This window comes from Camelus dromedarius, chromosome 25 (assembly GCF_036321535.1).
Source record: "Camelus dromedarius isolate mCamDro1 chromosome 25, mCamDro1.pat, whole genome shotgun sequence".
NCBI lineage: Eukaryota > Metazoa > Chordata > Mammalia > Artiodactyla > Camelidae > Camelus > Camelus dromedarius.
Window position 1 is genome coordinate 28,086,276 of NC_087460.1, and position 72,089 is coordinate 28,158,364.

A 72,089-nucleotide genomic window follows, 5' to 3' on the forward strand; every position below is an offset into this window, starting at 1 on the left:
GAAAGAAAAAAATAAGAGAGAGAGAAATAATTTTAAAAGAAGGGAGAAAGAGGGTTTGAAAACAGTGTATAATGAATAATAGAAGAGCGAGTTGAAGCAGAGTATTAATCAGGTTGAGACGACCTTTTAAATCCTTTAAAAAAAAAGGGGGGGTAGATGAATAGATGTATTTGAAACCTGTGTCTAATCAATAACAGGACATCAAAACCCAAGAGAAATAGAAATGAATTAAGAAGTAAAAATTAAGAGGGTAATAGAAAATAGAACAGGTAAAAACAGATTTAAAAAAAGGGGGGGGGTTGTCGGTGTTCTCCTGGAGTCTGTGTGCTTTTAACGTGAAGTCTTTCTGTCTTTGTCCTATTTTGGAAGTTCATCTTGCTGTTTTCAGAGGCCCTCTATTGGCGCCCTCTTCTGTGCTGCTCCCAGTACCTGTTGGCAAGCTGATTGCACCTCCTCCTAATACTGGGTCAGGTGCATCTTTCCTCTGCTGTGGGTGGGCGGGTCACAGCCCCTCCCGATGCCGCAGTCAGATGTTGCAGACTGGCCAGGTAGGAGGGCGGGTCGTGCCCCCTCCCAGCACCTCGTTCAGGGACTGTGTTCCTGCCCGAAAAGCGGAGGCCACTCTCCCTCTACCTGCACCTGTAGCTCCACTGCTTTGTGTGGCTGCACGCTCCGCCCTGGTCAGTGCTCCACAGGTGGGCTCTGGGAAGACAGAGGGATAGCCTTGTCCCTGCTCTGGGCCAAAGCTCAGCTCCTTGTTTGTCTTTGTGGAGCAAGTTCTCTGAGGGACCATGATGGAAGGATCCTATCTGCCTCGGGCTGTAGGCCAGTCTCAGTCTGTCCTTTAAGGCTGCTAAGCTCTTTGGTGCGGATGCAGGTTTCGCCCCTGCTACTGCCTGGATACTAAGCGCTGGAGGATATGGCAGCTGTGCCTGAGCCCCACCTCTCTTCCCCTGAAAACTTTCTGTGGGTTTTCAGAAATGGGGTATGCACCCTTCCCCTGAGAGCACATCAACCTTGCTGTTTTATGGAGGGCCCAGATTGTTCTGCCCTGTACACCCACAGCCATGGTGCGCAGCCCCTTGTGTTCCCCCAGGGCTGCCTCCATGCAGCTGCCCCCGTCCTCCGCCTGGCTTGTGCAGCCTGGCCCTGCCCACTGCTGCCTGCCCGCATCTCAGGCTGGGTGTTGGGGGGACCCTCTGTGCCCGTTTTACTTAGTTCTGTCAGTCAAGGGCTGCTTCATATAGATCGGAGCCTCGGAGGCTCCCTCTCCATCCCACTGGCCTCTCAGTTGGAGAGGGGAGACCCAGTGAGCAAGCGCCAGTCCTCCTTTGCCACTCCCTCCCCATGGGACCCGTCCCACTCTGCTTTGCCTTTTGTTCTTTCTTTTTTCCTTTTCTCCTACCAGATTTTTGGCGTCTTTATCTTTTGAAGAGCGCGATGATCTGTCAGAGTTCCACAGGTGCTCTGGTTGGCTGAATGGGTCTTTGGATGTGGGTCTTGGTGTATTTGTGGCAGAGGGTGAGCTGCGAGTGCCCTTCTACTCTGGTATCTTCTCCGAGTCCCCTAGAGTAAACCTTTCATTATTTCCTTTAGCATAGGTTTAGTATTGCTAAATTCTTTTAGTTTGTGATTTTCTGTGAAATTCTTTCTCTTTCTATTCTAAAGTACAGCCTTACTGCATAAATTATCCTAGGTTGCATCTTTCTCTCATTCAGAACTTTTAATATATATTACCACTCCCTTCTGGCCAGCAGTGTTGGTGAAGAGAAACAAACAGATAGCCTTATGTGGTTTTCCTTATAACTAATAATTCATTTTTCTCTTGCTACCTTTAGTATCATTTCTTTATCTTTAACTTTCACCATCTTAATTTTAATATGTCTTGGTGTAGGTTATTTGGGTTCTTCTTGAGTACTCTCTGTGCTTCCTGTACTTGGATATTTGATTGCTTCTTTAGGTTTGGGATATTTTCTGTCATGATTTATTCAAATACCTTTTTAATCCCTTTTGCTTTTTCTTCTCCTTCTGTGACCCCTATTATGCATAGTTTGGAATGTTATATATTATCCCATAGATCCTTTATATTGTTTTCATTGTTCTTTTTTTTTTTTCTCTCTCTCTTGCTTTTCTATCTGCTGTTCTGATTGGGTGACTTTTCTTTTCATGTTTTCTAAGTCACTTATTCATTCTTCTGTATTGTCTAGTCTGCTTTTGACTGCCTATATCTTGGCTCTTTTCATAGCCATTGAGTATTATGTTTTTAATTATCTCCTCTTTATACTTTCAATTTCCTTTTCATAATGTTCTCTCTCTATTTATAGTCTCTTTTATTTCTTCCAGTGCTTTCATCACTCCAGTTTTGAAGTCATGATCTAGTAGACTATTGAGATATATTTCATTGACTGTTCTTTCTGGGGATTTCTATTGTTCTTTTAATTGAGAATCATTCCCCTCCTTCTTCATTTTACTTATATCTCTCTGGCACTATGGATTATGAAGTATCAGTTATCTTCTCTGGACTTCAAGGGTTGTTTTTTTTTTTTGAAGAGGATGTGTTCCTGTGTAGACTGCGCACCCCTAATAATTTTGTTGCTAGGTTTGTTTTTAGTATGGATGGTAGCCATGTCTTCCTTCCATGTGTGTTATCAGTTATCCTTTTGATTAGGGATGTGGCTGGTGTTGTGGTGACCAGAGCCTTCTCTGGATTTTTAGAGTGGTCTCCTTTTTGTTCTGTGGTTGTCACAGCTCTGTCAGGGACTGGATCTGTTTCCTTTTTGTTGAGAGTGAGGCTTCCAGACCTGGTTCTGAGCTCTGGTGCATAGTAGGTGAGGTTGGAGCACTTTAAGTACTTTTTCTTGACTCTGCCCTTGTCCTAGCTTTAGTCACAGGAATGTCAGTATGCTGCTGTGGTGTCCCCCAGGTTCTCTGCCCTCAAAAATACCAGTGCAATTCCACTGAATTCTGGGTCACACACTTGGTTGGTGATGCACTATCAGGTCAGTGACATCTGCAGCAGCAAACACTGCACCTGCACTTGCCCTGATACACAAACTCTGCTCACTTGTCTTAGATGCTTACACCAGTAGGGCTTCCAGCACTCAGTGACTGCATTCATGCTACCAGATCAGCACCATGCCAAGTGCCAAATGCTGCCCCTTCAATCACCCCACTTTGCAAATTCTGCTCACTCTTCCCAGAGGCCCACAGGTCATGCAACTTGGTCAGAACTACTCTTAGTGCTGCATTCACTCAGGGTAGGTGGGCTCACAGAAAATGGCCACACCAGCACTCACCCTTACTCTGTGCCAGAACTCTAGTCCTTGCCCATTTGTCTTAGAAGGGTGGGTCCACAAAGGCACCTGCATAGCAAAATGGTCCCCTTTGCTTGGTGTTGTAAACAAATTTCAGTCCTGCCTGTGAAGTTGTGGAGCCACTGGGTATGAATATGTGCTTCAAATCCACCTCTGGTGGATTTGAAGCGATATGGTGGTTGTGGTGGAGCCCTGTCTCTCTTATCCTAAGAACACACCAGCAATGGTGTCACAGGACTGTGTAGACAAAGGCTATGGCCCAGCCGCATTGTGCTCCTCCCTGCAATGCACACCAGCCGTATTGCTTCCTTTTTTTAAATTTTATGGGGAACTCAGGCTGTTCTGTTCTCTATACCCTCCCAGACATAGTTCATAGCATACTTCAGCCCCTTGAGATTGCCTCTGTGCAGTTGGCCCCAGTCCACCACTTTCCTCTGGCAGCCATTCCCAGCCCACCCCCTGCTGGTTTGTGTCTAAGGCTGAGGTCACAGGGAAAATTAGTGCTCATTTTACTTATTGTTTTGTGGGCCAAGGGCTACTTTGCACAGATACAAGAATTGGAGTCCCCCTCCCCCCCAGTTTAAGAGTGCGAATCCTCCTTTGTCACTCCCACACTGTGGGATTTGTCCCACGCTATTTTCCTTTTACTTTTTTCCTACCAGATTTGTGGTGAATTCTGTCTTTTGAAGAAGGTGATGTTCTGTCAATGTTCAGTAGGTGTTCTGAGTGAATGGGTGGGTCCCGGGGTGTCTCTCTTGGTGTATTTGTGGGAAGGGTGAGCTACTAGTGTCTTTCTACTCCACCATCTTGGCTGCTTCTGACTCCTCTTTCTTAAATTTGATACTGAATTTACTAATAATTGGCCAGAATTCTCAATGTTTCCATGATCTATTCAGACAGATATTGTATACCTGTCTGAAAATTAACATGACACTTCTTATTTTTAAAAAAATTGACAGCACATTCTGTAGGGAAGAAGTAAATATAAGTGTAATCCTATGAATTTTCAATAAAAGGATGAACCGATGGAAAGTCTGATAGCCATGTACAGTGAACGTCAGTTATCTTTGTTCTACCTTCCTTGATAATGCCTTTTCTGTGGTACTAATTTCTTCTCTTCCCTCTACTGATCAAAACTTTTCCACTTGAAGACATATAGTGGTGAGCATAGCTGCCTTCCAAAACTTCTCCACTCTCCAATGTGAACAAAAATTAAAACTAAAATGTCTTAGCCAGACATCCAATGTCCAACATAGTTTTATCTTAATTCTACTCCCCCACAATCCATATAATTCTAGGAAATAAAGGTGAACATTTCAGTCTAATACTGGAAGACACTGCACTTTTTTGAATGTTTATTGGTGAATGTCTTATATCAGTTTTAGATTTTTTTTCCTCTTGGGCTAAATCTAATTCCCCAAAAGTAAATATTTAAGTATTTTCTCTGCTGGGTTTAAGCCTTACAAATTATTTATTAATTATAGACTAGAATCATCCTTATATTATGAGATAAGAAATACAAAACACATTTCAAATTGCTGCTCCACTTACTCTCCTCTTTCTTTTAGAAAATAAAAGTTTATTGTTGAATTTTAATGCATAATTAAAATATATCTATATATATTTATTTATATTTATTTATTGAATTATAGTCAATTTCCAATGTTATGTCAATTTCTGGTGTACAGCATAATGCTTCAGTCATACAATAACATACATATATTCTTTTTTATATTCTTTTTCACCATAAGTTACTACAAGATATTGAATATAGTTCTCTGTGCTATACAGTATGGAATTATTGTTTATATATAATATATATATTAGTATCTGCAAATCTCATGCTCTCAATTTAGCCCTTCCCACTCTCTTCTCCCTCTGGAAACCATGTTTGTTTTCTATGTCTGTGAGTCTTTTTTTTTTTAATAATTTCATCTATTTTTTAGATGCTACATGTAAGTGATATCACATGGCATTTTTCTTTCTCTTTGTGACTTCACTTAGAATATTTCCCAGGTCCATACATGTTGCTTTAAATGGCATCATTTTATTATTTTTTTATGGATGTGCATTATTCCATTGTATAAATATACAACTTCTTTATCCAGTCATCTGTCTTCTTGTTAATCTTACTGGAGAAGCCAAATCTTACTGGAGAGACCAATGCTCACTGCCTAGGTCACAAGTGGAATAGTCAATTTGTTTTGGCTTGCTTTGAACTGAAAAATTGTTGTGTTAGAAGATTTCATTTCCTATGATGATGCTTTTTTCCACACAGTAATGTTCCCACTGTTTATTCATACCTTTCCTGAATCTCCCTACATGGACAGAAATGTCAAGCTTCACCATGAGAGACACAAGTTCGTAGACTTTATACTTCCAGAATGATTCAAGAGTTGGATGTAAGACTCAGGTTAGAATCAGTGCATTAAGTTGTTCAACAAATAAATTACACAGACTTAGTATATGCCAACCTCAGACACTGGATGGAAGTGGAGTCCGGGTATTCACAAACCAGAAAGCATCACTGAGTTTGATGTCCAGAGTTTTTACTTGGGCTTTATAATTTATTAAATCATTGGACACATGATTAATCTGCATCTCCAGCATCATCTCCTCCCATCTTCCCAGAGTCCAGCATGGCCCTAATTTTCAACCCTCTAATTATGTGTTTGGTCTTTCTGGGGTTAGCCCTCATGCTGAAGTTAACTTGGGGTCCACTACCGTGAGTCACCTCATTAGCATAATAGACACTCTTCTCACTCAAGAAATTCCAAGAGTTTTGAAGTTCTGTGTCTGGTACCAGAAATAAAGGACAGATATTTTATTTATTATATCACTGATAATAACTCTAAAAATTTGGTATGCATGAGAACTACAAAGGAGATTGTTTAAAATTTTACCCTTTGTAGAACTGAATTGAGGCTCAGAACTTCCTAACTTTCAGGAGCACATAAAGAATGCTACATTGCTGACAAGCATGTAAATTGGTACAATCACCTGAGAAGCAAATATCTGTCAGTATCCACTTCAACCTGAACATACAGATAAACCTATTCCAGCAAATCTGCTTCTAGGTAGATACCTAATAAAAGTAGCCACTGTCAGGAAAAACTGAAACATTTTGAAACACACACTCAACCACACGAAAGATTACTTGGTGTCTGTCTAGCTCACCCTTTGAATATTTCAAATTCAATGTTACTGAGCTATTTTCTAACTCTGTAGGTAGTAGGAAACATACAGTGCTGTAAATTATTATTTTTCTGTAGAAATGTGAATGTACTTAATCTTGTGGAATGCAATTGTTGGGTACCATTGCCTCAATGTGCTGTGGTTGTCTAGATTTCCTCTTTAAAGGAACCCTTCATCTCCTCTCTAAGTCACCATTTCTAAGAGGGTCAACACTTAAATTGGTGTGAAATACAAGACTTATAAAATATGATAGCACATCTTAATTTGACCTTCAAGGACTTTTACATTCTGGCCTCAAGCATTATTTCCAAATTCACCTTTTTATTTCCCTTTCTCAACTCATATCCAAAGACTGTTACTGACACTTCAACAATCTTGCATGATGTCTTCATCCATTACCCAGTTCCTCTCCCAGCATGCATGCTCACACACACAAACACGCACAAACAGGACCACTTCCACCTGCCTTCCTTTCCTCTTTGAACTTTTTCAGCATTAATGTGAGCCACTCACTTGAATTTCAATTATTCATCATTTTACATATTTACCTTAGTGCATACCAATCTATCCTTTTGCTTGGCAAGTTCTGAAGGCTTATCCTTCCTGTTATTAACTGATTTGTTATCTGGTCCTGGGGTGAAGTCTTTTATGCATACGAATTGAAAGAGAAGCAGTCAAGGGAATGGTTGATGAAGAAGAATAAAAATTGCTATGTAGGAAAATCTAGGACAGCAAAAAGAAAGAAACAAACAAAAATAATTGGTCATGCAGAGGAACTGTGAAACCAATGATCTTTATGCTTTAAATCCAGGATTACCTCCCTGCCTAGTTCATTGGAATTCAAACCTAAGAATTTACACATGTGTTACCACACCAGCTCCACTTTCTGCTTCTACTCATTCTTGTGGGATTTTCTGTATGACATCTGCCTTCAGCCTGTCTTTGTCTTCTGGTTTCTGATCATGTCCCTTCATCCCAGTTCTTAGTGACTTGTCAGATGTCACTGAGATCACAGCCATGAAGTTCCTTATACCATGTCTGGTGCAGGGTAGGTCCTCAGTGAGGATTTTCCTTCTTCTTAAAGTAGCTCAGATTTGTTACTATGCTTCCCGTGAAAGTGATCCAAAGGCTTTTATTAAATTAGGAAATAAAAGCAATCTGTGTTGTTTCTTGGTCAAAGATGTCAGCCTAAGGCAGAATTCCAAGTTGGATTCTTGGAGAGTCAGTGGGAGCACCACAGGACCCTCTCCCTCCTTGTCTCTCTAAAAGGACTCATTTGCTCATTGTCTTTTAGGGGCTTAAGGAGCAAGTCTGAACTCACAGCTCTTTGTTCACACCAGAGGCTGCCATACTACCACTGTTGCCCTGACTCCACCCTCTCCTCCAGCAGCACCAGCTCAACTCCAGAGTAGAAGCTGAGAGCAGTGTCTGTAGATCAGAGTCCAGACAGCTAGCTCTTCATGCATAAAGTGGGGTGCCCCTGCACTGAGCTGTGTTGAGTGGCAGCAAGCATCCACTTTTTATCAGGTAGGGCTTCCTCCTTCCCCACTCCCTCACCCTTTAAGTCTCTTCCCCCTCTCCCCTTCCTCCCCTCCATCCTTCTCTAACACACCCTTGAATAGATGATGCTGGCTTGCAGCTGTTAACTTAGTTCTTTTTTATAAACCCAGTAGTTTATTTCAAAGAAGAAATTTTAGGCTTACTGGACAAAATCCCACTACAATTGACACTTATACAGACACTAGACTACTGTACATTTAAAAAAAGAAAAAATCAAGAAGGGCCAAGTTGGTGGAGTAGAACGACACTCTTAGCTCACCCTCTCCCACAAATGCAACAAGACTGACATCCACTGACCCACCTATCCAATCAGAAAGTCTGCTGAACTTTAACAGAACCTCACTTTCATCAAAAGACAAAACACGCCATTAATCTGGTAGGAGAAAAGGAAAATAAAAGGAAGAAAAAGGGAAATAGTGCAGTCCAGTCCCATGGGGAGGGAGCAGCAAAGGTGGTATAGTGCTCATTTGCTGGGTCCCTCCCACTCCAATGAAGAGGTCAGCTGGATGGAGGGGGAACCTCTGAGGCTTGAAATTGTATAGAATATCCCTTGACTGACAGAACAAAGTTAAATGGGCAAAAAGGGTCCTCATGACCCCCAGGCTTAGACACCAACCAGCAGGTGTGGGATGAAACAGACTGCCTGAGCCTGATGGAGGACTCAGGCCAACTGTACAGAGGCAATCTCAGGAGATTTCAATATGCTGTGTGCCATCACTGGAAAGGTATACAAAGCAGAACAACATGAGTCCCCCATAAAATATGAAAAAAAAAGGCAAAGAAACACTGCTGGTGTGCCCTGGGGGGAGGGGTGCCATAGCTTTTGTCTTTGAAGACTTGTGGCATCATTTCTGGTGTCTTTTCTGAAGAGAGGTGGGGTTTAAACACACCCACCATATACTCTAATGTGCACCCAGGTGGAGGCATGGTTGAAATCTCAATCCCTACCTAGGGGCTCTGCAACCTCATAGGTGGGACTCAGATTTGTTTACAGCCCCAGGCAAATAGGAAAGTTCTGCTGCAGTACCTCTGTGAACTCATGGTTCTAAGACAAATGAACAAGGAGAAGAGTTCTGGCATAGAGCACGGGTGATGGCTGGTATGACCACTTTATCCAAGTCCACCTAAAGAGCATGGAACTGAAGTGAAGTTGGGAGGGGCACTGAAAGGCAGAGAGACCCAACCACCTAACATGCACAAGTGCACCACCACAATACAGCATTTGGAGGAGACATGACACATGGCACTAGGAGAAGCACAGATCAGGGGAACAACTGGAGGGCCTCTGGAACCAGTGAGTAGAGTTCATGCAGCAGGGTGAGAACAGGAGCAGTGACAATCACAAAATAAAAAGGAGATCTCATTTAATAGCCAGGGAAGACTCTTGCTACCAGATCACAGGCCAAATCCCCAACAAAAAGGATAACAGGCAAAAGACAGGAAGACATAGTAACCACCCATACTTCAGACAGAGCTATCAACAAAATTATTAAGAGCACATAGTGCCCACAAGAACACATCCACATTTTTTCATTTTTCTTTTACTTTTTAAATTTTTACATTTAAAAGATTTTTATGTTTCTATGTTTAATCCCTTTTAAAATTGGCCTTTAAAATATTTTAAATTGTTTTTAGTTTGTCTCAATTTCATTTTTATTTCTTTTTGCTTTATTCTTCTATTATCGATTAGACTAAGTTCTCAAATTTTTTCTTCTTTTAAGCTTTTTAAATTTCTCACAATTTGCTTTTTATCTCTTTGTTTTGTTCTCTTATTTATTATAATAAGTTTTCATATATTATTTTCTAATTTTAAGACTTTAAAACTTCTCAATTTTTATTTCTCTTTGACTAGTTCTTCTGTTATTGTTCATAATCTGTTTTCAAATCTTATTCTCTTCTTTTAAATTTATTTTTTAACTTTATTTCTGTATCTGTTTTAGGTAAATAATTAAAAAGAAAACCTTTAGAAGCAGAAAAGATAACCATGCTCCATAATCAATAGTGCAGGAGAGATATAAGCAAAATAAAGTAGTAGAGGAACAACCCCATTTAAAAAACAGGTAAAATCCCCTGAAAGAATGATCATGAAATAGACCTTGATAATCTATTAAATCATGATTTCAAAAAAGGAGAGATAAAAGTACTAAAGACGCAAAAAGAGATTGTATATAGAGGCAAAGAATATGTCAAATAGGAAATTGAAACTTTATAAAGAGGAGTGATTTAAAATAGGAAAACACATTTGCTGAGATAAGAGCTGAGTTAAAAGTTGTAAAAAAAAAAGTAGGCTACTTAATGCAGAGGAATTAATAAGTGGTTTAGAATACAGGACAACAGAAATCAACTAATCAGAAGAGAGGAAAACAAACAAAAACCAATGAAAGAACAAAATTCAATGAAAACAATTATCCTATGGGATAATATAAAGCTTGCCAAAACCTACACATAACAGGGGTCTCAGAAGGAGAAGAAATAGCAAACAGGATTGAAAAGGTATTTGAAGAAATCATAATTAAGAACTTCTGAAACATAAAGAAGCAATCAGATATACGAGTACAGGAAGTATGAAGGGACCTAAACAAGAAGAAACCAAACAGACACACACTAAGATATATTATAATCAGCATGGTCAGGGTTAAACATAAAGTAATTTTCTAAAGGCATAAGGAGAAAAACAGAGTTAGTTACAAAAGAATACTCATAAGACTTTCAGCTGATTTCTCTACACAAACACTACAAGCCAGAAGGGAGTGGCAAGATATATTCAAAGTCCTGAATGAAAAACAAACAAACAAAAAAGATTCAGCCTAGGATAATTTATCCAGCAAGTCTATTCTTCAGAATAGCAGAAGAAATAAATATCTTCACAGACAAGCAAAAATAAAAGAATTTAGCAACACTAAATCTATACTAAAAGAAATATTGAACGGTATACTCTAAATCGAAAAGAAGCAGTTTGCTTTTGAAAGGAGAAAACCATAATTGGAAAGGTGATAATTACCATGAATTACAACAGAATAAACATGGAATTGTAAAAGAAGACTTCTAAATCATTAAGAGTGGGAGAGGGGAGCAAGAAAACATAAGAGTTTTCTTCATTCTTTAATTTTTTCATTCTTGGTAGGATGGGTTTGAGCTTGTATTACTATATGTTTTAAATAAACAGATACAGTAATGGGTTAATATATGTACAAAATTGGGTAACCATAAGACAAAAACTTACAAGAAAGTCACAAAAACTAAAAATTAACCAAGATAATAGAAAGGAAAACTTTAAAAAAAACACACACAACAAGAAAAAGAAAGAAACAAGGGAAAAATGCCAAATCAATTGCAAAATTAAGTTCAAAATGGCAATAAACCAAGGTTTATCAGAAATTACTTTAAATTTCAATAGGTTAAATGCTCTAATGAAAAGGCATAGAGTGACAGACTGGATAATAAAACAAGAACCTACAATATGCCACATACAAGAGACCCACTTTGGGAAAAGGACACAAATAGACTGTGAGTGAGCAAATTGAACAAGATATTACACACAAAAAGAAATGAAAAGAAAGCAGGAGTAGCAATACTGAGTTCACACAACATGAACTTTAAAACAAAGACCATAAAGAAAGACGAAGAACATTTTACGATTTAAGGAGCAATACAAGATGAAGATATTACATCCATTAACATAACTATACCCAATGTAGGAGCAACTAAATACATAAAGCAAATACTAACAGATATAAAAGGAGAAATTGCTGGGAATAAAATAATGGTAGGAAATTAAAATATCCCATTATCCTCACTGGAAGATCTTCCAGATGCAAATTTAATAATGCAACAGAAATTAAATGATACAATATACAAATTAGACATGGTTGATATTTCAGAACATACATCCTAAAAAAAATACAATATGCATTCTTCATAAGTGCATATGGAACATTTTCTAGGATGGATCATGTACTTGGGCGCAAAAAAAGACTCAACAATTTTAAGATAATAGTAATTATTTTAAGCATTTTTTTCTGAACACATTGCATGAAACTAGAAATCAACTACAGAAAAACAAAGGAGAAAGAAATGACAGCATGATAATTAAACATGATACTAAGAAACCAATGGGTCAATGAAAAAATCAAAAAAGAAATTTAAAAATACTTTGAGACAAATGACAAAAATCACAACCACGCAAAATCTATGGGATGCAGTGAAAGCATTTCTAAGAAGAAAGTTCATTGCAGTAAAGGTCTTCCTCAAAAAAGATTAACAATCTGAAATAAACAACTAACCAACTAAAATAATTAGAAAAAGAAGAGCAAACAAAACCTAAAGTCAGCAGAAGGAAGAAAACAATAAATATCAGGGAGGAAATAAATAGAGATTTAAAAAACAATTGAAAAATTCAATCAAACAAACAGCTGGTTTTTTTTTTGAAAGAGTAAATAAAATTGACAAACCTCAAGCCTAGCTTGCAAAGAATAGAAAAGACAGAGCACAATCAAAATAAGAAAGGAAAATGGAGAAATTACAACCAATACCACAGAAATTCAAAATATAATATGAGAATACTGTGAACATCTTTATGGAAAATAAATGAATAACCTTGAAGAAAATGACAGGTTTCTGGAAAAATACAGTCCACATGACTGAATCAAGAAGAAATTTAACATTAGAACAAACCGATCACTAGAAATGAAATTGAATAAGCATTAAAAAAAAAAAAACCTCCCAATGAACAAATGTCCAGAACTGCATGGCTTCACTGGGGAAATCTATCATACATACAAAGAAGAACTCATACCAGTCTTTCTCAAAATCTTCCAGAAGATTGAAAAGGAGGGGTACTCACAAACTCATTCTATGAAGTCACCATCACCCTGATACAAAACCAGACAAAGACACTACCAAAAAAGAAACTCACAGATCAATATCACTGAGGAAACATAGATAAAAATATTCTCAACATAATATTTGCAAATAGAATCCAACAGCACATAGAAAAGATCACACACCATGATCAAGTCTGGTTCATCCCAGGAACACAAGGATGGTTCAACATATGCAAATAAATCAATGTAATACACCCCAACAACAAGAGAAAGGACAAAAACCACATGATCATCTTAATAGATGCAGAAAAAGCATTTGATAAGATTCACTGCCCATTATGATAAAAATCCTCACCAAAGTAGGTATAGAGGGGACATATCTTAACATAAGAAAAGCTGTTTATGACATACATACAGCCAGCATAGAACTCAATGTTGAAAAGCTGAAAACCTTCCTACTAAAATCTGGCAAAAGGCAAGGTTCTCCACTCTCACCATTTCTATTCAACATAATCTTGGAAGTCCTAGCCACTGCAATCAGGCAAGAAAAAGAAATAAAAGAGATAAAAATTGGAAAAGAAGCTAAAATATCGTCACTATATGCAGAGGACATGATACTATATATAGAAAACCTTAAAAGGTCCACACAAAAACTACACGAACTAATGAAAGAATTTGGCAAGGTACAAGGATACAAGATCACGAGATTAATGTACAAAAGGATACAAGATTAATGTACAAAAATCAGTTGCATTTCTTTACACTAATGATGAATCAACAGGAAAAGGAAGTAAAAAAACAATCTCTTTTAAAATTACACCTAAAGTAATAAAATACCTAGGAGTAAATCTAACCAAGGAAGTGGAAGACTTATACATGGAGAACTACAAGGAAATTAAAGGAGACTTTAAAAAATGGAAAGATATCCATGCTCCTGGATTGGACAAATCAGTATTGTTAAAATGGCCACATTTCCCAAGGCAATCTACAGATTTAATGCAACCCCTATCAAATTACTAAGGACATATTTCACGGAACTGGAACAAATCATTATAAAATTTATATGGAATCACAAAAGGCCCAGAATTGCCAAAACATAACTGAAGGAAAAAAATGAAGCTGGAGGAACAACCCTCCCAGACTTCAGACCATACTACAGAGTTACATTAATCAAAAAGGCATGGTATTGATACAAAAACAGACATACGGATCAATGGAACAAAATAGGCCAGCAATGAACCCACAGTCTTTTGGTCAATTAATCTTCAACAAAGGAGGCAAGAACATACAATGGAATAAAGACAGTCTCTTCAGCAAATGGTTTTGGGAAAACTGGACAGCAGCATGTAAATAAATGAAGTTAAAATACTCCCTCTCACCATAAACAAAAATAAACTCAAAATGGATTAAAGACTTAAACATAAGACAAGTCACAATAAATCTCTTAGAAGAAAACAAGCAGAACATTATCTCACATACATCTCAGCAATGTTCCCCAGGGCAGTCTATCAAAGAAATAGATATAAAAGTAGAAATAAACTAGTGGGACCTAATTAAACTTACAAGCTTTTGCACAGCAAAGGAAACCATAGGCAAAACAAAATGGCAACCTATGGAATAGGAGAAAATATGTGCAAAAGATGAAACTGACAATGCTTGATCTCCAGAATATATAAACATCTCATACGACTTAATAAGAAAAGACGAACAACCCGAATCAAAAATGGGCAAAACACCTAAACAAGCAATTCTCCCATGAAGATATACAAATGGCCAAAGGCACATTAGAAAATGCTCAATACCACAAATTATCAGAAAAATGCAAATTAAAACTACAATGAGGTTTCACCTCAAACCAGTCAGAATGACCATCATTCAAAAGTCTATAAATGACAAATGCTGGAAAGGGTGTTGTTCAAAAGGGACCCTCCTACACTTTTGGTGGGAATGTAGTTTGGTGTAGCCATTGTGGAAAACAGTATGGAGACTCCTCCAAAGACCAAAAGTAGACTTACCATATGATGCAGTGTTCCCACTCCTGGGCATATATACAGAAGAATCCTTAATTCAGAAAAACACCTGCACCCTAATGTTCATAGCAGCACTATTTACTATAGCCAAGACACGGAAGCAACCTAAATGTTCACTGACAGATGACTGGATAAAGAAGTTATGGTATATTTATACAATGGAATACTACTTAGCCATGAAAATTGAGAACATATTGCCATTTGTAGCCACATGGATGTCCCTGGAGAATGTCATTCTAAGTGAATTAAGCCAGAAAGAGAAAGAAATATACCACATATCACTTATATGTGGACTCTAAAAAGTAAGACAAATGAACTTATATGTAAAACAAACAGACTCACAGACATATAATACAAACTTGTGGTTGCCAGGGGAGAGGGGATTTGGAAAGGATAAACTGGGAATTTGAGATTTGCAGATTCTGAGGGACATATATAAAATAGATAAATAAGTTTTACTGTATAGCACAGGGAATTATATTCAATATCTTGTGGTAGCCAATTTTTAAAAAAGAATATGAAAATTAATATATATATATATTTATGTATCACTGAAGACTTGTGCTGTGCACCAGAAATTGAGGCATTGTAAACTAACTATAACTCAATTTTAAAAAGTAAAAATAAAAAAAAATTGTCATTAAACTAGCAAAAATGCTCAGAGAGCACATACAGATGAACCCACTGCCACTGTCAAAATGAAATCACAGTGGGTTAGGAGGAAACTTGCACTGATTTCGAGAAAAACAGGCAATGAGCCCAAACCAAATTTAATATCTTCCACTCTTCGCTTATCCCTTTGGGCTTCATTCTCATGGAAATCCGACATGGAAGGGAAGTGTTAGGGACTTCAGGCTAGCTGATGCTCACTCCACGTTCTCTGATAGCCATCTTAGCTGCCACAGGGGAATGAGTGTCTCACTCCAAGTGGAAGAACACAGCACCAAGGCAGTGGGGGACCTCAAATACTTCCACAGCACAAAGAAACAGTTTCTAAAAAAATTTTGAGATATATGTCTACCAATCAGTGTCATCAAAATATTCACTTATATGTACTGCTTATGAAGCCATCATTATGGTCTCTGAGGTTACTAGAATTATAAGAGTTTACAAGATTTAACAAGTAACATAATGAGCTTTTCTTCTGTCTTTAAAATATAAAAAAATTGAAAACATTATTTTGGTGAGCTAGCTGCCTCTATTGAGAAAAATTTAAAGAAGCACATCTACAAATATAAATATCAAACCAAGCTCAGCCTCTGTACTGATCACTGGTCCCTGGCAGACACAAGATGGAAATGTGTAGCTCAAGTTCTTGGCATGAATTACTTGCTATTAATTTGTCATTAACAGTAGATTCTATCAAACTTAAATTTAATCATATTGATTAGTTTTCTAAAATAAAGACCTCTCACTTAAAAAATAAAAATCTTCAAAACCTAATAAAAATGGACAACTTGCTACAGCCTGGCTTATATTAGACATTAGGAAGGTCTTCCATTGTCTTCTTATTTACACTTTCACATGCAATAAAGAAAAATCAGGATTCAGTTTAATCTAGTTCTTTTAAAATATCTCTGAAACCACCATAGAACGATAGATAGGTTGATTCACACACTAGCTTCTCCAAATTTCAGATGATTTTTACAAGTGTCATTTATTCCAAATTTGGAAACACCCTGGAGGAAGGTAGGGATGAATGGTTGTAGGAGACATACTGTAACTATAGGAAGGACCTTACCTCTTCCCTGAACGTGTAGAAGAGCAGAGTGAGTCATGCTTGTGGGGAGTGGAGAGAAACCGAGTGCAGGTTCCACTGTGGACCTGATGAGGGTAGGGTTGGTGGGGTGCTGTTGATGAGCATGTGCTCCAAGGAAAGGTGGGGCCAGGGAGTCCAGAATCACTGGAAATGGTTTCCTGGGACATGTGTCTGGAGCCGGATGGCCTGGAATGGAACTAGCATGAACAGAATTCCACAGTCCCGCAAAGGTAGATTCCCAGGTCCATGAACAACCAGGACCACATGTGTGGGGGAGATGAAGGCCATTGTCTGAGAATGTGGGAACAGGCCATGAACAGCAGTGAGGGTGTATGTGTCGGGGCTGGGAGGTGGGGTAATTCTTAAATCTTAGTTCACATGTAAACTACAAGAGACTGGGTGTGGAGAAGCCAAAGTCAGGGTGAGGAAAAGTAGTGGGGTATTTTTGTAGAAGGACACACTGAGGCTTGGTGATGTGTTAAAAATGGGGGAGTACCCCTGGTTTTCTGTTTGGGGAGACTAAAACCGACAGCAATGGAATGAGAGGTGGATTTGAGGAAAGAAAAGACATGGTGATGTAGTGAAGACACTCTTCTGGGGAGGTGAAGAGACTGGAACAGAAGTAAAATGTCTCTTTTCTCCAAAGGGATCCTCAAAGGCACAGAGAGTTCAGAAGTCCCCCATTCTGCTCCCATTACCAGTTGCTTTCAGGGACTCCATGAGGGATAGAGAAACCACCTGCTTGTTTATCACAGTAGAGAGCATCCTTGGTGAAGTGGAAAAACTTAAAAACTATAATTGAAATTATATTTTCTGAAGGCATGCACTTAAGTGGTTGCCATTGGGATTCTTTTTTGAGAAGACTTGGACTTACAAATAAGTGCAGTGTATCCATTGAGATCTGCCCTGTCCAAAGTGGCAGCTGCTAGGGGGGAGGGTATAGCTATGTGATAGAACATGTGCCCAGCATGCACGAGGTCCTGGGTTCCCTCCCCAGTACCTCTATTAAATATAAATCAATAAAAACCTAATTACCCTCCCAAACAAACAAAACAAAAACCAAAAAAAGCACAGAAAACAAAGTGGCAGCCGCTAGCCACATGTAACTATTGCTTGCTTGATACATAGCCAGCTGAAGTTGAGATGCACGGTACGTGTAAAATAGATTCAGATTTTGAAGGTCTAGTATGAATAAAAGCATGTGAAATATCTCATATTTTTTTCTGTTGATTATATGCAGCAATGATAATATTTTGACTCTATTGGATTAAGTATAAATATATTGCTAAAGTCAATTCTATCTTTTTTTTGTTTTTACTTCTTTAAAAAAGTTGGGGAGACTTCTGGAAAATTTAAAATTATATGAGCTTTTTGCATTATATTTGGACATCCCCTGAGTTGATTTACCAGAAACATACTTTTGCCAGTCCTGTTCATTTTATGAAGTTTTGTTTAATTATTAGAATTACTTTTTCATGCTGTAACCTTTACCAGCCTTCTGTTTGAAATCAAGCTCAGTAAGGAGCTGGCATTTTTGGTTTTCCTTTGTGAATCTGATGAATGACTACATTACTGTTTTGTGTTTTCTTTTCCAAAATTTAATTGTGTGCTGGTTAATTCCAGGATGGTGATGTCTGAGTTTTTTGTTTTTTGTTTTTTGTTTTTCTCTTTCCCTTTTTAAAGGTAAAATTGCACCATCCTGGAAATAGTTATCTCAGGGTATTAGGAATTATTTTTTAAAACATTCACCTCTCAAAATTCCTTCACTGGGCCTGGCAGCTCACACCATGACTCTATTGCTTTTTAGAGCTGCATTTTCAGAACATTTTATTGATGTATATTTGATTTACAATGTTGTGTTAGTTTCAGCTGTACAGCAGGGTGATTCAGTATATATATATTTTTTTTTTCTTTTCAGATTCTTTTCCACTGTAGATTACAAGAAATAGAATATAGTTCCTTGTGATATACAGTAGGTCCTTGTGCTTATCTATTTTTATATAATTGTGTGTATCTGTTAATACAGCCTCTTTTTGGATGCAAACAACATAGGTTGGGGCTCAGAGTCTTGGAAAACGAACACTACTAAGGCCATCCGCCCAGGCTTTGGGGGCTTTCTGAGTTTGTCTGCCCCTCCAGGGGAAGGGAATGGCCCTGTCATGGGATGTGATGGTGCTTGGGCATCAGGCCTCTTTCCTGTATCCACGGCTGGGTGTCCTCAGTGAGCAGGGCAGAGAAATTGATGCCTATGCTGAAGTGGACAGGGGGTTCTGTGGACAGTGTGTTCTCACAATATTACCTTTTTCTGAGTGACAGGGGATAATTATTTGACAACTTCTGTGTGACTGACAAGAAATGTGTGTGGTAGAGTAGCCTTTCACATCTTACCTCTTTAAGCAGTCACTTTCCCTCCCTTTTTGTTACAAAAGAATTTATGTTGTTGGGAAAACTACTCATTAGGTGTACTTACCATAGTCACAGCCTTATGCCACTTAACCATATTTTCTTCTTGTGCTTTCCAGAATATTATAAAGCTGATAGAAAGAAAACAAGCAGGAGGGAATACTCCCAAACTCATTCTATGAAGCCACCATCAGTCTGATACCAAAAACAGGCAAGGACACCACCAAAAAAGAGAATTAAAGACCAATATCACAGAAGAACATAGATTCAAAAAATCCTCAAGAAAATACTAGCAAATAGAATGCAACTGCACATAAAAAAGATCATATATCATGGTCAAGTGGGGTTCATCCCAAGGACACAAGTGTGGCTCAACACATGCAAATCAATGTAATAATTCACAACAACAAGAGAAAGGACTAAAACCACATGATAATCTCAATAGATGCAGAAAACGCACTTAATAAAATTCAACGGAGAACTATAAAACATTGATGAAGGAAATTAAAGAAGTTTCTAAAAAATGGAAAGATACCCCATGCTCCTGGATTGGAAGAATCAATATTGTTAAAATGGTCATACTGCCCAAAGCAATCTACAGATTTAATGTGATCTCTATCAGATTACACAGGACATTTTTTATAGAATTTGAACAAATAATCTTAAATTTACATGGAATCACAAAAGACCCAGAATTGCCAAAGCAATATTGAAGAAAAAGAATGAAGCTGAAGGAATAACCCTCCCAGGCTTCAGACAACACTACAGAACTACAGTCATCAGAACAGAATGGTATTGACATAAACACAGGCATATGGATCAATGGAACAGACTAGAAAGCCCAGAAATAAACCCACCGACCTACAGTCAATTAGTCTTTGACAAAGATGGGCAAGAAAATACAGTGAGTAAAGACAGTCTCTTCAGCAAATGGTGTTGGAAACACTGGACAGCAGCATGTAAATCAATGAAGTTAGAACAACTCCCACACACCATAAACAAAAATAAACTCAAAATGGCTTAAAGAATTAAATATAAGGCAAGACACTGTAAAACTCCTAGAAGAAAACCTAGGCAAAACATTCTCTGACATAAATCATAGCAATGTCCTCCTAGGGCAGTCCACCCAGGCAATAGAACTCCTAGACACCTCTTCATACCACGATTCCACAGTGTTCAAAACAGTAATTCACTTGTGCAGCTGGGTAATAAGCCACAGCTGCCAGACCACTAGGCTTTTTCTAGATTTCTTGTAATGTCAAAGAAATCCAGAACAGTCATTAGCTATTTGAAGAAATCTTTGGTATCTCATTTTACAGTTAAAAATTTTTATTCCATTTTTCTAAAATTCAAAACTTCTGATTATATTAAAGCATAATCATATAGACACCCTTTTCATGTGTACACACTACACTTTTTCCTTATCATTATAAACAAAGTTAAATTAATCAAGAAGTTACAATGAATTACAAATTATGTGCTAGGAAATGAAGCAGATACATAACATGTGAAAAAGAACAATCTTTATGATAGTTTGGAATCTAGCTGGAGACATAAGTACTATGTTGTGCCATCAAACAATTACTTGGTTTTGTGTTATATTCCAGATATATAAAAGAAGTTCCAAGAGAAGAAATCTTGTGTGACTAGAAACATGACATAGCTTTGCATCTGAAGGACACTCAGTAAGTACTAAAGGAGGGAACAAATGAATGAACAAGGAGAACCAGCATAGCTGTGCAGATACATAGGATTGAGCAGGGTTTTCAAAAACCAGCAACACAAAATCTGCTCCTTGCCAAAGAAGAGCCCTCAAGTCTAAACACCTGAAATATTTCATTGAGTCTAAAGGCACATATTTTCATGTCTCAGCTTCTCAGAAATTGATGAGATGCCATAATTTAAAGAGTGGCATTTTTTCTTTCTAATAGTTAAAATAAATGTGTATCTCAAGCTTCTTAAATTTGATCAAACATATCGATTGACTCTAAACAAATGTTATTGTATGTAATATTATTTCAAAATTAATCACTTAATATATGTAAATTTAGAACCCTAGTTATAACTTTTAATATTCATAACAGCTCAAAAACTTAATGAAAACTTGTGATGCCAAATTCTGTGAGTTCTAATTCTTAAACTTTCAAAACATAAAACAACAAAATTACAACCACTACAAACTCATACAGCACATCTTAAAATCTAGAGCATGCAAAATCTAAATATTACTGCAAACGGTGCTGTGAGGTAAATGACTGCCGATACTGTAAACAAACCTCAGTTATAGAAACACTGAAGATATTCTTTCCTTTTTACACTAAAATGTGGAAACCTGGGGAAAAGAAAATAGTTTTTGTTGCTGTAATTTATCTATAAATAAAAGAATAAAATACTGACCATCTTAACATATAGAAATTTTACAGAAAAACAAAAGAAAGGTGTTAACTTCATATTAATGAATTTCATATTCATTTATAAATTACTCTAAGGAAAACTCATACAATCAACATAATGCAGTAACATAATACAAGCAACCTGTTATATTTTATTTTGACCGGGGGGAGATGCCATTTTTTAAAAAAAGGAAGCAATGAATTTGCCAATGTCTGACTATTATCAGGCAGCTAGGGAAACATTTTATACTTGACTGGAAAAGTGCAAACAGGCATGAATTAAACTGCTGGCACAACCTTAGTAGAGCATCCTAGTCTAATTATTATAGGAAGTTACATCAAGGAAAGAGCTTCCCTACCAATTTTTTTTTATCATTATCAGCTTCGACATCCGAATAGAAAAGGATATGAACTAGTGAAACATTAATCAATCAAGGGAAGAATAAACCTTAAATCAGTAGGAGAATCTGCATATATCTATACACCTACAGGTATGTATGTGTGTATAGGAATTTCTCATAAGAATTACATAGTGAATCTGTCTTATGCTATGTACAGGGGTAACTAGTCACTTAATCTTTTTAGTCTTAAGATTCATCACTAGAAATGAAATAACACTTGTTGAGTATCTGCAATATGCCCATCACTCTGTTAGATGTTTTATGTAAATTATCTCAATCTCCAAAAGAATCCTACCAGATAATTAGTATTTACTTCACATAACCAAAACTCAGTCACCTAAATTTGAATCCATTGGCCAAGTCAGCCAAATTCCAAAGCTCTTTTCCTTTACTACATGGTACTATGTATATATAAACATGAATGTGCACAAATATTGTCCACTACATGAATCATGACATAGCAATGGGACAGCTAGAGAGTACTGTCTAATTTTTTTCTACATAACACACTTCTGTAGTGAGAATTAGTTCAATCATTCATCATTAAGTGATGAGGTCAGTATAATGTGAAAGTCACATTGGTCCAGAAAGAATTGTTTCCAGCATAGTAATGTTTTAAACCCATGAAGGATGAGCTTTCTCACAGAGTCTTAGCAATATATGATGACCTTAAGGAAAACACATGACAATCCTGTGGAAGACGGTGAACAGAGGACAGTTAATGGCTTCAAGAACTGCTAGGATTTCTACAATGTTAGACTATCTGGCTGAGCTGTGAATACAAATAAGCCATGAAAATATTTCCCCATGTTTACTTAAAAAAAAAAAAATAAGACGGGAGTATCTAAAGAAGAAAGTCTATATCCTGGATCAGAATTTTTAATTTTGACAATTTATCTTTAACAGAATTGAATGCCCTCATGGAACTACATTTCAAAGGAGACTAACTGATATTGGGTGCAAATGTTCAGCTACACTAGAATTTTATGAGAACTCTTACCAGTTTTGCTAGTACATAGATTACAAGGCTGCATAGTTCTGAGTTGCTTGTCCTTATTTTTAGGGTATAATTTTGCAGAAATTTAGGGTTTTTTTCCAGAGACACATATATTGCTTTACAAGAGAACTGCCTGTATTATGGTATTGTAGAAAACCTAGTTTCACCACCAGCTTTATTCAGACCTACTCTAAGTTCTTCAGTATTTGCTGTTACAAAGTAAAACCAATCTACACTGAGAGGTTAAATAAACTTTATTGCTGCTAAACAATTAAGAATTACTTTGTCAAACCAAATCATTGCCCATTTTTATATTTACTTTAATAAATAAAAAGAGTTGGAGTGATATATTTGAAATAAAAAATAGAAAATAACATTTTAAAATACAGATTATATTAACAGAAGTAGAATATATGATCTCAAAATTCTCAAAATTATGCTAAATTAAATGTAAATTCTAGTATATACTATGTACTAAAAATATTTTGTCAGTCAAAAAAGATGTTTAATTCCACAAGGAAGATGACATTCATTACAATAATAATATAGGTTTTTCCCTTAGAAGTAGTCTACAGACAGCATACTTGAGATTATTTTCCTTATGAAAATGTCAAATTATTAAGGAGAAAACAATATTTACCAATACTGGTCACAGAAAATACACTTTACTAAATTGGCTTCTTCATTTAAATCTCAATCTGTAACGTGTCTAAGATATCACTAATACTTTAAGAATGTCAAATCCTAATTAAATTTTAACTCTAGTAAAGTAAGTTACTAAAAGTTATCAATATTGAAATTTATTAAATTTCCACTATGATAAAACAAAATAGGAATCAAAATTAAACAGTCCTACATAAAATAAAATGTTTATTTAACAACTAGAGCTTATACTGCTCAGTTAGTGTTTTACTATCCTCATTGAGATGACTGAAGATTTCAGAACTAGGCTTCTGTCAATTTTCTACCTCTCAATCTCAAAAGGCTTTTGTTTCTTGATTCCTCCTTCCCTCCTGTCTGTGAAGAAAAAAGTGATCCCTATCATTCCCAAGACTGATATCAGTCCTTTTGATTTTGTCTACCCCATATCTCCTCCAGAAACTTGCTCTTTTAATCATCTCCCTCCTGCTTAAAATTTCAATTGCTTTAATCTCATTTGTCTCTCTTTCCATGAATATTATTCTTCCTAAATTTAAGAGATAATGTTGTTCCATGAAGCTTGCCTGTGTTTTGTGTATTCAGATACCCTGCTGTAAAATGTATCTCTTACTATGACTCACAGTAAAAAAAAAAATCTTGAAAGTTACTAAACTAATCTTGTGCCTTCATTTCATAGATGTGAACATTGAACCCACAGATCTGATCTATCAAAATTCACTCATTCAGTAATAGAATCCTTGGCCTTTCAATTCCCTCTATGGACAGACCTTTTCTTTACTTTTCAAAATATGTCATGACATGGTGTCATTCAGTGAAGACCACTTATCATTATCTTAAGGTTATCTGTCAATAGATGCTTTATGCTAATATTAACTGAAAATTCAAGTTACTGGTTCCAAGCAATGTCAGAATTCTGGGCCAAAGCTATTAACATCTCCATTTTGTTAGTGAGCATCTCTTTTTTTGTAGGTCCATGAAGTGCTATTTTTTTTTTCTGTCACCTTCTCCCTTTCTAGGTCATACCTCAGATAATGCTGTCTGCCTTGGAGATCAGACTCCATCTTATCTTGTGTGTCTGACTGTAGAGGAGAAGGCAAATGAGTGTATTTTCCCAGTTTTCTAGGATGCTCTTTATCCTGTGGGGTGATATACTAGAGATACTTTACAAAATCGTATGCTGTTGGGAAAGTAACAGGACTTTCCTTACCCTGTGTGCAGGCTGGAAAAGATGGTCAGTGGTGGGCGTGGCAGTGGCAGCCGCATAGGCTTCCTGAGCCATCAGCCAGCAGGGGGCAGCACTTCCTTTACTGCTAGTGGAAGGGAGGGAGAGAGTGTGTGTGTGTGTCTGTGTGGCCTTCCAGTACCTTTGCAATAACTGTAGTATGTGCTTTAGTATGTTAAAGATCTCTTCCCTTCACTCTTGAAATAATTTGATTTCTTTGAAGTTGATTTTTGAATAAAGATCTACATAATTAAATTAGTTGTATTCAAAGAAGTTTAAAAACCCTCCCATCTTTAGCAACAACTTTACCATGATTTATCATCATGTTTGTTTAAGGACCATTTAACATTGTTTTTGTAATAGAAGAAAAAACATTTTAACTTTCAAAAATAAATTTATTATTTTCTAATTATGCATTTATTACATTTATTTTGAAGTAAAACCTGTAATCTTTAATCACTTAGAATAATCACTGTTAACATTTTTCTATGTGCAATTTTTAATGTATAAATAAATTTTTAAATATTCAGCTAGACTGAAGCAATATGCTGTATGCCAGAAATTGACACAACATTGTAAACTAACTGTACTTCAATTAAAAAAAAATCTCCTAGAAGAAAACATAGACAAAACATTCTCTGAAATAAATCTTAGCAATGTTCTCCTAGGGCAGTAAACCCAGACAATAGAAATAAAAGCAAAAATAAACTAATGAGACTTAATTGAACTTATAATCTTTGCACAGCAAAGAAAACAATACACAAAACAAAATGACAACCTATAGAATGGGAGTAAATATTTGCAAATGATGAAACTGACAAGGGCTTAATTCCCAGAATGTTAAAAAAAAAAAAAAAAACAGCTGATACAACTTATTAACAAAAAAAAACAAACAGTCCTATCCAAAAATGGCAGAAGACCTAAACAAGTAATTCTCCCATGAAGACAAACAAATGGCCAATAGGCTCATGAAGAAATGCTCAGTATTGCTAATTATCAGAGAAATGCAAATTAAAACTACAATGAGGTATCACCTCACACCAATCAGAATGGTCATCATTCAAAAGTCCACAAATGATAAATGCTTGAGAGAGAGTTTAAAAAAGGGAACCCTCCTACAGTGCTGGTGAGAATGTAGTTTGTTGCAGCTATTATGAAAAGCAGTATGGAGATTCCTTAAAAAACTAAAAACAGACCTAACCTATGACCCAGCAATCCCACTCCTGGGCATACATCTGGAGAGAACTCTAATTCAAAAAGGCACATGCACCCCAATAGCAGCACTATTTACTATAACCAACCTAAAATGTCCATCAAAAGATAACTGGATAAACAAGCTGTGGTATATTTATATAATGAAATACTACTCAGCCATATAAAGGAATAAAATAATGTCATTTGCAGCAACATGGATGGACTTGGAAATCATCAGTCTAAGTAAGTCAGAATGAGAAAGAAAAATACCATATAATATCACTCACATGTGGAATCTAAAAAAAGAATAAAAGACACTGATGGACTCATCTACAAGACAGAAAGACACTTGCAGACATGGTAAACAATCTTATGGTTACTGGGGGAAAGGGGATGGGGAGGGACAAATTGAGAGTTTGAGATATGCAAACATTAACTACTATATATAAAATAGATTTAAAAAACAAATTTCTTCTGTATAGTACAGGGAAATATACACAATATCTTGTAGTAATCTATAATGAAAAAAGTGTGAAATGAATATATTTGTGTATACGTATGACTGAAACGTTATGCTGATCACTAGAAATTGACAAATTGTAACAGTATAATTTTAGAAAACCTTAATTGACCAAAAAAAAAGTCAAGAAGAAAAAAAATATATATGTGGATGTATATTCAGCTAGATTCCTAGTCTTATCACTTAATGTGTAAGGGGAATGATTTTTTTCCCTCTGCCACCTTCTTACAGGTTAATGCTTTGGGAGTCTCCCTGGGCCTTTCCATCACCTCTCAGTGTGGAGACTGTCCGCACTTCCTGCTAGAACTTTGGCGTTCTTGTGGCTTTAGTTACTGTCTCTATGTTGGGATCCAAATCTGCATCTCTAGTCCCTAAGGCTTTTTTATATTCTTCTAACTGCCTGTCAGAAATTTTCAACTGGATGTTTTATAGGCACCTCTTCATGTAAATCTTTACTCTCCCCTGGGGCTCTTAGCATGACCTACAAACTTTTTGCAATCACTTTGGTGTATTTCTCTCCTGTTGCCTTACTGTTCTACTTAGTTCTCTCCCACCCCTTCTGGGCTGGTTTCCTAGCTTCTGAGCATATCCTTCCTTCACCTTGGCCTGGCTACTCAGATGTCAGCTTTCAGAGCCTGATCTCTGGGAAATGTTTTTGAACTCCTCTTTGACCTCCTTAAGACTGGGTCAAGTGTTTCAGTGTACCCTGTGATACCTTTTTCCACCATAGCATTTGTCACTTCATATAGTATTATTTTTGCCTGTTTACTAGACACAAACTTCTTATTCACAACTTCCTAACACGTAGTCTGGGGCCTGGCACTTAGTAGGGACTTAATAAAAATTGGTTGGATAAGTGAGCAGTATTATGAAATGTCCCCAGTCTAATTAGCTGTAATTAGTCTTCTACAACATTATTTTTAATGTCTTTGATGGTATTGGCATTTAATAGCATAAAGGTTCGCCCAGTGTTTGGGCATTTTCCTTTCTTTTTTTCTTTTGAGTACAGCACGAATGGGTTTTCATAGCTCAGTGTTCAGAAGAAGCCTCCCCTTTACTTTCTCATGAGAGACTCAGCTGAGCTTAACATGCCTGGGTGGTGCACCTGATTAGGATAACAGAACCGGAGCTGTTTCCCAGCTCTCCTGTGTCCTGCTTTATTGCCCTATTCAGCTGCTTATATAGCTCTTATGAGAACTTCATACAAGCTTCTGATTATTTTTTAATTTACCTACCCTCAGACTCAATGGAGGTTAATTTAACAGTCTCATCCTCTCCCAACAGGGTGCTGTTAGCTAATAATATGTTTGAAAAGAATTCTCTAACCTAACAACCTCCCCATATCTGTTTAAATTTTGTTGTTGAGACATTTGTGGAGCTGGCTCTTATTTATGATTTCCTCTTAGTATTTTGCTAATACCAGGGTAAGGAATTGGCCCTTGTGTACAGAATGAGGTACTTTTCTTTGGGTGGTTTCTGACCGGCTAGCAGTATCTGGCCCATAAAAAGCGGCCTTTACCCCCACTCCACACTTCTCTAGCCATTCCTTTCCTGGTTCTCTTGTTTCCTGAATATGTATTTCCCAGGTGCTCTTTTGGGCCTTGTTTTTTCTTCATCTTCATCTTAAAACAATTGCAAAGATTATTGACAAATTTTACTTCTTGGTTATCATCTCAGATTGCAGTTGCTTCTTGCATATCCCATAAACCTGAGAGTGAGGCTTAGATAACTCAAGTATCTTACATGATTAACTGATTAAGCGGGGCTCTTTTCCCTTCCTTCACTGAAGTTCTGAGTTTCTCCTGTATTTGTAGTTTTTGAAGACTGTGACTATCACTGCTGTCATCTGGGCTTTGAACCTGGCCAGATCATGCCAGTTTTATTTTCCATAACATTTCCTGAATATCTCTATGAGGCACAACCTACCACCGTCAGTTCAGGAATGAATTGTCTCTGACCTGCTCACCACTCTTCCATCTGACCCCTTCCTCCAATGCCTTGTGAAGGTGCACATTCACAGGGAGCCTCGGGGGCTTGTCTTTCCTAGCTCTGCAATGTTAACCACCTGTTGCAAATTGCATAGCCCTTAACATTCCTACCAGTTCTGCCCCTCTTTATCAGGACCTGGCAGTGCCTTTTCATGTGAATTCTCTGATTCTACAACTTAAGCACCAGATGAAGATCTTTTGTAACTTTCTTTCAAAATTGTTCCAAGTTTAAATAGACCCTTGGCTTTCAGCTATTATCGGCTGTTTAAAAACAGTGCAGTGTTTTTTGACTGGAGACCGTGGGCTCTTAAATACTGGTGCACCTCTAGAAAGATCCAAGTATCATTTGGAATTGTCGTGACCTTGTCGACAGTCTTAAGTGAGTAGGCCATGGGACCAAGGTCAAAGTTCACAATAACTTGCATGTGTGTGAGGTGGGAAGTAAATGTATGCATGTGCCAATAGCATGAGAAAGTATTATGAACAATACGCATGCGCGGGCATAATAAAAAGACAAGCGCATACGCCCGAGGACGCGCTTCACCCGCTTGTACTGCGATAAACTGCTGTTTTGCTCCATGTCAGCTCCTCACGCATCATGTCAGCTCCTTGTGCATTTTTCCACTTGGGCAGCTCACCTCCTCGCATCCCTCTCCAGCCTCCCGCGGCTGACAGACCTAAACCAGTATTTCTCAGATTATTTCTAAGGCTGCAGTTTTGCTCATGCTACTTCCCTGTACCCCAAAACTATTTGTATTCCCGCTGCTTTCAGAATGTTTACGTAAATTCCAGATAGCCTGGCATTCTGGGTGCATTACATTTTGGCTTAGAACTGTTTCCAACCTCATAACCTGCCATTTTACACCATATTCCTGGTATACCTCCTGTCACAGCCAGATAGGTGTATCTGAGGCCCGCTGGTCTGGGGTGCCCTGTTCATTCTCTCTCCCACACCCTTCATCCTCTACATCATAAACTCTTCAGTTCCAGCTCCATCATAAGCCTTCTCTGGCATGCCCAGATGAAAATACCACACTTATCACCTCTAACACCTAAAACTATGTACACTGGATGATAGTTTTTTCTATGCACTGCTCCTACTCACTGGATGTTCTCACAGCAGGACTTTATATCCCTACAGCACCCAGCAAATAATAAGCACTTGCTATTTTTTTGATGAAGAAATTGTCACTTAATCAGTTGCCACCTGTGATCCACCTGTTTGTAAGTTGAGAGTACTGTGGATTCATTGGTTTAGCTCCACAATATGAAAGTCTTCTTTGTGGAAAAACTTGTTCATAAAGGTGAAATTTCCCTTAGCTCACCATGATTCTGTTCCGCTAAACTTCTAACTCATTTTGAAGTTTACAGTTAGGGCATGAGAGTCAAAGTGAGCCTGTGGGCATATATATTTTTACTTGATAAGTTGTAGAAATTTACCGGTATATTGAGAAGATGATCAGACTAGGACTCAGAATACAGACCTAAATTTGAGTTCTACATTTCCATCTAAGCTAAGTCATTTAAAATCTCTTGGTCTTAGTTTCCTCTATAAGGGAAAAGTTGCATAAGATAGTTTCAGGTGTCAGTTTGCAATGAAAAAGCCTATATAAATGCTTTTGAACAGGAGGCTGCAAACTTTTTCTTTAAAGGGCCAGATTGTATTTTAGGCTTTGCTAGCCATAGACTGTTGCAGCTCCTCGACACTGCTATTAGTAGCTTGAAAGTGGCCATAAACAATATGTAAACTAGCATTTCACTATTTTATTTATGAGAACATTACTATAGTTTCATTTTTATGAAATTATAAAATAAGCAATACTTATCTGTGCTTGAAAAAAGTTCAAAATTATGTCTGCCTGTAGGATGGTGGGTGTGGGGATTGACAGCGTAGGGACATGAGAGAGATTTATAGGGTGATGTTAATGTTCTCCATCTTGATAGTGGCTTGGATCATATAGGTTGAACTCAAGTAATGGTACACTGGAGGTTTGTGTATTTCACTGAATATAATTTGCTTTCTCAATTTTAGTTAATATGCATGGAGTGTTTAGGAGTAAAGTGTATGGACATCTGCAACATGAAATGCATTAAAAACAGATGGTGAATAGATATAAAATAAATATAGTAGACTACTGTAGAATCTAGGTGGGTTTATGGATGTTCACTTACATTTCTTCTAACCTTTCTATGTATTTGCAAATATTTCTAATTAAATGTTGCAGAAAAAATAATAAATGAATATATTGATATTTTCCTTGACTTCCTTCTACCTGTCACAGATTCTTTCCTGCAGGTAATGATTGCTTGTCAGTTTTCCTACCAGTGCTTTTCCAACACATTTATGTACGTCTGTCTGTATCTCTGTATGTGTGTGTGTATAGATGGGTCTATGTGGAATATGTAGGAATCATTTTCTTTTCCACTTTTACATGAATAATAGGAAGAATGTATGTTCTTGAACTTATTTTTCCCCACTTAATGTCTTGATTGTGTTTCCTTGTATTTCCCTATATATATTATACATGTATATTCCTTTGAATCATTGCAAAATATTCCACAGTGGAGGGATATATATCCAAGACTATATATATATTTCTTGGTGATATATATTTAGATTTTTCCATTTTTCTCTTACAAATTGCTGCAGAGCAATTAGTAAAAGAAAAAAACTATTTCTCTAGGGTAGACACTGAGAAATGGAATCACCAGGTTGTAGTATATGTTTATTTTTATACTAATAGATTGTCCTCCTGTAAAGCTGTACCAGTAGTCCCTCCAGCAGAGATTAAATTACCTGTTTCTTTTCAACTTTCTGAGCATTGATTATCAATTTAATTTTTTTTTTTGCTAATTTGATAGGATGCTGGTATCTGGTTGGGTTAATTTGCAGTGTCTCTGGTGACTGCAACTGAGCATATTTTTATGCTTACAACATTTCCATTTCTTTACAGTCCTGTGCTCATCTTCTTGCTCTCTTTTGTCTTGTAATTCCTTTATTTTAGAAATCGTACTTGTTTTAAATTAATATTTTCATTTTTATGGGCTATTCCTAATCATTTATCCCAAAATATATTGCATAATCTGCCATTCCTCATTATTTCAATAACCAACTGTGTTGCATGCAAAACTCCATTTTATATGGATCCTTTCCTAGACACTGTTCTGTTTTGTTAATTTCTACCTCTGTTCTGTGCCATTATCACACTGTAGTATGTAAGCTCTATGTAAGTGTTTGTAAAATAAAAGTAATGTGTGAAGTTTGTGTGAGTACCGTCTCTCCAATTTTGGCATCTGTGTAGTATTAGCTTTATAAAAATCATTTAAGTAAACTTGCAGAAAAGGAAAATATGTGTAGAAAAATAATGTATTTCTTGAAAATTGGGAGAACCAACTAAAGACATTTGGACATTAGAGATAGAGTTCTTTTTATTTTTTCTAAGAACTCCTGATTTGAAAATGTTAACCAGCTCTTACTTAGATGGTACCAGTAGGTCTTACTGCTTTCTCTTCTCACCGTTGCTTTATGTATTTTTCTTGTCTCAGATTTTTTAAAAGAAAACTTTAAAAAATGAAAAATATACAATTACATTAAATTTCTGGAATTTAGTCTATGAGATTTGTCCTTTTTCTCATGTTAGACAGATAATATATAAGAAAGTTTTCTCCCCCCAACCAAAAAAAAAATATATATATATATATGCCTCTAGAGGGCAGCATTCCTCCTACAACAGATATGACAAATAAAAAAAGAATTCCACTGTCCTAGAAGTTTAAGAAACAAAAGATAAACAAGCTTTTACAAGTTTCTTTCTTGTAAGATGTCTCAGAATCTTTAACATACTATTGTGCATTATGACTCATCAATGGGCCACTATTATGGTACACAGTGTTTCCTCAAACTTAATCACAGAAACCTTTCTTCAAGGACCATCTCTAGTGACTACTCCTACAGAATGCATTTGGAAACAGTCTAGTAGAGAAATTCTCTAGTTGACAAGTTTCAATTCCTTCTTTTATTCATAGACTTGCACCTATGATTTTTAAAACAGGTCTTTAGACATCCCCCTCTATTCACAGATCATGACTGAGAATGGAATAAGTATTTACATTTATTTTGGGAAAATCAGAAACATGGAGAACTTACTGCTTGACTTGCTGAAAGGACAACAGCGAAAGAAAGAAAAGAAGACAAATAAAAAGCAGAAAAGAAAGAGAGAGAGAGAGAAAGGCTGGTGCTATAACTAGTTGAGAGACTTCTAGCTTTAAAAACCACAAAGCAGTTGAGGTATGCATAACAAAACATTTTCATACTTACCCAAACTCAGAATATTAAATACTTGAACTCCATTAACCTCTTTCCACAGTCCATGTCAACTGAAGTTAAATTTCCTAATTTAAAGATCTGTTGTAAGCCTGATGAGACCTCTATAGATCTCTATAGATGAGATGTTCTTAAATTGTAACTTGTGAGAGAGTGCTTAAACAAAATTACTCCCCTCTTTTGTTGTCATTTGGTCTTTCACTGAAATGATGAAAGCAGGTTTAGAATATAGACATGCCCCCACTCCCCACGTACTCCTGCAGAATACTTGGAGAATAATGGGGGATGAGCCATGACTTCAAATATAATACATGTGTCCAAATGTTTGATTACTAAATAGCCTTTTTCCATAAACAATGTTTGAATTTTTTTTTTAATTTTGCATGACTATGAGGCATGCCACAAACACAATGCAAGTACAGGCATACCTTGGAAACACTGCAGGCTCAATTCCAGACTACCACTATGAAGCCAATGTCACAACAAAGCAAGTCACAGGAATTTTGGGGTTTCCTAGTACATATAAAGTTATAGTTACAATATACAATAGCCTGTTAAGTGCACAATAGCATTATGTCTAAAAAAATACATACCTTAATCAAAAAATACTTTATTGTTAAAAAATGCTAATCATCCACTGAGCTGACAGTGAGCTGCAATCTTTCTGCTGGTGGAGGGTCTTGCCTCCATCTTGGTGGCGGCTGACTGACCAGGGCGGTGGTTGCTGGAAGCTGAGGTGGCTGTGGTAATTTCTAAAAATTAAACATTGAAGTTTGCTGCATCAATTGGCTCTTGCTTTTACAAGTGATTTCCCTCTAATGTGTAATGCTGTTTCATAGCACTCTATCCACAGTAAAACTTTTCAAATCTGGACTCAATTCCCTCAAACCCTACTGCCATTTTGTCAAGTTTATGTCATATTCTAAATCATTTTTGGTCATTTCAACAATCTTCATAACATCTTCACCAGGAGTAGGTTTCATCTCAAGAATCACTTTCTTTGTTCATCCATAAGGAGCAACTCTTCACCCATTCACATTTTATCCTGAGACTGCAGCTAATTCAGTCACATCTTGCTCCACTTCTGATTCTCATTCTCTTGCTATTTCCACCACATCTGTAGTTCATTCCTCCACTGGAGGTTTAAACTCCTCAAAAAGTCATCCAGGAGGATTGGAATCAATGTCTTTCAAACTCTTGTTAATGTTGATTCTTTGACCTCTTCCCACAAGTCACAAATGTTCTTAATGGCATCTAGAATGGGGAACCCTTTCCAGGAGGTTTTCACTTTTCTTGGCACAGATTCATCAGAGGAATCTCTACCTATGGCAGCTGTAGCCTTGCAAAATATATCTTAAATAATAAGACTTGAGAGTTGTAATCAGTCTTTCCATGGACTGCAGAACATATGTTTTGTTAGCAGGCACATAACACCAATCTCCATCAGAGCTCTTGGGTGATCAGTTGCATTGCCAATGAGAAAAATGTTTTAAAAGTAATCTTTTTTTTTTTCCTGAAGTCTCAACTGTGAGCTTAAAATATTCAATAAACCATGTTGTCAATAGATGTGCTCTCATCTAGGCTTTGTTGTTCCATTCATAGAGCACAGGAGAGCAGACTGAACATAATTCTTCAGGTCCTGATGGTTTTCAGAATGGTAAATAAGTACTGGTTTCAACTTAAAGTCACCAGCAATCTTAGACCCGAATGAAAGTCCTAGATGGCATCTTCCAATATAAGGCTGTTTCATCAACACTGAAAATCTATCGTTTAGTGTAGACACCGAAATGAATTCTCTTATTGAGATCTTGAGGCTGACTTGCTGCACTTTCTCCATCAGCCTTTATTGTTTTCCCTTGTACTTTTGTGTTATGGAGATTGTGTCTTTCCTTAAACCTCATCAGCCAACCTCTGCTAGCTTCAGCCTTCTCTTCTGCAGCTTCCTCATCTCTCTCAGCCTTCAGGGAATTAAAGAGAATTAGGGCCTTGCTCTAGATTAGGTTTTGGATTAAGGGAATGCTGTGGCTGTTTAGATCTTTTATCTAGAAAAATAAAGCTTTCTCTGTATCAGCAATTAGCCTGTTTCACTTTCTTATTATTTGTGTATTCACAGAGTAGCACTGTTAATTTCCTTCAAGAACTTTCCTTTGCTCACAATTTGGCTCATTTGCACAAGAGGCCTAGTTTTCAGCCTAACTCAGCTTTAGCGTGTCTTCCTCACTGCACTTAATTGTCTCTAGCTTTTGATTTAAAGTGAAAGACATGCAACTCTTACTTTCACTTGAACACTGGGACCACTGTAGGGTTATTAATTACCCTGATTAAAATATTGTTCTGTATTAAGGAATAGGCAGGCCTGAAGAGAGGGAGAGAGATGGGGGTACGAACATTTGGTGGAGCAGCCAGAACACACAGCCTTTACCGATTTTTTGCCATCTTAAATGGGTGTGGTTTTTGGCACCCCAAAACAATTGCCATAGTAACATCAAGGATTACTGATCACAGATTACCACAAGTATAATATAATGAAAATTTTTGAAATATTGCAAGAATTACTAAAATGTAACACAAAGACATGAAGTGAGCAAATGCTGTTGGAAAAATGGCACCAACAGACTTACTTAACATAGTTGCCACAAACCTTTAATTTGTTTAAAAAAATGCAATATCTGCAAAGCACGATAAAGAAAAGTGCAAAACTAAAACAAGGTGTCCCTGTAGCTTTCAGCATCTCATTCCAGGTTTCTTGAGTCATACATAAGCCCTCTTTGTACTGCTCCTGTGACATTAACATTATCAAAAAAAAGAAAAAAGAAAAAATGCTAAAAGGGCTATAATCTTTGGTCTCAAGTCATCAAAATATTTTAACCAAGTATATAACCAACTCTCAAAGTTTAATTTCCAATACATTAACTATTGGCTGCATGTGACTAGTGAACACTTGAAATGGGACTACCATTACTGAGGAATTGAATTTTTATTTAATTATAATTAATTTTTTCTAAATTTAAAAGCTGAGGCAATGTAAAATATCTATCTACAAAAGAAACATCTATTGTTTTTATCTAGTCAGCATCAACTAACTATTCAACTAAAATGAATTTTCTCTACACATCAATGTAATAATAGAGTAAATCATTTATTGAATTTTTTGCAAAGTACACAAGTTACAGTGATCCCTATGTAAATTATAACTGATAACCAGAGATAATTTTTATTTTAATTTTTATGGAAATTTTTAATTTTAACATATTTTGAATTAAGTTCTTTTCTTTAACTTTTTGTTCTGGGCAAAAGGGGATAGGGTATAACAAAATTTCAAAATTAAAACACAGGCATCCTACCCAAGCAGAATCAAGTGGAGATGCAGTGAAGCTAGCGCTGCCACCGGCACAGTGAAGTGAGACTAGAAGAAAACAATACACCAACTTTAACATGAATAATAATCACAATTAGCTCTGGTAGAGCAAAATTTAAAAACTATTACTTACATAAAAATATTTTAAACAACATGTAGACAATATTAAGAGACATTTTCAGGAAATGCATAGTACATTTTCATAAGAAGTTTCCTAAGTCAAAAGAAAAGCAACAAAATTATTCACCTGAGATCAGAATTAAATGTCCAACAAACATTTTTAAAAGATTTTTAAAGGATCTGAGCTTATTACTCTCGTGAGCTATAGAATGGCATGGATTCTTGCAAAAAGAAAGGGAGGGAGGGAGAGAGAGATGAAAGAAAGAAAGGAAGGATGGAAGGAGGGAAGGAAATAGGGAAGAAATCATATTTAAGTAGAGAGATGGTAAATAAATTATTTCACTTATAGATATTTTATTAGAAAATTATGAGGAATACTAAAACAGATATTATAGAAAAAGTAGAAGGCCTTCAATTAAGCCACCAAACAACTGTCCGTCATATGGAAGACCTGTCTAACAGTATCAAAAATCAGTAGATTCAAAATATGAGAAATTACTTTTCTTTTAGCTTTAGATAAGTCATGTGATACGAGACACTACCAAAGTACAACTTTAGACACATTTTGTTTGAAAGAACTTCCAAACTTAAGAAGAAATGTCAAATATGTACCTTAAAAAAATCAAAATTGTAGCATGGATTATTTTTCACCTTTTAAATGGCCAAAGAATTTCAGCTATATATTAAAATATTAGTTTCCGTCTCAATAGAGAGCTCCAGGCATGTTAGGTTAAAAACCTACACTTATTGGACTTTTAAAAGAAGAAACTGATATTCCTCTTATTGCTCTGCTCCACTGTATGATATACATAGAGTAGATTTTTGAAGGGGCTAGTATAGCTCAGCGATAGAGCGTGTGCCTAGCATGCACAAGGTCCTGGGTTCAGTCCCCAGTGCCATCATAAAAAACAAACAGACATACAAACAAACCTAATTATCTCCCCTTCAAAAGAAAAGAATGAAAAATGTTTGTACTCAGCATTCTAAAGCTATGAAAAGTAGCATGTATTAAGTTGTTAAAACTGATAAGTATGTACCTGAAAATAATAAGAATCCTAGCCAGCTTAAAAAACTACTGAAAAAATAGAAAACAATAAATTTAAGAATCTTGTGTTCCTTGCTCAATGGTTGAGTAGAGGAAGAATTTCACAAAGATTTACTGTATTATTAAGGCTGATCAAGAAAGTTTTTTTTTTTTCAATATTCAATAATCAAAGACAAAACTGGCACTGCTTATGTTTTCTCACTGGTATCTCAGTACAGGTAAACAAGCATGGCCTGAATTACCAAAGAAAGAGAAATTGTACCTAAGACCTAGTTACACAGGTACAGACATTTATGTTGAAATTGAAAGTTTTCATAATTGTGGGAGCCCGTGATTGGGTTAACAAATTGTAACAGATCCCAGCCCCTTATCTCCTTAAAGAAGATGTGCTTAGTAACTGCTTTTAGGTTTTAGCAATGACCCAGGTCCCTGGCTATAAACGCTGGGTGTGCCTGCTGTTAGTCCTCTATCCCCAAAACAGCCTTGGGATGGAATGATAAAAAGCTGCAGACTCAGAAGTGAGAAAGCTGGGTAGCCAATGACTGGAAAGATCTCCTGAGGGGGGCAACCTAAGACAGGCACAGCCACCTGAGTCCAAGTTTTTAAGCAGCTGATTCTCAAATGTTCTGCCCTGATAAGCTGAAAGGCTCAAAACCCACGAACGTGATTCACCAAAAAGGGTCTTCTGACCTTGAGCCCAACACCAACAATAAACAAAGCCTTTGTACTCATTGTGATCCCACCCTGTCCTTCCCTAAATTCCTGCATTCCTCCTTTGACTGTACTCAATTAATGTGGGAGATTTGAGAGGCTTGAGGCTCCCAACTCCCTCTCTTCACTTTTCCACAGAGTCTTGAGTAATTTATTCCATCTCGGTGGGACTTCTGCTGGCCAGAACCCACAACTGGTGACGAACCTACAATAATATGATTTGATAATAAAGATTTTACACTTTTCCCTAACATTAATCAATGTACAGAATATTTTATTTACAATACAGAGTGTTGTAAAAATTGGCTGCAAAAATAATCAGAAATAGTTGAACACTTTGTTGTTTTGATCGAGTTTAAACTTGTTGTTCAACTTATGCAATATCCTTAGGAAATGATGTTAATAACACTAAGTTGACACAAGAATTAGTGAATTTGCTTAATTAGCACAGATTTGAAACTTTTAAACTTTTGCTTCAAATTCAAAAAAAGCATGAACAAGTTTTATCATTATAAACAAAAATAGTAAAAGAAAAATTTTTGGCACTTAATTCAGATATTGAAAAGTATAAGTTTCTTTGGAACAACTTAGTCATGTGAATCTACATTTTCAACGATAAATTGTTTGAAGTCTCAACTAAGATCAAATATTTTTGATGAAAATTTAGTGATCCAATCAAGATGTAAAAGACCTACTAGGTTTCAAGGAATTGGTTTAAAAAAGTAAAATAGATAAATAAGTTTATACTGTATAGCACAGGGAAATATACTCAATAACTTATAGTAGCTCATGGTAAAAAAGAATAAGAAAATGAATATATATATATATATATTCATGTATGACTGAAGAATTGTGCTGTACACCAGAGATCGACATAACATTGTAAACTGACTATACCTCAATTTAAAAAAAAATTACAAAATTTATTTAATAAATATAAAGTGAACACATAGTTCCAAAAACTTGAAAAAGTTTTTAAAAAAATTAAAATATCTCAATCTTTTCATATTGTTTAAATGTTAGAATGATAATATCCTGGATATGTCAGATTAAATAAAATACATTAAAATTATATCTAGCCCTTTTTAACTCTTTTAAATGAGGCTACTAGAAATGTTTAAATAACATATGTGGCTCAAATTTTATTTCTATCACACAGTGCTATTCTACGCAAGAGTAACTAAAGATAAACATAATTAAGTTCTTGCAAGAGGAGCACATGCTTGAGAACATCGCTATCAACTACTAAAAATTTACCCTGTAAGTTCACTTTACAATAGCCCATCTCAGTAACTGCACAACACACAGTGAAGAAGTCTCAGCACCAGAATATAAATTTGCCCAAGAAAGATTCCGTGTTTGCAGATGGATGGGTAAAAACATACAGAAGGAGGCAAACTTCAGTAGTATAATGGCTTAAAGTGTCTTTCATAAAAAACTAAAACATGAAAGACCCATACTCTAGGAAACTAGTTGCAGAATATAACAGAAATGAATTATAAAAACATAACAAGAGTAATAAAATTAGGTGCTTAAAGTAAAGATACAAACTATACAACAGCAAAAAAAAACTATATCTAAATTTTACATCTTTGCTGCAACAGGGATAAGCATCTCATATACTATACTAACGACATCATAAGGGTGGACTCACATGAAAAAATAGAACGGCAAAGCAAAAGTATAGTACTTTTAAAGTAAATGAATGGAGTTGCAAGTTGTTAGAGAACAGAAACAAGTCTTGTGCATTTTCATGCTTCCCTCAGAAGCCCAGGAGTGTACATATCACATAATACTAAAGTTACTTCTTTATAATTTACTAAGTGCAATATTTTAAATGTTTAAAGTTATTCATAATTTTAGTCTTATAAAGAACAAAAAGTTAAAATAACACTTAAAGTGCCTAAATAAGTTTTTTAAAAGTATATAAAACAGCATGAGAAATGTATATTCAAAACAACATAGTACATAAGAATAGACATATACACCAATGAAACAGTACTGAAAGTCCAGACTTTAAGCCATAAATCTATTTTCAAGTGATTTTGATTAGGGTGCCAAGTTCATTCAATAGAGAAAGAAAGGTCTCCTCAACCAATTGTGCTGGAGCAACTGGATTTCCACACATAAAAGAATGAAGTTGACCCCTGCCTCACACCATATACAAAAGTTAACTCAACATGGATCAAAAATCTACATATAAAAGCTAAAATCACAAAACTGTTATGCAAAAACACAGGGGTAAATCTTCATGATCGTGGATTGTCATGATCATGGCAGTAGCTCTTAGATATGACACCAAAGTACAAGCAACAAAAGAAAAAATAGATAAATTGGACTTCATCAAATGTCAAACTTTAAAATAAATAAATAAATAAAACTTTTGTACATCAATATATTATCAATAAAGTAAAAAGTTAACCTACCTAATGGGTGAAAATATTTGTAAGCCATATATCTGATAAGGGTTTAACATCTAAAATATATAAAAAATTTGTATAACACAACAAAAAGGCAAACAAGTTAATTTTAAAATGGGCAAAGGTCTGGAATAGACATTTCTTAAAAGGAGATATATAAATGACCAGAAAGCACATGAAAAAATGCTTAACATCATCAGCCATTAGAGAAATGCAAATGAAAATCACACTGAGACACCACTTTGTGCCTACTGGGGTAGCCATAATTATTTTAAAATTTTAATACTTTTTTTAAAACAAAATATAAGCACTGGCAAGGATATGAAGAAACTGTAGCTTGTTGGTGGTAATAAAAGCAATACATACACTGTGGAAAATTGTTTGGTATTTTCTAAAAAAGATAAAAACAGAATTACTATATGACCCTCAAATTCCATTCCTAGATATATACACAAGATTTGAATAAAGTCTCTAAAAAATATTTATACACCAACATTCATTGCAAGCCTTATTCACAACAGCCAAAAAGTGAAAATAACCCGTGTTCATTAACAAATGAATGGATAAACAAAATATGATATATGCATACAATGGACTGTTATTCAACTATGAAAATGAATGAAGTTCTGACACACATTCTACAACATGGATGGACCTGGAAAACATTATGTTAAGTGAAATAAGCAAGGCAAAAAGGACAAATATTGTATGAGTCTCCACTTGTATGAAATATCTAAAATGAACAAATTCATAGAGACAGAAAGTAAATTTGAGGCTACCAGATTCAAGAGGAGGAGAGAACAGAGAGTTAATCTTCAAAATAACTCACTACCCCTACAAGCTAGGTAAAACAGATAATATAAAACAGCAAACGGATAACTGGCACTCTGTATCTCCACTAGTAATTGGAAACAATTTACAGGAAATGAACACAGCAATGTTTCTCCTGCATCAGGATCACCTGAGGGCTTGATAACCCACACTACCTCCTCTCGGTGTTACCCAAGAAGGCTACATTTCTAACTAGTTCCCACAGGAGGCTGGCACTACTAGTGGTAGGGGACCACACTTTGAGAGCCACTAGTAAAGATAATTTACAGATAAATACAAGATAAATTAATGAAGAGTATGAATGAAATCTGTGGTGCCAAAACAACACAGTCTAAGAACATGGAGTTCTAATGCCTCCCTTAGTTTTAAGTTCAAGTGTCTAGGAACTAATGGCTTGTAAATAATGCTTCATAATTTGTCTTTTCCACCATTCTAGAGACTGCAAATTTGAAGTTACAGTTTTTGACAGGGATCTAATTTATACTGTATATTAAGAGCAAAGATGTGTTTTAGATGATAAATAAGGAGAAAAGGCTGAAATCTTTTGTAGACATTGTAAAGCCTAATCAAAATTGTACTCTGGATAGATGGCCAACCCACCTTGGAAGTGAACCAAGAGAGTACTTAAAGCAAAGTCAAGATTTTTCTTAAGGAAAAAAAATTGAGTCTGCTATACTAAAAATATGGAGAATATAAATATTTCTATACTATAAGCATTGGAAGAAAGCTCTTAGAAAAGTTTTCAAAACTGTTATTATCAAATACTCAATGAAACCAAAGAAAATCTTCAACCATGTTTCCATGAAATAACATATTTGGCACAGTGGAACCTGTGCAGAAATCCTCCCACTTTAATTAGTGCAAGATGAATCTGCTGGGAACTAAACAGAATATACTACAAAGGGAATTACTGGATATAAACTAACTTCTGTTCAACAGAGTTACATGCCCACATCCTCCAAAGTGGTTTTATATTGGAAAGATTTTTAAAAGATGGTGACATACAAGTATGAGGGAAAGAGCATAGAAGAATTCCAATCTTCAATAAAGACAGCTAATTTTCCTTGGTGAAATGGCTAATTCCAGGGCTAGAGCAGAGAATGCACAAGATGAGACTGGGACATCCTGTGGTACTAGAAAGCCAGTCAATCCTCAAAAAGTGATGGGCCAGAAGCCTTCTTGAAGGGGTTCCCTAGGGCCAAACTATAATAATTATAGCACAAAAATAATGATGGTAATAGATTGAATCCATAGAATAAGAATCTGTAAGTACATTTGACATAAGTAAAATAAAAATCCTCAAGGCTATTCTGATATAGATTTAGAAATTGAACACATACCTAAGAAGGAAAGCTTTTCTTTTTTTTTTTTTTGATTGAATATAGATTTATTCAGAGAGATACACTGAATGGCAAGAGAAAGGCCATGAGGTGTGGGGTTTGGGTGCTCAGATTAAAAGTAGGTACACACTCCATAGACAGAATGCGGGCTGTCTCCAAAGAGGGAGAGAGGGGGTGGCTGTGAAGGCGCCATGTTGCTGGTTTTTATGGGCTTGGTGGTGAAAGCTTTTCTTTATAGGAGATCCAACCAGTAAATGCAGAAGGAATGACGGAAACAGAAAATCACCATTTGGCAAACACCACGGTATTAATATCATTTCAGGTAAGAATCATCAATGAAAATAAAAATTAGAGAGTATGATGAAAAACAAGATAATTACCTGGCCACAAAGTGTTTTCCTACAGAACACTTATTAATTACAAAGGAAAAGCACAACTACAGCATACAAGCCCAATTGTATCACCTAAACCAAGTGAACAAGTTAGCATCACTGGTAATTGTACAAATCAGTAGCACGTGCCTCCTAGTAAGCTTAATAACGTCACTTGTAGAGTTCTCTTAACCAAAAATTTTTAACATTCATTGAATCATGGGGAAACCACACAAATCCAAATTGTGGGGCATTCTACAAAATTATTGACCAGTACTCTACAAAGTATAAGAGTCGTGAGAGACAAAGAAAGATTTTGGAATGGTTTCAGATTAAAGAAAACTAAGAGGGGACATGACAACTAAAATGCAACTGCATCAGATCCTGGACAGAGGGAGGACATTACTGAGACAACCGGTGAAAACTGAATACAGCCTGGAGACTAGGTAACAGTACTATATCAGTGTTAGTTTCCTGATTTTGATAACTACACTGTCACTGTGTAAGCTGTTAACATTTGGGGAACCTCGATGAAGATTACATGGGAAAACTTTGCAATATTTTGGTAGTTTTTTCCTGAGTTTGACAAAAATATAAAAGTAAAACCACACACACACACACACACACACACAAAAACAAAGTTAATAAATCAGAATAAAATCTTGCTTTTATATCATATCAAGTTATTTCTTTACCTGTGAAGAAACTATTACTGTTGACCCAGACATTCATTGGGATAATAAAAAAAAATGACATGTGCTAGGGCAGATACTCAAGTTAAGTAACTTAAACTACCATTTCTTCTTGCTAAAGGAACGAGAAAAAGAGAAGCCAAGAAAATCAGAAATAATCTTATATAATTTCTGCCAACATTTTTATAATAGTTTTCAACTGGCTGCAGTATTACCCCCTTAATGACAGTTGAAGATGTTTTGTGAGTCAGTAACTATACACGACTGTAGCACAATGGCATCACAGTGGGGTAGGGGACCAGAAAAGCACGGGGCTCTCTCACCAATGAGTTGTCTTGTCCAAAACAAATACTAATGGCACCCTGACTGACACACACCCCTAGAGGAAGGTGGAGAAGTTGATCGTGGGCAACAGTGAAGAGCTCGTTTGTTACCACTGTCCCAGGTCAGTCTGAGAGGCCCAGATCTGCAGAAACTCCTGCTCAGGAAGGGCCAAGGGCTTGCCATCAGTCACACGCCCCTGCAGGCAATCAGCTGTGACTTTAAACTGAGCTCTCCTGTGCTCCTTGAAGTACGAGGAGGGAAAATGTAAAGCAGAAGACTTTCCTAGCTACAGCAGGTAAGACACTTTCTCAGCACTCATGAGTGAGTAGCATGTACACCAAGATACTCACTGCAGCATTTTTTATACTGAAAAGCACTGGGAACAAGTTAAACATCCAGTAGGTAAGCTATAACATACCTCCACTGTGCCAGGAGAGCTGGGGTAGGTTTAACGGCTCTCTTGTTAGTAAACACTAAGTCACAGGCTGCAGATGTGCTGAATTTCTATCAGAACAAAGAATTTTCATCTTTAAAGGACTCACCTTTCAGATAAGGTTGCATGAGCATATCTGTAGCGCTCAGTTCCTGGAGGTACAGCTCCTGAGTCACAGGGCATCGGCACCTTATTTCAACAGATAATCCAAAAAAGGCTGCATAAATGTACAACTCCCAGCAATGGGGAGAGGGGAGTGAAGGAGCACAGAGAAAGACAGGTCCCTCCTGTAACTGGTCACGCCCAATAAGGGACGAGAGCACAACTACAGCTTTTGTAACTAAAACACATCAGGAAAGCTATGAGCCTGCCCCAAGTTGGTGTTAAGGAGCAATTACAGAAAATACAAAACTGTGGGAGCACAAACTTGGGTTAACAAACTTTGATATTGTAATGATTGTTTAACCAAATCATATTCTCACCTTTATGTAAACACATAAGAAATGTATAATCAAAACCCATGCTTTCTGTGTTTGTCATTATACTGCTCCTTCAAAGCAAAATGTCCAAAAGCACAAAAGACTGAACTCTCGGTACCAGTCACCGCCTTAACTGAGGGACTTCACTCAGCTACCTTGAAGCTGCTGTGCTCGCAGGGACCCGCTACGAACTGTCTCCTCGCCGTGAAAAGCAGAGACATGCTTTGCTCACTTTGCTTAGTTCAAGGTCATAGACTCAGGGCTGCTTCTGCTTATGGAAAACCATAGCTCATCCCTCGCCCTAACCGGCAGGACGTGCTTGGCTTACCAGGCGCAGGTGGATAGTGTAGGTCACTCCTGCTCACAGAAAACTGACTTAGCCCTCAGCTAGGGGCAGCTGGGCTGCTTTGTGTGCTTAGATCATTTCTGATCATAGTATGGAGACTCTGTGGTGGCCTGGGGTTTCATTATCAATTATTCAGAAAACTGCAACCTTGCTCATGATTGTTTGAGGCTTAAAATAACCATTTGTATTATCAATATTGTAACCTTCTAAGTATAAATTAAGATTATAATGTTTTTGTTTTTCATGAACTGAAACTGCTGACCGGCATCCCTGCACATACACCATACCCCTTACTCATTCCTATGATGTATTTCATTTTGATTTATTTTTTGACTATTCTCAATAAATATAAGAGCTTTGGAACAGCTTGGGAGTTAGTCTCTGGCTCCCTCTCACTCTCTTTACCTGATAAAGTCTTGAGAAAATTCACTCTTCTACAGTGGGACTTTTGCTGGAGAAAACCCATGACAAACAGAACTCACACAAAAATATAGTGATCGAGAAAAAAATGAAATTTTCATAGCTGAACTCACTCAGTTCAGTCTAGTAAGAAAGCTAACCTCACAAAGTCCTTTTATATTATCTTTTGTTTAATTTGTAAATTATTTTTTATGTAAAGACTGAAGCAATGAACAGGTGGTGTTGTTGTTTTGACAAATTAGAAATTTGTTGCAACGTAAGTCACCAAATCATGGGGGAGGGTACAGCTCAAGTAGTAAAGTGCAACCCCCAGTGCCGCCTCTAAAAATGAGGAAACCTAGTTACCTCTTCCCACCAAAATAAAAAATACTTATGTAAACCAATAATAAATAAATAAATTTTTAAAAAATCATCAGATCATCCATCCCTCACCAATCTGAAATACTGCCTGTGATAAATACCTATGTATAGTGGGGTCTCTTTTTCAGTAATTTACTCAATTCATCCTAAAGTGTTGTTGTTGTTGTTGTTGTTGTTGTTGTTGTTGTTGTTGTTGTTTTGACAGGAAAGTAGGATTTATTGGTGGTTGTGTGGAAGGAGGGGACAGCACCAAGGCTCTCATGAGTGCAGGGCCTGCCATTTGTCCAGGGGGCCACAATTTGAGATGTAGTTGACCCTGCAGCCATCCGGGATGAGCCACTTTTCTGCCACCATGTTTTCAAATTCATTTGTGTTAAACTTGATAAATCCCTACTTCTTTGAAATGTGGATCTTCTGGTGACCAGGGAACTTGAACTTGGCCCTGTGCACGGCCTCAATCACATGCTCCTTGTTCTGCAGCTTGGTGCCAATGGACATGATGACTTGGCCAATGTGGACCCTGGCCACCATGCCCTGGGGCTTTCCAAAGTCACCCCGCATACCTGTCTGGAGCCTTCAGAGGAAAGCTGTTCATATTCATCTGACACCATTTGGCCACAGAGTGGGAACTCATCCACTTTTGCCTTCTTCCACCCCAGGTCAAAGATGCGGATCTTAGCATCAGGGACACCTCAGCAGAAGCATGGCTGTGGGTGTGGCTTTTTCTTACAGCACTGGTAACACCAGGCGGGGTGGCGGCCCATGGTGACACCAGGATATTCAGTGGTGCACAGAAGGGAAAGAACTAAAGTGTTTCATTTACTATCATCTCATGATACTTTTTTATATCAGAAATAGTCCTTTTTAAGATTGAAAAGCACACCTAGAGGCTTCAGAATGCAAAGCTTCTTAAAGGACTAATCCAGAAAATAAAGTCTGGAATTCTATTATTTCTGTTGAAAAAGAAGTTGGCATGATTTCTCTCTCCTTTTTTTCATCAAATGCAACATGGATACAGCAGGGAGGCCAGGAGCTTGGAAACACCTAGATTAGCATCAGGACCCTGCGCTGGTTGCATGATCCTGGGCAATTACTTAAATTTTCTGATCTTCCATTGTTTTCACCTATAAACAAAGTCCAAACATCTGCACATTGTTTCCTTTTTCCCATTTATATCCCCTTCTCTCTTTTTCTAAGTATAGGTAATCACATTTCAAGTGGATACACATTTTAGAGAAATTATCCTGCAGGAAAAAAAAAGTGAGAATGTTCTCAATGTACTATTCTGAAAAGATTTCTAAGATATACTGTGATTTTTTTTGTCTATATACTATGTTCTATTTTTCCATATAATGGGAGAAAAATGCCACTATACATTTATATCTGTGTGTGTATATGCAAAAAATAGTCGGGAAAATTATTTTTAAGTTTATATAAAAATATTTCCTTTTTAACAATTTCAGACATGTCAAAAAGGGAAAAAGATTGACACTATCTGGATTAAAAAAAAAAAAAAAACAGAAAAACTGAGGCCCCGGAAAAAAATAACCATGCTAATCAGAAAATGAGTGATTTGAATGAGTTCCACATATCAAAGGCTGACTCAAATGAGGTGCTTTTTCACATTATATGAAAATGAATGCCTCTGTTTGACATTATGGTCAAATCCAGAAAAGTTTTTTCTTTGTTTTTCTATAATGTTTCACTTTACTCTGTTCTAATTCTCCAGATTACCTATCTACCTTCAATCTACTCTTTGGTTTGTAAGTAAAGTCTTTATTCTTAAAAATTTAGATCATTTTAAAATGAATTAAATTGATGAAATTATATATATCATTTACATAATCTATATTCATATGTAGCACATATTTTAGAAATAATAAACTACAACACAATGGAAAAGAAGGGTGTAAAGGAAAGTAGCGAAGACTTTTAATGCAAACTAGGCATCTTCTATTTTGTTGTACAAGTAATAGGGAGCCACTGAAAGTTTTGACAAGAATGGGACATAATATGAAGAAAGTAATGTTTTTGAAGAATGAGTGTAATCACAAAAACTAGATTATTCATAATAGCCAAAAATTGGAGAAAATCAAAATGACCATCAACTGAAGAATGAATAAACAAAATGTGGTATCAGCATACAATGGATATTACTCAGACCTAAAAGAATGAAGTACTGATACACAATACAACATAGAAGAACCTTGAACATTATGCTAAGTGAAAAAGGCCAAATATAAAAGGCCATATATTGTATGATTCCACTTATATGAAACGTCCAAAATAGGCAAATTCATAGAAATAGGAAGTAGATTTGTGGTTGCCAGGGAACTGGGAAGAGGGGAGATGGGAAGGGACTGTTAATGGGCTTGGGGTTTCTTCCTGAGGTGATGAGAATGATAAAGCATTCAATAGTAGTGATGGGTGCAAAACTTCATGGATAAACTAAACCCCACTAAAATGTATACTCTGAAAGGGTAAATTTTCTGGCATGTGAATTATATCTCAACAACACAGAAAAGGGGTGTGTGTGTGTGTGTGTGTGTGTGTGTGTGTGTGTGTGTGTGTGTGTGTGTGTGTGTGTGTGTGTGTGTGTGTGTGTGTGTGTGTGTGTGTGTGTGTGTGTGTGTGTGTGTGTGTGTGTGTGTGTGTGTGTGTGTGTGTGTGTGTGTAAAATACTACAGGTAAGAAAAATAGAAAGCAACCATATTGGTTTAGCAATGAATACGTAAAGGCCATCAGGGCTTCTATTGTTAAGCCCATCTAGGGAGAACCATTCAGATAACCAGACTCCACAGAGGACCTCTCACAGGGTCCCCATGGTGGAATATAGCCTGGGACTCTGAATGAGTAAGTGTAAGCAAAGGGGCAAAAGGACTGTCAATAACAATAAATATATGAATATGAGGAGCAAGGAAATAAGACAAAAATAAATCTCTTTTCTCTTTAATTGAAAATGAAACATTCACAAAGAGGAAATTCAACAGAATTCAATACTTACCATCTTTGGAGTAAGAAATAAAGGCAATCTGTAGTCTCTTACCCAGACTTTTTCAAATTTTCAACAATAAGCTTACCTGTATAAGGAGGAAAATATATAAAAATGTATTTGTCTTTATTAACAAAGTATTTTATATCTCAACCATTGAAACCATTCTGAAATACGCAAGCCCTAACCTATTAGAGAGTCAAGCATTGTTAAAGCAAATTTCTTGTGGAATCCATACACTACTGTCTTAATGGGAAAAGTAAAGTTCATAACCTACATCTTCACTGTCCAATATACCAGCCAAAAGCTAGTAAGCACTTGACATGTGGCTAAGTCTACACTGAGACATGGTGTAAGTATAAAATATACTCCAGATCTCGGAGTACTAGAAAAAGAATCTAAAATATCTCCTTAATAAGTTTTCATAGTTTCATATTGATTACATGTTGAAATAATAATATTGTGATATATTAAATAAAATATATTAAAAATTAATGTCACCTGTTTCTCTTGCCTTAAGTAACAGGAGAACAGCCTCAGACAGCAATGATGTGAAATTTTTTAGGAGCTTGGAACTCCCAGCTGAAAGCCGCCGCTGTTGCTGGGCCTCACACAGACAGCAAACAGAGCAGTGGGCCAGGGAGCCACACACGCACACGTGTGGGGCAGGACAGCCAACTCCGACAGGTGGTGAACAATGCCCAGGCAAAGTAGAAGTCAGGGGTAGCCCACAGTAGTGGCCAGAAAGCTTCACGGAGAATCATTTTACCCCCACACTGAAGGGATAAGCCTAAGACCTAAAAAGGAAATTATTTCTCTAAGAATGAGGGGGTCTGGAGAAAACCCCAAAATTAAGAATACTGTCTCCATAACCATTTTTTCTCACTTAAATACCAGAAAATGCTAACTAATCTACAATAACAACAACAACAACAACAACAACAACAACAACAAAATTGCTTGGGGTGAAGGAACTGACTCTTTTGAGGCTGATGGAAATGTCTTCATTGTGGTAGTGTTTCCATGAATACAATTGTCAAAACTTATCAAATGAAACCCTACATGGGTGCAGTTTACTGTATATATTATATCTCAATAAAGCTGATTGCAAATAATTAGGAAACAAACAAAAGCAATCACCATTTGCCCTGTGGTGGTCACAATGTAGCTGTCATTCCCTGGGCATGTGCAAATTTGGTCACTGACAGTTTATATCATTGTAAGTTTTGCTGAATTATGTGTACTTTGGGTACACACATGTCACATTTATGACCCAATTTTTAATATCCTCTAAAAGATTACACTATGATTCAGCATTAAAAAAAAAATTGATGCTTGCAAAAAAGCACAGAAAGGCAGCAGTGGGGACTAAGTTTGATATTCATGAAGCAAATATTTGTGATTAGATGAATGAACACAGTTCTATTTTTGTTTTGTTTTATTTTTGGGGGTTTTTTTTTGGACAAAGCAATATCCAAGTACTTATAATGCACTCTATCATACTTTAAGCCAGCATTTTTCTTCCTTATTGACAAATAAAATAACAATTTGTCTTATAATTGATCATGTGGTGGGCAGAATTCTAAGATGGCTCCCAAGATTTTAACACCCTGGTTTACACACCTTCTCAAAGTTATTCAACCAAATAGTAATCTAAATGCTGCTGTGAAAGGATTCTATCAATGTAATTAAAATCCCTAATAAGCTGACTTTAAATTACTGAGATTACTGTAGGTTGGCCTGACCTAAAAAATCAGTTCTTATGAGAACACTGTCTTTAAATAGCAAACAGCCATGCTGTGAACTGTGCATACAGAAAGCCATGTGGGAAACTAAGCGTGGCCTCCAGGAGCCTCTAGGGGAGTGTCTGTTACTCCCAGCCAGCAAGCAAACAGGAATGCCATTCCTACAAAGGCAAAGAATTGAATTCTGTGAACTACCAAGTGAGCCTGGGAGAGGACTGTGAGCCTCAGATGAGTTCGCAGCACTGGCTGACACTTTGATTTCTGTCTGGTAAGACTCAGAAGACAGGACCCTGCTAACCACGCCCAGACTCCTGATGGACAGTGACTGTGAGGTGAGCTGCTAAAGCAGCAATGGAAAACTAACACAGAAGGCTTCTTAGATTTGAGGAAATATGGTTTATATTATTTCTCTTAAAGGCTGCTGATATGCTCCATCATCAGTACAATTTCTTACATTTCACATTATTATGAGTGATGTGATTCAATTTCACAAGGCAGCAGGATTAGGTAATACTACTCTCAAAATTTTACAGGTAAAAAACTTTAGAACACATAACAATTTGTTTCCTCCAGCAACTGGGCATACGATTTAGCATATTTGCCTCTGTCTTTCTAAACCAATATCATTCCAAAAATAAATAAATAAGTAAAAATCTTAGTCCTTATCCATTTCAAAAGGAATGAAAATAAAGTTGAATGTGTGGTAAGAAAAGCTAATTTTGAGATCTAGCAAGGCCATATAATTTGAGGCAATCATCTAGTTTCTAAGAACTTCAGGGAACTCAGCTATTAAAAGAAGGACTAGTGGAAATTTAAATCAAGTCTGGAGCCTAATTCATAGCAGAAAAATATACAGACATATATACAGACACAAATGGATAATGACATGCTCTGCCAACCTTATAGAGTGTATAATTAAATGCCATTGCAAATGGCCTGCACTTCAATAGACCTTGTGTGCCAGACACTCATCTATAAATGATATATGAAGTGTACAGACAAGGACTACCATATAGAATAGTGGTGAGGGTTTCCAGCCACAGCCCCAGACCTCCTGGCTGCAGCCCCGGGCCCACCACTGACTGAAGGTGAGGTCTTCGGCATGTCTAGCCCCACTGTGCCAAACCTTCAGCTGTAAGACAGGGACATGGACAATATTTATCTCCGAGGGCTGTGGTGAGGATTGAATGAGTTAACACATACAAAGCACACAGAAGAGTGCCGGGCACATATTAAGCACTCAAACGCTGACATCAATATTGTTTTCATAATAGTGCCATATTAATATTCACTTCTAAGAAAGGCAAACTGTGCATCTATAGAGGATACTAATGGACTGTCCCCCTGGGATGGCTTTTACTTTTATTGTATGAATTTGCCAGGGCACTGTTAAAATTGGTTACTGTGTTTTTTTTTTACCTTAGTGAAATGTTTATGGGTTCAAGTACTGTATCTATTTCTGTGTTAAAAATGTAATTGAAACTTACATGGAAACATTAGACACTGACATTCTAGGGCTTTGCTATGCAAAATAGTTTTGAGGACCACCAATTCAGCATCCCCCAGCTGCCTGTTAAAAATGAAAAATCCCAGAAGACAGTATATTTGGCCAATATACTTTATGTTTCTTTTCCATGGGAGGGATAGTGTCTCAGGCTTTTCTCTTCTTTTAATAGTCAGTACTTCCTTTTCTGTGCCTGTAAGGCTCCTGGATGCTATTCAGTCTTTTTTATAGCAGGTGCAATATTATTTTTCAAAATATTTCAAAAATCAAATAACATTATCTAGGCCATAGAAGCCTTTTACAAATGTACTTTTATGCAAATCAGATACTAGGAGGAAATATTCAAATCCAAATAAATGTTGCTTTAAAGCTCATGTTGTTGCTTTATAACCCAAAACAGTGCAAGCTAAGAAGCAGGAGTAGGTAACCAATGCAACATGAAAAATTGATGTCTAAAATTGGGTATTGCTAATTAAGGTTACAAGTTCAAAGCCTTAATTTTTATACACAAGTACTTGAACTTCTGAAATAAGTGGTTTGCATCACCTCATTAGTACAGTACATTGGTTCTCAAATTTTGGGCCCCCAATCATCAGTATCACTTGTGAAAACGTAAGATTTATACTCCTGGGTCTCTCCCTAGACCTGCTGAATCAAATACCAGGATTGGGGACCAGCATCTATGGTCCTACAAGCCCCCAGATGATCCTGATGCTTGCTAAATTGTGGGAACTACTGGAATAGTGGTTCAGGCACAGTACAATTATGCTGAGTTTTTCATCACTAGTTTGAATGCAATTCTGCCTGGTCAAGTATGAAAATGTATGAATGTTGGAAGTAGGACACAAAAATAAGGAAACCCAACATGTATGCCTGCAAATAAGTGCATCTATGACGAATTATAAAGAATTATGTGATTTAAAGCTGATGTAATTCAAAGTTACTGTGCATTTACTTGATTGTCTACTATGTATGTTTGCAGAATTATTTATAAATTTTCTATAACCTTAAACTTTTTACAAAACTGTAAGTATGCAAGCTTACAAGGTAGAAATAAAACCTGTTTGCCTGGTTGATGGCGGTGGGGGGGGATAAAGATAGATAATGTGAAAAAACAGTAAGGTGCCTAAGACAGGATCCTTAGGTCTTGACAGGATTATCTGACTCCCTGTACACCAACCATAAATTCCTATTTACCACAATTTATTTCATTCAGGCATTTTCTTTTTTTTTTTTTAATTGAGTTATAGTTAGTTTACAATGTTGTGTCAATTTCCAATGTAGAGCACAATTTTTCAGTTATACATGAACATACATATATTCATTGTCACATTCTTTTTCACTGTGAGCTATTCAGGCACTTTTAATCTTTAATAGACCATCATTCAGCACACTGCTTTTAGTGTCTGCATGTAACTTTTGATAAAATTTTACAAAGGCTTTGAATTATAATTCTGGAAGGAGCAAAGTTCAAATGTATATAACTACAGTTAGAAATACAGTATTTAAAACACAACCAAGAGGAAAGAGAAAATCTTCTATGAGACATTTTTAAAGACCAATATTCAGGTTTAGCTCTTTTTAAGGTAACAAAATAAAATTCAAAACTATTTAAATCTCCTAAAGAACAAATAAAAATAACAGGGCACAGACGTCAAAACTATGTTCTCACTGTATTTATTAAATCTAAAACAACTATAAATAAACTAATTAAGGAATAGTCCCATACAAAGTATGCGGAGGAAGGAAAAATGAATTTTATTCTAATGACAAACACTATCTCAGCAAACAAAAATTGTTTAAAAAACCACATAAGAAAAACACTCTGCTTGTATCCACTGACTTACTGTATATCTTAGAGACTAACGAGTGCTGCTTCCCAAATTTTCTGCTACCCATTCCCAGCATGACAAACCGTACATTTCCAAATCTAAATAATATATTTCTGAGGCTTGTCTCCTAAATAAGAATCTCTTTCAAAAGATTTAACTCTAATGACAAAACACATTTTACAGATAGAAAATAATTATTTATAAACATCACTTTGCTCCCTAAGCCTTTAGATTTGACTTACACAGGCTTCTTCTACTGCTAAAGATGTATCTGGGATGCCTGTCCTGATGGTGATACCAAGGGCAAGACTGAATTTAATTTAAAAAATGCAAATTACTGCAAGTTGGTTAAATTACAGGTTTAAATTTCATAATTATTTTGTATAAGAAAATAAACGTGGAAACTGCTTTTCAAGAGTCTGTCAATCTTCTAATATCTGTATAGGATGAAATCTGATTATTTTCCCCTCCTATTCCAGTACTACAATTTTCAATATAAAACTTTTCACTAAAGGGGGAGGGCATAGCTCAATGATAGAGTGTGTGCTTAGCATGCACATGTTCCTGGGTTCAATCATCAGTACCTCCTTAAATAAATGAATAAATGAATAAATAAATAAATTTAATTATCTCCCCCAAAATAAATAAATAAAAACACAAATTAAAAAAATAAACCTCCTCCACTGAAACTTAAGAGGCAGCAGCACGGTGACTAAAAGCATAGACCACAGTCAGATGGATCTGGATTTGAATCCTAGTTCTGTGAATTCAAATTCCTAGCTATACATTCTTGGAAAGTTCTCTGAATCAGTTCTTCTCCCATAAAACAGGCTTCTTAGTATCTATTTCATAGGGACTGCTGTGAGAAATAAATAACGTATGTAAATATCCTTAGCAGAGGGTCTGATATATTGCAAACATTCAATAAGTGGTAACAATGATAATCAAAACAAATAATGATCAAAGTATTAATTTATCAAATGATCAAATCTACACTTTTATCCGGTAGATTCTCAGCCCTCTCCTAGTTAATTCTTTATAAATAAATAGGGGCAGCTCTGAGGTATAAAATCAATCATCAAAAGAAATAGACGTAGCAGGCACCTTCCTCACCCTTGTTCTCTCCCATGTTTCAACAGCCTTAGTCATTATCCAAACTTGAGAATAAAGACCTGCTCACACTGGGCAGAGGAGATCAGAGGCCATATTTAACACCTGTACTTAATGATAGCGCACCCACGGTGTAAGGCTGATACCATATACTCATTTTTCCAACACATTCAACATGAGAATGGGGACTTAGGTGGAAAAGAAATCAACCAAAAGCATCTTTCAGGAAGTACCTGTTGGATCAAAAGTCTCATTGCTGAGTCAAGAAGAAGAAGGTCACCTTAATGCATCACATGTACCAAAAGAATAGGCTGTTTTATACTTTCTAGAAATGAAGGGAAAAGTTCACATGAAATCTCTATCAACTTTTGTGACTGTCTTCTAATTCATTTAATAAATATTTTTTGAACACCTTTGGACTGACACTACACTAAGCACTTGGATACAAAGATGACAAGTTAATAATATTCTCCTCTCGCAGAGCCTATTAGAAAATCGTTCCCTTTTTTTTCTCTCTCATTCATTGGTTGACTTACTATATGCCACTATGTGGCAGCAAATGTTAGGCATTTAGGGGAGGAGAGATTCACTAAAAAGATAAATAAGATAGAACCATTGTCCTCAAAGAACTGACAGGCTAGTAGAAGAGAAAAATACAAATACCTATGTTAAGTGCTATGAAAGCCACATAGATACTGTGCATAATCAGGAGGAAAAACAACTAACTCTACTCACATTAACCAGGAAAGGCTTTCTAAAGAAGATGGTATTTAAATAGAGTCTTAAGGGATAAATGATTCACAGGTGAAAGGAAAACAGTACTCCAGACAGAGGAAATAGCCAGGTGCAGACACATACATGAAACTATATACATGCACATACACACACACACACACACACATAAACTGCATTAAATATATACATGTTACATACAAATGGAGATACAGTCAGTTTTTAGATGGAATCAGACAGTCATTTGAATTACAACACAGAAAATGATGCAATTGACTACTTTTCCAATTCTCCCAAAGATGGTAAACAGCTAATAATATATATATAAGGGAAAAGTTAGCTCCTTCCAATTCCAGCCTTAGAGCATTAGCACTTAAATCTCTCCCTGAAATAAAGGGAGGTTTGAATGCTAGGTTAAATCTGGACTAGAAAAGGCTCTCCCTTAAGCAAAGTATCAATTCAGGTAGGAAAATAAAGGAAAATAGCAAGGGGATCAAATTAGAAGCTCCTTAAATGGACAGGGTTCAATTTTAAACAGTAGGAAAAAAATTAATTCCTCAGTGAGTAATAAAACTTGAAGGAAGAAAGGGAAATCAGACATGATGCAAGGTTTCTCCCAATGATCATTCTATTAACACTGACACTTGCTTTTTCCATTAGTGTGTACTTGACTTTACACATATTTACATATCATGGTGCTCACATTCTGTAAGCCCCCTAACTCTTGCTATACTTTCACGTGAATAGTTTGCCATTTAAAAAAATTAATTCAGGCAGATGGGGTGAATAATTTTTTTTTAAATTGTATAAAAATTAGTAAAATCTTCCTGGAAACCCTTCCTAGCTTCTGAATAATAAGTATAAATACTTTTTCTTTTTGAGTAATTGCCTTATCATCTTAAAAAAAATCATGAAATTTGTTAATTTTCCTTTATGTCTATGTTTTAAAATGTGGGTTAGAGGCTTATCCATGTCTATGCTTTATCTTTATCAATAATCAGTATTTATACACAATCTAACTGGTAAAGTACCTTATACTACAAAGGAAGTAATCAAATGAGAAACGGAGAATTTAATGATGGAGCAAGGTTTCCCAAACTTGATATCTTTGACCTTTTGGACCAGATCATCCTTCATCATGGGGTGCTGTCCTGTACAAGGTTTACACCTGGCCCCTACCAACTAGACACCAGCAGCACCCTCACACACAACTCTCCCCTACTTGCGACCATCAGAAACATCTGCAGATGTTGCCAAATTCCCCCCTGCGGCCACTGCTGCATGCGGGCAGCGTGCTGCGCTTCTCAGTGGTTATCTCACTTCACCTAACATAGTGTCCATGAAATAGTTGTTATTTCCCCAGCTTAACAAATAAAGAAACTAAAGCCAAGAAAATTAAACAACTTGCCAAGAGTCACGTAACCAACAAGTGTGGCAGCCCGTACCGAACCCACACAATGGGGCTTCAGTCCCTGCTCTAGTCACCGTTCTGTTATCTCTTAATACCTCAGCCTTTTTCACGTGACACTTGAAAAGTAATATTTTGAATCTTATCTGAAAATAAAAAAGTAAAATTATCCACACAAGAGGAATTTAAATTAAAAGACTCCCAACCTCAATTCAGGATAAACTAACAAGTATTTTTTAAGCACTGACTGTATGTATGCCCAGTACCAACTTTAGGAACTAGAGTGATTCAAAGAAAAAAAAACTACATTTATTAAGGATTTGGCTCAAGACCTTTTCCACACATTACCTCTCTGAAGTCTCACAACATCTCTGTGAGGTAGGTATTAATATCGTCGGTGGATGTAGACAGTGTACCATGTTCTTGTCCCATCCCAGAAAGAATTCTGAGGTAAGATGTAGTGGTTAAAAAAGGTAAAATGAGAATTTATTAAGGGATGGATTGTACACTCTCAAGGGGAGAGCTAGCAGGCTCAGATGAGCAGCTGCCTTGTGTTTCTCTGGCAAGTTAGTTACATAGGGTGTAAAAGTGAATGGGTGGGTTATTCATTAGGGAAGGAAGGGTTTGGGGTCAGATTCCCTGATTGTCATCCCAAATCCACATTCCCAAAGAGAAAAGAGATTTTTGTCCTTATTTAGTCTGGATCAGAAGTGTCATGGCATCAGTGCCTGATGGATACTTCTAATCTGCAAGGCTAATATTAATGAAATGAGGGCATAATGAGAAAAAGTTTCATTCAGACACTGGAAGTTCCTGCCTTTTCTCACCTTTCTTTATTGGTCTCCAGGCCACTGATCACCCCTAAATGTGTGACCACTTATGAGCTTAAAGATTCCTGCTTTTCTTTCTCTGCCCATGGACCCCTGGTGCTTACATGATATGTGGTTTCCTGCATTTGGCCTGTGCCCCTCCTTTCTGCCCAATTGCTGCCATTTGGTCTGTGTTCCCCTTTCTCTGCTTATATCTAGCTATCTGCCTGCTCTAACATTACTTTTTTCAAATGAGGAAGCTAAGGCTCAGAATAGAAAGGTAGTCCCTGACCTAAGAAGGCTTACAGTTCAATTGAAGAGACACAAACACACACAAAAAAATGTTTTTTTAAAGACAGAGAATAAGTTAAGTATCTCAGTTAACAACACACAGAGGGTGAGAAATAAAAATGAGCAGAAGGAAAGTATGAAGGAGGATTAATAAAATGGCTCACTTAGGCTAACAGATTACTTATTCTTATGCTCACCCTTAAAATGGTCAACTGACCTGACTGACCGTTTGCTACTCATGGTTACAGGCCCATTGTTGAAACTGAAGCTATTGATCTTACTGTCTCTAATTTATTCCAGTCATTGAAAGTCATCATCATGCTGGGTCTCTGAGTCCTTCTCCAAGAAGAAGGTCCAGTCACAGGACTGTCACCTTATAAAATACCCTGAATTACCAAGAAGACCACACCTTGAGATAAAGCAATCTAACCACTACCCTCCATAGAACTGATCACCTGAAGGCATCATAACACCATTCTGAGTTTTCCGATGAGAAAATGATTGTGTTGATGGTTGTCAATGCTTTATTGTTTGAGCTATGGCTCTAGAACCACCCTACCCACTCCATCCCCAAGGTGGGTACACAGTTTGGAAGGCACTAGCCTGCTGTGAATCCCCTTTGCCTGACAAAGGTATAAAGCTGCCTCTTTTATTCTAAGCTCCAAGACCCAGTCTCTGAATTCTTTGGCTTGTCAGGGACCGGGGGCCAATCTTTTGGCAACAAGCATACAGTTAGATTAGTCAGGGAATACTTCTTAAAAAGGGTTTCTAGTATCCTCTCTTAGGAAAGGAAATGCATGAGCAAACTGTAAGAACCTGAGGAGGAGAAACACATCTGAAAACAACAAGAAACAGAAGCGTGGGGACTGAAATGTAAGCTTTGTGATAGCCAATGCAAGCAGCAACTCAGGGAAATGATGAGGAGTGATACGTGCCTTAAAATTCAGATGGAGCAGTAGCTGGAGATGAGACTAGCTCTGTGCTTTTAGGGCGCTCCTGCCACAAACACTCTCAGGCATAACTACAGGAATGAACAAAAAAGGGCTGAAGGTGAAGACTAATGTTTGGTAGTGGAAGCTTAGACATATAGAGTCAAACACCAAAATTCATAAGATGGGTGATGGGTCATCTACTTTGCTTTATGTATTTTGTCTCCCCCAAGCAGAATGTAAGTTTCCAGAGGGCAGGGGGCTTTATGTCCTGTTCACTTAGATCAATGCCTGTCACAGTAGGTGCTCAGTAAATGTCTGCTGCTGAATAAAGGCAGTTTTCAAAACAGTTCACCTATTCAGAAACTAAAGCCACAAATGTATTCAGCGTTCAAAAAACAAAAAACAAACAAACAACAACAAAAAACCCAGCAAGCACACACACAGAAATAAGAAGACTATTGTCCTATTCAACTTTATTGCAACAACTAACATTTACTGGGCACTAACTCTGAGAAGACACTGTGATCCATTATCTCAATCCTCTTAGCTGCCCTGTGACAGAAGTAGGTAGTATTATTATGATCCCAGGTTTACAGGTTCACACAGAGAATAAATAACCTGGCCAAGGTCACAAAGCAGCGCAGCTGGAGGAAGCTGGGTCTGTCAACTCCAAGGCTTGCCTCTCAACTACTACATCACATACACAGAACTACAAGTATACTTCTTAGGCAAAGCTATGGAAAAGTGGCCAATGAGGAATGAAAACAGCAAAACAAAACAAAATAGAAACTCCAATGTAGTCAAAAACCGTTGGTCCGCCCCTCTCTTATAGCGGCTGCTGTGGAATCTCCCCACCTGGGTACCCTGACTACGCCATGCCCAGCACAACTTCAGTGGTTTAAACAATCCAGATACTGAAAAGCAGGAACTAGAGTCAAGCATCTAATTAACATTTCAAAGAGCGGTAGATAACAAGTGGTATGCCCCAGGGCCACAGACCGAAGAAATGACGGCTGTGACCTCAGACTAAGGCTGACCTCAGACCTTCCCAAGCCCTTCTCCCCATGTCTGCCTCTTCCCTCCCTCCTATGCCCTGCGTGTCTCTCCCCACCTCTGCACCTCCTCTCTCCCACTAAATGGCCTTCACAAACACTCTGAAAATTTTTGTTTCCTGCTCTAAATTTCTCATCTAGTAAGTTAAATTTGTAATATTTCTCTAATGAAAAGAAGTCTACCTGTAGACAGGTAGAAAAATGTTCTCTGCATGTTGCAGCATCAGTCCAAAGGGCACATTATCAAATTCACACAGTAGTCACTAAAGAGACCACCAATCAAACAAATTAAAATTGACATCCCACATATTTATTTATGTAGCCTTCTGGTGTTACACACATAGTAACTACACAGGAGGACATTAAACCCACTCGACAGACTCTGCTCTTCTCCCATCAGTCCAGTAACACATCCATGACTGCAAAGTTCTGAAAATCTCTAAAATGGAAAGAAGTGTAACTCCAGAAGCATGATTGCAATCGTTACCTACAAACGAAAATATTTAAAATATTGAATTTCCTTAAAAAACTAGAATATTCATTAAATTAACTACTTAGAGATGCACTAAAACATAAGCTAATTTAACTTCTGCACTTACACCAAAATCTAAAGCAAATGTGCCTTAAAAGCAGAGAGACAGTAAGCCAGAAAGAGAAAGAAAAATACCATATGTGCTCTCTCATATGTGGAATCTTAAAAAACAAACAAAGTATAAATACAGAACAGAAATAGACTCATAGACATAGAATACAAACTTGTGGTTGTCAAAGGCGTGGGGGGTGGGAAGGGATAGATGGGATTTCAAAATTGTAGAATAGATAAACAAGACTATACTGTGTAACACAGGGAAATATATACAAGATCTTATGGTAGCTCACAGAGAAAAAATGTGACAATGAACGTATGTATGTTCAGGTCTAACTGAAAAAGTGTGCCCTACACTGGAATTTGACACAACATTGTAAAATTATTATAAATCAATAAAAAATAAAAAATGTTAAAAAAAAAAGCAGTCAGAGAATGAGGACAAGAGTTGGCAAGATAAACAATACTAAGAAACATATCTCAATCTTTTCTTTCTGCCTTTGGATATTTTTCATACACTTATCTTAAATATAGAACCCTATTAAATAAACAGACTATGAAAGCAAAGTCATACTGCTCTCAAAATAGAAATACTTCCCAAATACCAAAAAAAAAAAAAAAAATCAAGAAGCATTTATTTCTTGAATTGGTCAGCTGAACACTGATTATGCCAAACCTAAGGAAGGAAAGGAAAGTTATTTCTGAAAACGGATCCTGTATTTAATAAATATTAAGCATGAAAAGGGAATGTCCATGTCACCTTCACATCATTTTAGGAAAAGGAGAAAAATCAAAATTCAGTTACAACAAAATCACCTGAATAAAATTTCATCAATCATAGTTTGAGATGTAATGATACAAATTAAACTTATTAAACTTCTTCATTTTTTTAAAGCTTTTCATTTCCAAGCATTAAACCAAAGGATGTTAAAAAACTTGATAACCCAATTACAGCCTGATATTCCAAACGGACAATTTAAACCAAAGTCACTTTCAGAGCTAATCAATGAATTCATCAAAAAGCCTCCTTTCTGATCTAAGCATACTGAGGTCTTTGGAGATGAATTCAAACTCTAGTTATGTTCAAATCAGTCTTTCTTTTCTGTAAATAATAAGCACAGTAGTTCTGTCATTTCTCCACTTTTTAAGATTTTTAAATAATATGTTAATGAATCACACACTAGCACAGATGCTTTTGAAAACACTGCAGAATTACTTTAGTTTAATTTATCAAGCTCCAGGGCTGAGTTTAAGTTTTGGGCAACATAAAGCCTGACTTTAGCCTTCTGTCTGAGTCACACTGTAAAAGACCTTTAACTCACATTAATAGTGCGGGGCCACGCTGTCCTATGCGCGGCGCTGGGAGAGCTCTGCATGTGCTTTATATTATCTCATTTAGTCCTAACAACCCTGGGAAGGACATGGTTTTTACATCCACATGTGATGAGGCCCATAGTGAAAAAGGATAATTAACTCATTCCAGGCCACATAGCTAAAAATGACACTGCCTTACTAATGAATCTTCTGCCGCCACAGTGTGAATATATTTTATGAGGGAAATGAGAAGTGAACTAGCAACACGGTGCTGGCTCCAGGTACGCATAGTGCTTCCAACCACGAGATTGTTGCAAATTACCCACTACTACTAGTGAGACAAGTCCTTCTCAGGCATACAGGATGTCATGCAAAGGTCTATTATTAGACCCTTAACTGACCTAAAAAGCATGACATTTTAAAAGTCTCATAAGATAGATACATTCTTCCAAAAATAAACCAGCAATGTGTCTTGATACTTCACATTTGGCCCAAAATATTGATGCATTCAAAGTATTATCCTAGGGTGATCTGCTCAGAGGAAAGGCTAAGTGACAGAAAAATATTCTGCATCATTAATATTCCCTAATTTCATAGCCGTCATGCAGAAAGGAGCATTCAGCATGACTCAGGCTCCAAAAGACACAAGCTCAGAAAGTGCTGCCTCCTGCCTGAAGCCACCCAGGTCTCCAGTAGCCAAACTTCAGCTGGAAAAAAAGGCGGCAGAGGCCACACAGCAAAGCAACAGACACTTCATGCTATCTGACTGATCTGGCAGCTGTCCCTTAGGTGATAGGGGAAAAGCAAAATATAAGATACCCAAGCAGTAAGGACTCTTGTGCATTTGTATTATTTTTCAAAAGCCTGCATTGCAGGATAGCACAACACAAACATAGGATCTTGTATTTACTTGTATCAACTTACAATTTTAGAGAAATCAATTGTTACTCAAAACTTTTTAAGGGAATATTTTAGAAAAACTGTCATACATTGGTTTGTCTCTCAGGATCCAGATCAAGGACAGATGTTCCCTCATGATAATTCATAAATTCTGAAGGTAGAGTAGGAGGAAATTTTAAATATATTTGTGGGTAAAAGTATAATTATTAGAAAATATATATCCCATAGTGTTCAGGAAATGTCATGTTGATTTAGGAAATACACTCTAAACACATGTGAAAGGGAGCATGATAAAGTGCCCAGGAGGGGTCAGGAGAAAGCAGGGAAAACCTACAACTACATGAAGGCATAAGACGGGCTGGGTTTCTACTTAGTGTGAAAAAGTCTCAATGGTGAAAGGTTTAGCAGCAAGAGTTCATTATTTGAAAACAACTTTACTCATCTGTTTGTAATGAAAATTCAACTACACTAAAAAGAAAAAATAAGCCAATGTTCCACTCTTCCCTGGTCCACTGAAAGTGTCAACAATATGGAACATTTCTATTTGGGATATTTGCAGATATGAGAGAAACACCTTGTGTCTTTTAAATTGCCACCCATCCTTAAGCCTGAGAATGAAAAATTACTTAAAAGGCAAAAAAAAAAAAAAAAAAAGAAAGCTTTTCAAAAAGAGCAAGGAAAGAATCATCTCCTAATGAATAGGAAAGTAACTTTACAGTGACCTTCTTTCTAAAAGGTATACTAAAAGTGTCAGTTTATATAAAACTGTCAGGCACCTTTCTTAAAGGAAGAGGAATTGAAGTATCTATTACATGTGTAGAAATATTATGTAAAGTAAAAGCAGGCTTGACAATAACTAACAAGTGTCACTATTGGAAGAGTAATCCTTTCCCCTGACGGAAACTTGGGAACCCAAAGATAAATAAGATTTATGAAACCAGGCAAAAATATACCATCATCCAACGTAGCTATTCGTTGACATATGAAAAAAGTGTTGTGGTGCTAGCTATGATGTAAAATTGACCAAAGTGAATTATCCTTTCTAAACAACACTTGTGAGATAGAGTCACTTAGGAAATAAAGGCCCCGCACTGCCGTCACCCCAGGCTGTGGCAGCTCTCTAACGCGCACGCGCACACGCCGTGCGGGGTCGCCTAGGAAACAGCAGCCGCCGGTAGCAGGACCGGACGGCGGAGCGGGACTCCGCACGCCGCGCCGGGCGCTGCAGGAGGTCAAGGCTCTAAGACGCATAAGTATCAAACCTCAGTGTTCTTACAGTTTGATGAATAATCCCATCTGGTTCAAACAGACCATAAGCACTTCTAATTTCACATCTAAAGTAAGTGCTTTTTTACAACTTATTTTCAGAATCTTTCAAAATTATACCCAGAAGTTTCTTCAGATACTCCAAAGACACTTCTGGCCATGATGCACAGCCATTATATCACTATGTGGTACCTTTTATATTATGGTATCTTTGAACAAGAAATGCAAGTGTCCCTACTTTTTGGCTGCATCCCTTCATAGATGGCATTGCCCATGTTCCTCAGTCCATGGTTTTCATTACAACGGAGGCAAAAGTAACTTGAACAGCAGACTCTGTGCAGAATTTTTTTAAGACAGACCCCAAGGAACACATCTCACTTAGAAAACAGAGGCCACCTGAAATAGCCAATCTCAGCTTTGCAGTAGTGGGATGCTCAGACTGCATGCAGGTGCACTTGGCAGTTGTCCACATCAGGGGTCCATAAACTATGAGCCAAATCCATCCTACCTCCAGTTTTTATGCATAAGGTTTTATTAGAACGCAGTCACCTTGATTCACCTACAGATTGTCTGTGGCTGCATTTGCACTACAAAAGCAGAACTGAATCATTGTGACAGGACCATATGGTCCACAAATCTAAAATATTTACTAACTGGTCCATCACCAAAAAAAACCACAAAAACAAAAAACAAAAAAAAAGTTTGCCAACCCCTCCTCTACACAACGAGATGCCAGAGGCAGCACAAGAATACTCCAAGTACCATCTCCAATGTACACGCATTGGGTTGCTGCTAGCCTAGGTATGGGCTGCTAGTTCATCTGGTGTCAAACACACAAACACAAATGCACACTCCTAAGCCTTTTTTATCATCTCATATCAATCCCAAAGTTGCCAGGGCAAAGCACATGACGTTACCATTTCCAACTACCAGAGTCCCACCCTTCCCACTGCCTTTACTAGTAAATTATGTTAACCCAAAAAGGCTGCCCTTTAAAGTTCATCAGACGATGATTTCACTTGCATAAAAATGTTGTGGAAGATAGCGGATGAGGAGGGAATTTGCCCATATGAAACCTGTTCAAGAACCACCTTAGATCTAGCTCCCCGTCTAAATAGATCTTCCCTGGAAGTTCTGCCATTGGAACAGTCATTCCTAAGAAAAGGCCAAAGAAGCTACAAAGGAGGTGGTGAATTCAAACTAAGGAACACAAGATAGTATGGCTATATAGATTCCCTACCTCACAATCCTCAATCCTTGTTGGCATCAACAGTAAATTCCACTCTTCACAATGAAAATTTTTAAATAGTTTGAAATTTTTAAAAAATCAGTCTTCCAGCATCTTATGCTTCAAAAATGTCAGGAGTTTTTATGTGTCAAGTTGGTTTTATCTGTTAGTTTTTTAATAAAAAGATTTTTTAAAGGCATTTTCAGCAATGCTCTGCCAGCAAAGGGCTGTCCCATCCACTGTATGGGACACAAAGACGCACACCACCAGCCAGCAGGAGAAGCAGCCTTCTTTGCCAGCTATTTTAGCCCCACTTCATCATGTTGGGGACAAAACTCAGCATGATAATGAAAGGCAAATTTTAAAAACATGAATTTGGTGAAACAGATCTGTCCTTTACGTATAAGTTCCTTAACAGTGAAATCCTACATATTCTTCTGAACTTAACCTCAAGAGACTTACATACCCTACAAAAAGCTTGCCAGTAGTTTCAAAAATAATCATGTGTCCTGAGACTGGCTGTTCCTCCCTTTTCCACCTCAAGTTTTACTCACTTTAGAAGCATCTATTTTAGGGAGAGTCTCATCCATCTCTGTTCTTACTGTACCTTTGCTAACTTTAACAGGTTCTCCTCTCCCAAGTAAAAATACCCATTTGTCAGCTCTTTGCTCTCCATCAGTGCTCTTGAGAAACCTTAATACTTTGATAATGACTTCCAATTCTACATTTTCAGCATATTACTCATTATTTTACTGTCTTGAGATTTCATCGGTATCCAACTTCAACTCGAAAATTTAATGTCCATAACAAAGTCCACTGCCCCATTTCTGAATTACTTTGTATCACAAACCACTAACACCATGCTAATATATTGGAAGCACTTTTTCACTCCTCCATCTGTATCGCTCTTCAGTGACCATGGTATAAAAATGTTGGCTCCCTAGAAAAACAAAATCCTAATCCAGGTATAATGCCTTGGTTTAAAATACAATTTCTCTATGGTTTAAAACTACCCTCTCAGTAACATTGTTCTCAACTGATTCTTTGAGCTGTAAACACATACCCACACAAGCACAAACTGACCCTAAGCTACTCAATAACTTCCCTATGATTTCCCATCAACCAACTTCCTAATTATTTCTGCTCCCCACATCCTCCAGTTCCAAAGGTCTTCAACACTTTATCTCCACCTGCTCTTTCCTTCCACTGGCTCAGACACTCCAGTATGTTCTGTGTAGTCCAATATCAACATTTCCCCAATGAAAAATGTACAAACACACTTACATCTATAATATACCAAAAACTTTCTGGCATATAGTGGTCATAGATTAAAAACTGGTCCATTTCCCTTTCCCTACAGTTTTGTGCAATCTGTGTATCATTGTCTCTGCCATTCATAAGTAAAAGCATCTCAAAGGCAGGACCCCTAATTACTTTGTTGTTTCTTTGCTCCTAAATACACAATAAAACACTGACATGAGTTTTAACCAATCTATAGTAAAAGCAATAAAAGTCTTAAATTTACTAAGCAACTCTGATGGAGTATAATTTACATTCAAACTATTTTGTTGGGTTGTCCTCCCTTCCTCCCCCCAAAAGCAGCCTATGCAGGACTAGATTTCTCTTCCTATCTTTGTGAAACATGGGATACATGACTTCCTCATGGTCACAAAATAACAGATCCAGCAACAGTTGTCTTTGATCTCACATCTAACATTACATCCATTACACAATAATTTAATGTCAGCATCTATTTAAAATAGACAGAATTTAAGGTTCATAACAAAGGCATAACAAGAACAAGGCATATAAAGAAGAATAAAACAGCTGGAGAAGTTCCAGAGGAGGGCAAAATGATTGTAAAACAGACAAAAACAGTCAGGAACGATGACGGTAAAGAGGAATAATGAAAATCTACAAAACCAGGAAAAGATGAACTCCAGCTCGTTTTAGCATTTCTCAAAACACACGCTCGGGACTTGTCCTGGAACTTTAAAGAGACAGGTTTTAGATAAATAAATGAATTGCTAATAAAAATGAGGGCTAATAAACTTGTAGAATTTGTCACTTCAGAAGAAAAAAGTACAGGCTAAAAAGTGTTTGAGAAAGTTTTAAATAAGTTTGATCAAGGTCCTGAATGGAAAAGTTAACACAGATGACCCAGGCTTACATTCACTCCACAGAGCCTCTCTCAGCAGTGGCTTCAGAACTAAGCCCACACAGCTGTCCGGGGGCCTGTGATCCTCAGTATGGTACTGTCTGCATTGTTATGTAAAATTCCACCTGTGCCTAACCCTTAAAGTCTGCGTAAATATACAAAATATTCATTATCTTCATCCTCCTTAATTTGGCACTCTGAGAGGATACTTAAAATACAAATCAAAGATTCTATAGACTTCTCCTTTAAAGTAACAAAAGGGGATAAAAAATCATCCTCATTTAATAGAGAAGACAACTGAAATAAGTCACAAGTCATTCCACCAATTAAAAAATGCTGTCGATTAGGACATATGCTACTCAGGGAAAAAAATTTGGCTAAGGAAAAATGAAATATCTTTTTAAAAAACTGGTTAAAGTACTAAATGCTCTCCCCCAAGTCAGTTATGATTCCTAAGAACCCCAAGTTTCCTGAGTAACTGATCTGTTACCACATCCTGCTGATACGCAAGGAACTGCACCCAGGAAATGAGAAGGTAAAAAGCTCCTGTACTGAAATGAAAACTCTCAAGGAAGAATGCAGAAAAGAAAATAAATTTTACATTCAGGGCCTCACAGAGTCAGAGGCTTCCATTTGGGAACCCAAATAAGAGTTGCCCAGAAACAAAACCTACAGCGCTGTTTCCCACCCGATGTACCAGGAAAAGCTACATACACAGAGATGTCCTCTGTGCGCACATATGCTCTGGCTTCCTCAGTTTCCTTTTGCCAATTAATGGCCAGAAACATGCAAGTGTCCACTCTGCAGAAAGACAGAACTCCTCAAAAAGAAACCTGCAGGCTTGTGTATCACACGCACAGAGAACTAAAAGGTTACACGACACAGGACTGCCTGATGCCTTCTGCCCGCAGTGAGGACTCAGGTACCCCGCTCATCTATATGCTCCCAACACTCCAGGAAAACAACGGCAAAACACTGCAGGATGCACGGGCACCCTCCCCCTTCCCAGAGCCACTCACACTTTACAGAAGAGCCAGAGCTCTTTAGGTGGGCTGGTTCCCTTCCTCCTCGGGATGGAGGCGGCAGCTGCGGCAGGGCCCGCGCCTTACTGAGGAAGAAGCGAAGCGGGGCTGGTACCGCTAAGCCGGGCAGCCACCCAGGTCTTTTCAGTGCCGACAGAGCAGAGGAGGCAGCGGCCCCACTTCCATCCTCTTCTCTTTCTGGGCCTCTTCAGGCTGCGTCTTCTGCCGGTTCTGGTCCACTTGTCCCTGGACAGTCAGGTTTGGGATGCTCTGTATTTTGATTTTAATAAAGTTCCCTCTGGGCGAAGGCTGCAGTCGGCCCTCCAGGTCCCCCCAAACCAGAAGCCCTCGGGGCTGGGGTTGGGGTGGGGCTCTAAGACCTCCTCCCAGAGTCCCGCCGAGGAGCCAGGGTCCAGTGACTGGTTGAGGGGGAAGACCCCAAAGGGGGCAGAGGGGAGGGGGAGAGAAGGAAAGGATGGCGGCGCCGGTCCTGCTGATCCCGCTGCCCGGGCCACTACTTCATATTGGGGTCCCCGCCCACACCCCTGGCTAGGGGGTGGTGGCCAAACTTGGGGTCCCGGCTCATTTACTCAGGGTCGAGATGCTATAGACGCAGGAGGGTGGCGGAGATGACACCGAGGTGGGGGATCCAGCCAGCTCCGCTCGGCGCCGCCCCGGCTTCCGGCTCCCACAGGTGTCGCTGCGGCTGGGACCCCCTCCCTCCACCTTGGGGGTCCCTTGCCTCACGCCCCAGGATGAGACAGGGGCTCCGGCCCCTTCTCAGCCCCCTCTCACCGCGGAGCCGCTGAGGAGCCCCGCCCGAGGTAGCCGCCTCCCGGCCCCCCGGCCGCAGGCTCGGGCTCCGGCGTGTGCAGATGCCGCTGCCGAAGGGGAGGGGAGGGGAGAGACGGGGGGCCGTGGGTCCTGCTGGCCCCAGGTAGGGCGCAGGTCTCTGTTGGGCCAGTGCACAGGGTCTGGGTCCCTCGGTTGCTCCCTCGCTCTCATGCTGGCGGTGGTGGCAGCAGCTCCAGAATCTCAGCTTGCAGTCTTGCTCGCTCAGTGCCTGGGTCTGGCCTCACTCCAGAGAGAAGGGAGGAAGGAAAGCGGTCCAGACTGATGACACTTATAAGGACAATAATCCCATTCGGGAGGGCTCCACCTTCACGACCTCGTCTAATCCTAATCACCTTCCGAAGGCCTCACCTCTTAGTACCGCTGAGCATCTCATAAGGAGGAAAAGGAAGGGGGGTGGAGGGGCAGAATAGAATTTCAACTTGTGAACATTCAGTCCATAACACCCTTAAAGATGTTTTTCTTAAGAAGCCCGTCTACCCCAGAAATGAAATGCCAGTGTTATAAACCACAGAAATTTCTACCATAGTTTTTGTTTTAAATAGCAATTTAAAACAAATTTGGTATGAAAATATTGGTAACATGTAGAATTTTCTTTTTGGCTTCTTAAAGTTTAAAACTTCTAGCTATGTAATTCCAGGATCATTTTTAATAAATGAATTTGTGATCTCTAGATGACTGGCTTTTAATTTCTTACACTATCATTGCAAAACACATCATATTAGTGACATTTTAACCTCTTTTTTTAGACCCATGTGTAAGAATGATGATTAATTTCCCTTTTACAACCACAAATTATTTTTATTTAGTTTAAAACAATCTGAAACTTACAGAAAACTGCAACTAGAATATAAAGAACTTTTTTTTTAATCTTGAACACCCATTTGGGATTGAGTTACCAACCTGACTGTAGTTCCCTGAGGCAGCTCCAACCTTAGCTCCCTTTCTCAGGGGTGGGAGGTGGGAAGACGTGGACTATACCTGGCCCGATCTGCACAATAACTCCTCCATCATTTGCATTTCTGTTGTTCTGGGTGGGGGCAGTTAAGGTCTTGGCCCCAAATTCTGGGCCAAAGGCAGAACTCATGCAAACTGTCCCCTGCCCCAGGAAGTGCAGTTTCTCAAGTCGGTGGGAGGAAAAAGGCACACCCGCAGCAGAGCAGGGGCAGCAGAGGGGAGTGACCCCAAATTTAAAACCCTGAGGAGCGGGTCTGAGGACAGTCTTGGCCCTGCTGTCCCGAGCATGAAGTGAGCATCCAGGCCTCACCTACATTTGCCTCTGAATTTCGTGCTTTCCCAGAACGTCTAAGGGGTGGACTTCAGCCCCCAGGCTGTCACATGACCCACTATGGTCATGTGATTCACGGACACCGGGGACAGTGGTTAGTGTCTTTTCACCTCTCTGAGCACAGGTTGGAGTGGCAGTGGTTTCCCAGGACAACCTGGCTGGTAGGAGCAATCTCCGCTGCCCTGGTGGAGGCTCTGTGGCCTCCTCTGTGCTCCTGGGAGTAGTGCAGTGACAACAAGGTCACCAGAGCCGAAGCAGGAGTGACAGGTGTGGTGGGCCCACCCATGGCTTCCTGGGAAGTGCAGGTTAGCTTCCCTAAACCTTGTATTTCCTCACTTCTCATCTCTCCCTAACCTTCTCCTCTAATGTCCTTTCAGCTTTCTGCTTTACAAGGGGAAGCCTGGGGGAAAAAAGTAACTTATTGGATGATTTCCAATCTGCACTTTCCATGTGTAAAGCCCAGTGTGGGCTTTGTGAGAGAAACGCAAACCTGTGAGAAAGAACTCTGTTGTTAGGATAAGGGACTGTGATCCACCATCTAGTGGACAAGAATTGAAAATACACAAGCAGGTTTTCCTTTTCCCTTGTCTAGAAAAACAAGTGTCCCAGAAGCGCACAGCCTAGACCTAGGCTCCAGCCTTCGGCAGTGAGTAACCAAAAGCTATGACTGGAGCCGAGACTAGGTCCTTACCTCCTGGATGCGCTTCCTGGTCCTTCTGCTGCAGCTCGCTAAGGGTTCATAATACTCCCGGTCGTGGGTTTCCATGAAGAATTCTTGGGAGAGGATCTTCCAGCCTCAGGTGTCCAGGTCGTGGCCCAAGCAGACCTGAAGTCGATGATGTTAGGTAGTTAGATAGAAATGAGCACTGGGCAGGGGGAGAGAAAGGGGGAAGGAACAATCCAGGAAATAACAGTATGTATGCATTCAGGATAAGGGACTCCAGAAATTTTTGCTTTCTCTAAATGACGGCCAGCAAAAGAAGCCACTTAAAATCAAAATGCTGCAGCTGCATATAAGAGAAGGACCCGGTGTAA

At 37.6% G+C, this 72,089-nt stretch overlaps 1 protein-coding gene and 1 long non-coding RNA gene across 3 annotated transcripts in view; both read right to left on the reverse strand.

Moving 5' to 3' along the window:
- Positions 1-35,903: 35,903 nt before the first annotated feature.
- On the reverse strand, positions 35,904-48,613 carry LOC116151440 (large ribosomal subunit protein uL16). Its single transcript, XM_064479214.1, is given in 3 exon segments — positions 35,904-36,189; positions 44,538-46,611; positions 46,614-48,613. Coding segments are annotated over 2 exon segments (504 nt in total). The 5' UTR covers positions 46,798-48,613; the 3' UTR covers positions 35,904-36,189; positions 44,538-46,291.
- Positions 48,614-70,003: 21,390 nt separating this feature from the next.
- Positions 70,004-72,089, reverse strand: part of LOC135318487 (uncharacterized) — a 3,717-nt gene continuing 1,631 nt past the window's right edge. Inside the window, exons 2-3 of one of the 2 annotated variants that reach the window (XR_010377860.1) lie at positions 71,746-71,880; positions 70,004-70,129 (exon numbers count right to left, since the gene is read on the reverse strand). This is a non-coding gene — a long non-coding RNA (uncharacterized LOC135318487). Of the gene's footprint in view, positions 70,138-71,745; positions 71,881-72,089 lie in introns of both variants that reach the window. The other variant, XR_010377861.1, reaches the window with a different exon arrangement.